Here is a 72089-nt window from a genome sequence, read left to right on the forward strand (position 1 = left end):
TTGTACAAGCTACCATATTGACTCAAGAAGGAAGACAAGATTTGTCTCTGTCTATTGGTGTATATTATGTCCTAGCTAATAACATATTAAGGATATATTATTAGCTTTATGGGAGGGGGGTATGTTAGGATTGTTACATATAAGTATTTACGTAGATTTAGAGTAGCGTCCCTTTTGTTTACATGTTTCCATTAACCTTTAATCTATAGTCTATTTTAGTATATTCAGATCAAAGAATGTAAATAAATAGTACACACACATTTTGTAGCATAGGAACGATTGGGAGGGAAGTGACATAGAGCGCAGAAAACTTAGATGTTAGGCGGGGTATAAAAGGTAGGGTTAGGATTATTAGGGGGTCCATTCTCTTATAGGCATCCTAGGTTGTGTGATATTACAAGCAATAAAAGTAACGAATTGTGAACGGACTTCGTGTTGGTTTCTTGTCGACCCTGTCCTCAACTCACAACACTACTGAAGGAAATAAGGACAAAATATTAAATATCAAAACTTCTAGTACAAAGAAAGAAGTGAAATCATTGTTTGGACTATGCAATTTTTATAATATTTTGTGGATAAATATGCTGAACTTACTACTCCTTTAAGATTTTACTTTCAAGTTTTAAGATGTAACATCAGTTATCATGCATATATAACCTGGTTTAGTGGATGTAACAATATAATTTTCAACCACTTTAGTTGTATCACCAACCTCAACAGTTTAAAAAATTTATTTCATTGATTAGCTCTACACATTCCTTTTTGGCTAACAAAATCTGTTACTTTTTATGTTGTGTGCATTGGTATTTAAGCATCAGTGATATAAAGTATAGCTACCACCACTGAGGACTACTAACATACATTACTTTACATGTTATTGATTTTTTTTTAAAATGTATAAGTTAGAAAACCATTTAAATTAAAGCATGGAGTTTGTTATCATAATTTGTTAACAAATGTTTAGTTTGTTATTGGACCTTGTATTTTGTTAACTGATGTTCATGAACATAACAGTTGTGTATTTTTGTGCACTTTATATGGTAATGCTAATGGATCCTATTGTTGTTTAAAGTTGTATTCAATTAACAGAGCTTAACTATGTGTTTGGAATTTTGACTTGGTAAATATTGCTTTCATAAGGAAAATGGATTTGTCTAAGAACATTATGTCAAAAAAGCTAACTTGTAAAGGGACAGCACAATACACTAGCTGAATTTTTTATCAAGACAGATTGCAGATGAAAAAACAAACATGGAACTGACTAAAGAAAATAATGACCTGAGACATATCAGCCAATTCTTATAAGGAAATTTTGAATAATTTAGTATGTGATGTGTACTTCCAGAGAACATTAACATTTTAAAAATGTGAGCAAGATAGGAATAAGTCATAAAATGACTTGTATAAATATGTTTTACCACTATTTTAATTTAGTAATGAAACTGAACATACATTTTGTTGTATTTTATGATTTGTATGTATACTGTATATCTTGTTAAGTAATGAACATGATTATGGTAGTATGACCTGACAGATGTGGTAATTTACATATGTTATGATGAGGAGTTTACCTCAGCCAGTGAAGTAGGGAAATCAAGGATATGATTTGCCCATGGGAGCTATTACATAGCTATAATTTTGTTCTACTAGGAGAAAGTTTTCCTCAGTTAGATTTATTTTGAGATACACTAAGAGGCAATATTCCTTAGTGAGGTTTAATGATTTCTTTTGTTTTGTTACACTAAGAGGAGATGTTCCTTAGTTAGAGTCATTTGTTCTTACTAAACTAAGAAGGTTTACCTAAGTTACAATTTTTCTTAATGGCGATACTTATAAGATAAGTGACGCTTTACATTTTGCCATGTATTTTATGAATATCATTGTTTTAATTTAAAAAGTGTACATATAAAATAATTTAGGATGTTCATTAGCAAGTTTCTTTTTCAACATGATTTTCATTTCACTGTTACATGTATAATGAAGATTCTATAGTGAATGTCATCTATATAACAAAAAAAATTAATAAATTAATTTTTTTAAAGGGGAGAAAGAGCGTATAACAGTGAAATGTTGGTGGATTGTATCTTGGGAGTGTGTGTTGAAAAAGGAGATTGCATCAGGGAGACAGTGGCTGTGCGCATGGGCGAAAGGAACAGGAGAGAAAGGAGGCAAGAAGATGGCGTAGCTTGACTGAACACGCTGCCGGTGTGAAAACAAAATAAATATGAAAAACTGCAAAAGAAGGCTTGTCTTTTGATTTTGCATGTGTAATATAAAAGGTAGGAGAAAGGCCTGTGACAAATACACATTACAACAACACACATTACAACAACACGCATTACAACAATACACATTGCAACAATACACATTACAACAACACACTTTATATTACAACAACACACATTACAACAACATGCAATAAAGCAACACACATAACAACACACGTTTTGTGGACAAATTATGAAGGTAAAAAAAGAAATCTAATTCTAGTGGTGCTATTTCTGGATGACCTAAATGAAATTTAAATTACTGCCTCATTACATTTAGTGTTTATACATTACCTTTTTAACAATCCTGAATACCATTTAGAAACTGCAGTTTTAAGTTTTGGTCGGCTTTCGTTCCTACCAGTAGGCATGGATGATATATTCTATATAAAGAGAAAACAGAGTTTTTAATGTTGAAAGAGTTTGATCAATTTAAAAAACTGCATTTACTAACATGGCCACATTATGCTTTACGCTACACAAATTCTACAATAATATTAATACTAATAGAATATCTATTAGGCCTAGTAAATTAAGTATAGTAGACTAGACAGACCTTACCTTCTCATGTTTATGCATTTCTTCACTCATTCTGGATTGATCAACCAAGACACCACGGTTCTATAGATCTATCTATTCTTGATCTAAAGTAAGTTGTCAACACTACGTCACAAAGTTTAACAGTTACACTATAGTATAGTGTCAGTACTATTACAGAATGAGTATAGAATAGCCATAGTCATAACTTACTCATCACTGTAGATTAGAATGTAAATCTATAATGTTTAAATTTCATTCAGGCAGAATTTTTATACCAGTGTCCGATAATAGAATCTTCTTTAAAAAAGGGGTGTTAGGTTACTGGTAGTTAACTAAAGACACACATTGACACATTGCTGGCTAATAACCCTGTCCCAGAGACGTAGCAAGGGCGGGGCAGGAGGTGTGGACCGCACCGGGTGACACCATTTAGGGAGTGACACCAAGGCAAAAAATAGCAAAATGTACAGAAGAAGAATGCTTTTTGCCAGTTCCATTAATATTAATTAAAGCTAAATAGTCTTTTAAGTACAAATTGACTATTATTACAAAAGGGTAGTGATGACACATTGAATTGTCATTGACGTAAATTATTAGACGTCTAACAGCTAAGTATTATAAGTAAGTCTAGACTCTAGAGTAGAGTCGAGGACTCTAGAGAGTCGTCTCTAGTCACTCTCTAGATCTAGTCAGAGTCTAGTCTAGAGTTAGATCTAGAGATACTCTGCGTTCTGAGATATACTTAGCCTCACTTACTTAGTCTCCTCTTACTTAATTAAATAATTAATAATTATAATTAATAATGGACACAAGCGAGAAAAGTCTCAAAGGTATTTGAGAGGTGCATAAATTAATTTAAAAATCTTGCACGGCGTAGTTACAATTAATATGGTTATAAAATCCTGTCTGTCTGGTTTCTTTCGGACTTTACTAAAGATTGGACGTATTTGATGTTTTTAATATTTTCGGTAACTAAATAAAAATTAAAAAAAAAGCAAAAACAATTTGGTTTTCACGTGTAATGGCGACATAAACAATGGCATCCTGCTATTGGATAGGCCGACATAAATTTTATTGTACACATTGTAAGCTAAAAATAGAAAACTAGGTCATGGGGTTTTAAATTTGCATTGTTATTTAAAAACTTGATCTGCAAAGTTTTGTAAACAAATAGTAATCGATCACTAAGTTACTGTACAGCCAATCAATATTTGTCTTACGAAAGTGAAACATCCGGTTATAACGTAGGCTTGATGAAAATAAATAGAAATGTAGCCTTAAATTATTAAGCTTAAACTCAACAAATTATTTTCAAGTTCTCTGGATTTGCAACTATTATAGCATTTATTCTAAAAATATAAAATTTCTAAATTAACTCTTTAAGACCGTAACGACGCTCCCAGCGGTCGGTCCGCCGGCCTGCCATACCGTAACGACGCTCCCAGCGTCCGATAAAAATTTCTCTATTTAATTCGTTGTTTTTCAGAATCCAAGTTTTTAATCGTAAATCTAGGTCATGATAACGCTAGAGCGGCCATTTTTCGTTGTATTTACTTCTTGTAGTTTTCTCGTTAGATCGATTTTGTATTTTATAGAATTTTTTTGTAAAACAACTCGAAAAACGGCATTTTTTAACACTGCGGAATGCCGTTCAGCGGTAGCGTCTAAACGTTTACGTCGCCGCATTATAAAATTAACGAAAATTAAAGTATTTATACTAAGACTAATCCGATCCATGATTTTTGTAGATAAATGGACGTACTTTCGTTTTCTATGAATAAGAACTCATGAAAAGTTATTCTTATTATTAATTTTCCCGACAGACGCGTAATTTTTGCACGAAAAAATCAACTCTTTATTTTTTCTTCTTTAAATCTTATTAATTATCTTTCTTCAATAAATAAATAATTCCTTGAAGTTTATATCAGTGTGTAGGGTATTCAATTACGATTAATGTTTATCAATAATGTGTGGGGTTTAAATTAACGGGTAAAAAGATATGGGTCATTTAGCCGCAGGGGTGCTGAAAAAAAATGAGGGAAAAAAAATAATTCCGGTAAAACGTGAAAATAATTACGGGCTTAAAGAGTTAATTTTAGGCTTAAGTTTTTTTTTTTTTTACGGTCTAAATCTAAAAAGCACGTTTTTATTCCATGACAACAACACTATGGAAGGAATCTCGTCAACTCGCTTGTCTCCATTAGCAGTCTTGGTAATCTATCGTTTTGGGTATGTAAAATCGCCCGCGATTTGTAATGTGAAAAACAGGTGACTCCTTAAATTTTAATAATTATTTCACATTTTGAGGAGGATTTATGTTTTAAAAAATTCAAAAATGTTTCCTTGATTCATTTATGTACCTGTTTTTAAACAATTGAATTAAAACTTTTCCGTAATAAATGAAGACTAGCGATGTTTCCAACAGATGCAACCATGCTTATTTACTATAGCAGCCATCTTGTCTAAGTTTTATTTTTATAAGCCTTTAGCGCCAGATTCAGGGGGAAGCCACTCTATTTTACAAATGGCTGCTGTTTATAGATCTATAGCAAATCTTGCTCTCAGACACTGCTGTTTAAAGTTAATTTCTGGCCTATATCGATATATTTAGCCATTGATTTAGGTTTATTATTCATTTATCTATAATATTTGACACAAATATATGACAATATACTTCTATTAAAGCCTTGACAATGAGGTAACGTTTTCGTACATAAATAGCCGCGGGCGATTTTACGTACCCAAAACGATAGATTACCGCAGTCTCCTCCTCACTCTACTCTAGTGACAGACTAGTCTAGAGTCTAGACAGTCTAATAATTATATAGATCTAGATCTATTAGATTTACAATCTAAATATCTAAATCTGGAATCCTTAATATAATAATATACGTTAATTATAAATAGTTGGTGTAATTAATAACATTCAATCAACCCATTTCTAGATTCTAGATCTACTCAACTCTACTGTTTACGTTTTCGCTTAATAAAGTTACACTATCTCAAGAACTTTAACTCTCATAGCTCAGATCGTGACGGTTATTTCCCTTATTAGTTCTTCTACCTACAAGATTGTTAGTAACATTTTACACGTTAACGTAATAATAATAACGAGCCGGCCCGCGGCATAACATACGCCGCTATTTAGTTGTTTCTAATTTTCAATAATTCATAATATGTGAATTCGGCAGTACCAACGCTGACACTGAAAATATTTCTTTAAAACACTATAAGTAGCTCGTTAAGGACCATAACCCCCCCCTTCCTCCCCCCCCTCCCCACCCCCCCTAACTTTAAAATCGTTGGCTCTGCTTGTAAACATTTAGAGTGAATACAGCTCACTAAAACCATGTAGGGGTGGGGAGGTAGGGAGAGCGTTTGCAGCTTGTTTTCTAACGGCTCGAAGAAGAGAATTATATATATAGATAATATTTATAATAATAATAATAATAATAATAATCATAATAATAATAGGCCTAATAATAATAATAATAATAATAATAATTATTATTATTAGGCTATTATTATTATTATTAGGCATATTATTTATAATAATTTATAATTTATAATTATTATTAGGCCTATTATTATTATTATTTATTATTATTATTATTATTATTATTATTACCCTAATATTCGGCTGATATAAATAATAATATTATTAACCTAATGTAGGGCTAATAAACAGGGCCGGCGCTACATCTGGGCGAACTAGACGGTCGCCTAGGGCAGGGGTCGGCAACCTGCGGCTCGCAAGCCGCATGCGGCTCTTTTGATATCAAGATGCGGCTCTCCAGCTCCTTGAACAAATACTAATAATCTTATTTAAAAAATAAAATATTTGATATAAAAAAAAAATGTTTGTGGCTCTTTAAAACCAGGGAAATTTTGAAAATTGTAACTTTTGGCTCTCCCGCTTCAAAAGGTTGCCGACCCCTGGCCTAGGGCACTGTCCGTAGGGGGGCGCCAAAATGGGTTGGAAAAACAAATTGAAAGTTTGAGGGGGGGTGCTAATCGACAGTTTGTCCACGGGCGCCGGGAAGGGTCGCTACGCCTCTGATAATACGGGGGCACGAAAAAAATTGTGGGGGGGGGGGGGGGGCGCTTTTAATAAGTTTTGCCTAGGGTGCCAAATAACCTGGCGCCGGCACTGCTAATAACTAATAATATTAATAAGCCTAATAATGATCCATTTTAAATTTTAAAAAACTTGCTGTTATTATTTTTGCAGATATTATTTTTTTAAAAGAATGACCAATGTGCCGGCCTGATAGTTTAAATTTTGTTGAAACGTGGAGGGGGGGGGGGGGTGGCGGCATAAAAAACGGATCAAATAGCCTATATAGGCCCTATTTTGTGTATAAAGATGGCAGGGGCGGAACTACAGTGCCGCTAGACCCGGCAGTGCGGGGGGGGGGGGGGAGGAGCAGGCCGTTTAGGGGCCCACAGAATATCATAATCAATTTTTTTATAGTTAAAAAAATAATAATTTTCTTGAATTTTTTACCTTAATGGTTGTTTTGTCAAAAGAATACTGGTTGGATTATCTTTACTCTGTAGACACCATCCCGAGTCCTCTTTCTCCTACAATCAAACACATAACATTTGCGTCCTGTTAAGAAAATTAAATTTACTTTTGATCCATATATGAAAAATGTAAAATCTATCAGGAATGTGGCATCAACCCTTCACTTGCCTAGTGTATTAGGAACCAATGCCGGAACAGTCGTCAAATTTGATATCAGATCAGACAGGATAGAACCTCAAATTGATGTAGAGTTCAATGATGGCGAAAAATTGATATTCAAGACAGGCAACCTCTCCCATCTAGAAATATTAGACTATTTTTATGAGTGGATGAAAAAGATCCCAATAAGCATGACGGACCCGAATTAGTTACAACAAGTTCAAAGGTTGCAAGCAAAATGAAAGGAAAGAGAAAATGAAAATATTATAATTTTGTTGTGTACAATTGTAAAAAAATAATAATACAAAACAGACTAATAGCACTCACACAAATGACGTGCTGTTGTAACTTGTTTTAATAATAAATTTAAAAAAAAAACCTAAGAATTTTAAATTTTATTTTCAAAACTCGAACAAGCCCGAAATGAGTATTTTATGTTCGTATTTTCGTTATTTGTATATATATATATATATATATATATATATATATATATATATATATATATATATATATATATATATATATATATATATATAAATATAAATATATATATATATATATATATATATATATATATATATATATATATATATATATATATATATATATATGGGTCCCAAACATTTTTTTTGCGGGGTGGCCCTTTTTTATAGTGCCGCCACTGAAAGTAAGCCTTTTGTATACGAATTGTTTTTTTTTTCAATTTCAATCGTGATGGGAGGGGGTGGGATGGGCTCTCCCCTAATAGATGCCTGAAAGAAACACTGTTTTTATTCAACTAAATTGGTTGATTTTGATTATTATATAGTTCCAATATTCATCCAGTATATTTTGAACGTTCAATCTCTTTACAAAACTCATTATAGATTTGCTAAAAATTACAAAAGACTGTCCATCCTTTTGAGATGTTGAAAAGTCATGTTCCCAAAGTGCAATTAGACCTCATTTATTGTTTATAAACTCGTTACTATATTACAGTCAATATATTACTGACGGTCCATGGGGTAAGTGAAGTAGAGTTCACCTGTTTTAACACGTTTTTAACACGTTTTTCTTAACTCAGCTTCGCGTTTGTTTGTTTGTTTGTTTGGATGTTTGTTGTTAAAATTGACATCGAAAATTAGCCCACTTCTGATTGCTCTAGAGATCTGAAATTTGGCATGTAGGCTACTTTCGCCTAACAATTTCAGATGCAATCATAAAAACTAGCAATTAGAGACCGTAATTAGCTTAATTTAATTACGCCCCAAGGACCATAAAATTGAGGACATGATTTCTAAAGATACCGACAAGACTGGAGGCCTATCGACACAGTTACTTCGGCCCCAATCGATGTGAGCGCGCTGGCCGTAATCGTATAGTGGTTAGTACTTCGCGTTGTGGCCGCGACAACCCAGGTTCGAATCCTGGTCGCTCAAGATTTTTAGTCCGTGTATTTATAAGCACTTAGTCAAGTCATACTTCATTAAGTCATTCGATAAAGTAGAAAATAAACTATATAAAAAACTTTTTTTAAAAACCACGTTTTTCATGTGTAGCAACGGACTAAAAAGGAGAAAACAAAATACTTAAAAAAAACTTTTTAAAAAACCACGTTTTTCTTGTGGACTAAAAAGTAGAAAATAAATTTTCATACATTTGATGACAAAAAACGTGGGTCGGTCAGATGGGTCGGGAAATTTGATGGTGAACGTACCCACGTTTTTTGTCATCAAATGTATGAAAATTTATTTTCTACTTTTTAGTCCACAAGAAAAACGTGGTTTTTTAAAAAGTTTTTTTTAAGTATTTTTTCTTAACTCAGCTTCGCGTTTGTTTGTTTGTTGTTAAAATTGACATCGAAAATTAGCCCTTTTCTGATTGCTCTAGAGATCTGAAATTTGGCATGCAGGCTACTTTCGCCTAACAATTTCAGATGCAATCATAAAAACTAGCAATTAGAGACCGTAATTAGCTTAATTTAATTACGCCCCAAGGACCATAAAATTGAGGACATGATTTCTAAAGATACCGACAAGACTGGAGGCCTATTGACACAGTTACTTCGGCCCCAATCGACGTGAGCGCGCTGGCCGTGATCGTCTAGTGGTAAAACTTCGCGTTGTGGCCGCGACAACCCAGGTTCGAATCCTGGTCGCTCAAGATTTTTAGTCCGTGTATTTATAAACACTTAGTCAAGTCATACTTAATCAAGTCATTAGATAAAGTAGAAAATAAACTATATAAAAAACTTTTTTAAAAACCACGTTTTTCATGTGTAGCAACGGACTAAAAAGGAGAAAATAAAATACTTAAAAAAAACTTTTTAAAAAAACACGTTTTTCTTGTGGACTAAAAAGTAGAAAATAAATTTTTCTTTTGTGCTTCCTCGAGCTGTGCAGATTCTTGTGATGACTGACAAAAAACGTGGGTCGGGCAGATGGGTCGGGAAATTTGATGGTGAACGTACCCACGTTTTTTGTCAGTCATCACAAGAATCTGCACAGCTCGAGGAAGCACAAAAGAAAAATTTATTTTCTACTTTTTAGTCCACAAGAAAAACGTGGTTTTTTAAAAAGTTTTTTTTAAGTATTTTATTATGACCTCGGCTTATGAAGGAATAGGGGTCATCCATAAAAGACGTCACGCTTTTTTGACGATTTTTATTCCCCCCCCCTCCCCACCGTCACACGTCGTCACAAAAAGCCACACCCCACCCCTAAAATGACGTCACACCTCAACCTACAACCTCCCTCAAAATTGCAGAAGAATTTTTTAAAAACATCGATATTTTTCTAAAATCTTGTCTAAACTATTACGATTTATTAAAACAGTTATCTAAAACGCGAAATAACGGCTAAAACTCGTTTTCTGACACTGCTTTTTTGTAATGCAAAAATGTGACGTCGCAACATTTGACCCCCCCCCCCTCCCCCTCATCACACATCGTCACAAAATTACGGACCTCCCTCCCCCCTTCGAGTGTGACGTCATTTATGGATGACACCATAGTGTGGACTAGCCGCGTTTACTTTCCCTAGCGCAAGTTAGTTACCCATCAGAGCTGGGTGGACTCAACTACGTACTTTAATCTCTTAATCTCTTCGGGAGGGGGGGGCTTACCCGAAGAAAGTCCCCCCTCCCCCAGAACGAAATGGAATTTATTTATAAAATATATACTTTGCCATTATCCGACCTCCAGAAAATTAAGTCCCCTCCCGCCGAAAATATCAAGTGCCCCCCCCCCCCCCCCCGGAGAACAAAGTCTGAAAGAAACACTGGTCGAGACGTTTATGTGTTTTGTTTATATTCAAGTGATTATACTGGATGGCCTCTGGAACTTGTCTTCCTCATGATCTAGGTTCCTTAGAGAGTCAGGGGCGGAGACTGATATAAAGCCTAGATCTATAAATATTCGATACTAACTATAGTTTTTTTTTTTTAATTTCGTCCGAGTGTGGGACGGACAGCAGCCTGAAAAAAAAAGCCTGGATTGTTTGTAATCTTATTTTTGTTTTAAGTTTTTTCTTTAGTTATTCTATATCAGATCAATCGATTTTTTTAACTAGAAATCCATCATTCGAATTTTTATAATCCATTATTTATACAACTCGCCTTTCCCGACTACTCAGGGTTATCCAAATTTTATGTCAAAACCTCCAAATGGGAGAGCAGGTAGATCCTTTTTTACTTTCGTTTTAAAACTACACTAGTAGAAAGTAACGCCAGAATAATTATACATCTCTAATTTAATTAGATAATAATTTAATCGTTAATAAAAAGATGACACCTTAAAATAAGGGGAGGTAACATGCTTTAAGAACTGGCATTGTGAAATGTTTTGAGCCACTCACCTCTGAGAATCGACCCCGGATGTTATGGAGTTATGGAGAGATGGAAATGCAAAACAAAAATAAATACAGCACTAGTTGCTTTTAAAATATCGACTTACTATTTTAATTTTAAAAATTCATTATTACAAAAAGTAGAAAATAGAACGAATATTTAATTAAAAAAATGTCATTGACTTCTAACTGCGCGAGTTAATTTTTTAAATAAACCGGGAGTGATCTCCCCTAAACTTTCTCGAATATTCTTATATGAAATAACAGGGGATGGGAACTCGGGCTATAGACTTCTAGACATGATTTTTAATCCATTTTAAATACTTAAATACTGTAACGGTACTCAAGTTATCGTGTTTACACACGGACACACACACACACACACACACACAGACACACAGACATACGGACAAGATTGCAAAATTATGTTTTTCCGTATCAGTGAGATGTAAAACGTCGAGATTTGCAAAAATCTCGATTTTTTTTTTTTTGCACGATTACAAGACTTTCTCTATACTTCGTATATACGAGAAAGTAAAAAAAGTTAATGTTTGGTGAAAGTATTGATCGATCATGAAATCTCCTACTTATTTTAATTTTAGCGATCAATGCTATTGCTAAAATTAAAGAAATCTTTTTTATCTATTTTATTTTCATTGCATTTACAGTTAATTAGTATGAAGCTTTTATATATTTTGTTTATTAAATATAATTTCTATTCACAATATAGATTTATAGATCCACATATTTTCATTTAAAGCTGGAGTTTTTTTTCCCTTTCTTCGAGTTTTCTTCCTCTCCAGGCTGTACCTACAAAGATGTGCTATTGTTGGTATATTTTCCCTCTGTACGTTATAAGGCGAACCACCACACCATGAGATTTACTTTGGTTGCTGTAGCCTGCAGCTTCTAAACCAAGTATGAGTTAATGTGTAAACACACCTGGGTTGTGTCACATTCATCTGGTAATACGTAAATATGTCATGTCGTCCTAGTCTGCCTTTTGTCTTACTGTCGTAGTCTACTTGTTGTCTTATCGTCATTGTATGTCTTTTGTCTTATTATCCTAGTCTGTCTTCTGTCTTACTGTCGTAGTCTGCCTTTTGTTCTACTGTCGTAGTCTGCCTTTTGTCTTATTACCGTAGTCTGTCTTTTGTCTTACTATCGTAGTCTGTCTTTTGTCTGACTGTCGTAGTCTGTCTTTTGTCTTACTGTCGTAGTATGTCTTTTGTCTTACTGTCGTAGTATGTCTTTTGTCTTACTGTCGTAGTATGTCTTTTGTCTTACTGTCGTAGTCTACCTTTTGTCATACTCATCGAACTACATTGACTTCTTTGCATATTTTTCCAAACACGCAGGTTTACCCTATATGTGAACATATTTAAAAAGTGCCCATAGAGGTGGGTGTGTCGCATACGAGTGGATTGGGCAACTTCCTGGTTCGGACAGAGAACGCCGGTAAAACTTCTTGTAAACGCAGGACGGAGCCGGGCGTTAATCAATCGTATAAGACCTTTCAACCGGATCTTGTGTCCTGTCTACTAGAAAGATTATCCCGCCTTAATTGATTCGCTTGTCATCAATGAACCTCAAGACATTAAGTATGATGTATAGGGAGGGGCTGGTTGCTTTGTTGACTCATATTTTCTGATAGTCCACTTTTTTACGGCGATAAATGATTTTAGTTCAGCGAGTGGCCTACAACTGTTCAAATGCATTCTCCGGGTACTCTTCGAACTAAACCTAACAGTTAGTTAGGAGACGTCAATCTACATCACCAACATCACCAACATCACCAACATCACGTCAAAATCACAATAACTCTTATGTCAACATTACATCACAATAACTCTTATGTCAACATTACATCACAATAACTCTTATGTCAACATTACATCACAATAACTCTTATGTCAACATTACATCACAATAACTCTTATGTCAACTTGACATCACAGTAACTACAATGCCAACTTTACATCACAATAACTCTTATGTCAACTTGACATCACAGTAACTACAATGCCAACTTTACATCACAGTAACTACAATGCCAACTTTACATCACAGTAACTACAATGCCAACTTTACATCACAGTAACTACATGTCAACTTGACATTACAATAACTAAAATGTCAACTTGACATCATAATAAATTAAATGTCAACTTGACATCACAGTAACTATCATTTGTCATCTATAATTTACATTGAAGAACCACAATTCAGGCCACTACAATTGTGTTGTGACCCACCACCCCCATATTTCCACTCTTCCTATGGACCCTAACCCGCCTTTGGCTGGCTTAGTATTTAATTCAGTAATCTTGTGCTCTCCCACGTGACAACACCGCCCAATAATGAGTCGACTTAAATTTATTGTTTGAAAATATATATTTTTTAATAGTTATTTAAATTATGGGAGGGCAGAGGCGTAGCGACCAATCCGGCGTCCGGGGAAAACTATTAATTTTGTGCCCCCCTCCCCCATTGTATTATAGTTATTTGTTGGTGACAAAGCACCCCCCTCCCCAAGTTGGAAAGTTTGGTTGCGCTTTATACCAGTCACTATCCGGACGTTTTTCTTTTGGTGCAACCCAATTGATGTGGAAAACATTTAAATCAATGTGTAAAGTCATGTAGCCGTTTACTTTCTTAACTTTTACTTTTCAAATATCTCATCTTAAAACAATCTTTTAATTGTTTTCTACCCCTTTATGGGCCCCATTAGGGTCGGCGCCAGGGGCTGCCACCCCACCCGCCCTCCCCTAGCTATGCCACTGCGAGAGGGGCAGGTCGCGATACTTCTACCTACATCGACAGCTACAGACGTCAAACTTCACTCAGATCGAACTTAACCTGTTACAGTCCCACACACCGCAGACAACACTAAAGCTGGTCTTGTATGTAGATAGCCGTGTACATAATATTAATAACATTTGTTGTTGTTAAAATATGTTGTTAAGCTGTTTTAATTTTCTAACACTACCACCAACAACCAATCTAAATAAATATATAACCACATCTAAATAATCATTGCTTTTCTGATGCGTATTTACATGATCATTGTCCACGGTGAGCAGAAATCTGTGAATTAGTGCTCACCATAACAGCAATATTTCAACTTGTAAGTCTATGGGACCCGGGGGGCGTTCAAATTCCCTCACCTAAAGAAGTGTGTTTCCCCCACTCTATTTCGAGTCGTAGATCATTTATCAAGCTACGGGCATTGTATGAGAAACCATATTCACATTTTTGTTTAGTTTTCAAAATAAAGCGATCCGGCAGATAACGTACCTACGTGTACACGAATAAAAAATTTAACGCTTTGAGTTTGTTCCGTTTATTTTTAAAGATTAAATATAACTTAATATCGTATCAATTCCTTTTAGTACGGAGACATGGTATTTTGTATGTGATGTAAAATATCCTGCTTAAACCTTTGTATTAACTTTTTAGTATGTATGTATATATATATATATATATATATATATATATATATATATATATATATATATATATATATATATATACATATATATATATATATATATATATATATATATATATACACTAGTAGTCTCTGCACCGTTTTGTCTAGAACTGTACAGCGTGTTTTTCGAGTTTGGATGTGTGGTAGCCCTGTCTTTGGATGTGTGGTAGCCCTGTCTTTATATGTGTTGAAGCCCTGTCTTTAGATGTGTGGTAGCCCTGTCTTTGGATGTGTGGTAGCCCTGTCTTTGGATGTGTGGTAGCCCTGTCTTTATATGTGTTGAAGCCCTGTCTTTAGATGTGTGGTAGCCCTGTCTTTGGATGTGTGGTAGCCCTGTCTTTGGATGTGTGGTAGCCCTGTCTTTATATGTGTTGAAGCCCTGTCTTTAGATGTGTGGTAGCCCTGTCTTTGGATGTGTGGTAGCCCTATCTTAGATGTGTGGTAGCCCTATCTTAGATGTGTGGTAGCCCTGTCTTAGGATGTGTAGTAGCCCTGTCTAGATGCGTGGTAGCCCTGTCTTTAGATGTGTGGTAGCCCTGTCTTTAGATGTGTGGTAGCCCTGTCTAGATGTGTGGTAGCCCTGTCTAGATGTGTGGTAGCCCTGTCTAGATGTGTGGTAGCCCTGTCTAGATGTGTGGTAGCCCTGTCTAGATGTGTGGTAGTCCTGTCTAGATGTGTGGTAGCCCTGTCTAGATGTGTGGTAGCCCTATCTTAGATGTGTGGTAGCCCTGTCTAGATGTGTGGTAGCCCTGTCTAGATGTGTGGTAGCCCTATCTTTGGATGTGTGGTAGCCCTGTCTTTGGATGTGTGGCAGCCCTATCTTAGATGTGTGGTAGCCCTATCTTTGGATGTGTGGTAGCCCTGTCTTTAGATGTGTGGTAGCCCTATCTCTGGATGTGTGTTAGCCCTATCTTTGGATGTGTGGTAGCCCTGTCTTTGGATGTGTGGTAGCCCTGTCTTTAGATGTGTGGTAGCCCTGTCTTTAGATGTGTGGTAGCCCTGTCTTTAGATGTGTGGTAGCCCTGTCTTTAGATGTGTGGTAACCCTGTCTTTAGATGTGTGGTAGCCCTGTCTTTGTATGTGTGGTAGCCCTGTCTTTGGATGTGTGGTAGCCCTGTCTTTGGATGTGTGGTAGCCCTGTCTTAGATGTGTAGTAGCCCTGTCTAGATGTGTGGTAGCCCTGTCTTTAGATGTGTGGTAGCCCTATCTTAGATGTGTAGTAGCCCTGTCTAGATGTGTGGTAGCCCTGTCTTTAGATGTGTGGTAGTCCTGTCTTTAGATGTGTGGTAGCCCTATCTTTGGATGTGTGGCAGCCCTATCTTTGGATGTGTGGTAGCCCTGTCTTTAGATGTGTGGTAGCCCTGTCTTTAGATGTGTGGTAGCCCTGTCTTTAGATGTGTGGTAGCCCTGTCTTTAGATGTGTGGTAACCCTGTCTTTAGATGTGTGGTAGCCCTGTCTTTGTATGTGTGGTAGCCCTGTCTTTGGATGTGTGGTAGCCCTGTCTTTGGATGTGTGGTAGCCCTGTCTTAGATGTGTAGTAGCCCTGTCTAGATGTGTGGTAGCCCTGTCTTTAGATGTGTGGTAGCCCTGTCTTTAGATGTGTGGTAACCCTGTCTTTAGATGTGTGGTAGCCCTGTCTTTGTATGTGTGGTAGCCCTGTCTTTGGATGTGTGGTAGCCCTGTCTTTGGATGTGTGGTAGCCCTGTCTTAGATGTGTAGTAGCCCTGTCTAGATGTGTGGTAGCCCTGTCTTTAGATGTGTGGTAGCCCTATCTTAGATGTGTAGTAGCCCTGTCTAGATGTGTGGTAGCCCTGTCTTTAGATGTGTGGTAGTCCTGTCTTTAGATGTGTGGTAGCCCTGTCTTTGGATGTGTGGTAGCCCTTTTCTAGATGTGTGGTAGCCCTGTCTAGATGTGTGGTAGCCCTGTCTTTAGATGTGTGGTAGTCCTGTCTAGATGTGTAGTAGCCCTGTCTAGATTTGTGGTAGCCCTGTCTTTAGATGTGTGGTAGCCCTGTCTTTGGATGTGTGGTAGCCCTATCTTAGATGCGTGGTAGCCCTATCTTAGATGCGTGGTAGCCCTATCTTAGATGTGTGGTAGCCCATTCTAGATGTGTGGTAGTCCTGTCTAGATGTATGGTAGCCCTGTCTTTGGATGTGTGGTAGCCCTGTCTTTGGATGTGTGGTAGCCCTATCTTAGATCTGTGGTAGCCCTATCTTAGATGTGTGGTAGCCCTGTCTTAGGATGTGTGGTAGCCCTGTCTTTGGATGTGTGGTAGCCCTGTCTTTAGATGTGTGGTAGCCCTGTCTTTAGATGTGTGGTAGCCCTGTCTTTGGATGTGTGGTAGCCCTGTCTTTGGATGTGTGGTAGCCCTGTCTTTAGATGTGTGGTAGCCCTGTCTTTAGATGTGTGGTAGCCTTGTCTTTAGATGTGTGGTAGCCCTGTCTTTGGATGTATGGTAGCCCTGTCTAGATGTGTGGTAGCCCTGTCTTTGGATGTGTGGTAGCCCTGTCTTTAGATGTATGGTAGCCCTGTCTTTGGATGTGTGGTAGCCCTGTCTTTGGATGTGTGGTAGCCCTGTCTAGATGTGTGGCAGCTCTGTCTTTAGATGTGTGGCAGCCCTGTCTTTGGATGTATGGTAGCCCTGTCTAGATGTGTGGTAGCCCTGTCTTTGGATGTGTGGTAGCCCTGTCTTTATATGTGTGGTAGCCCTGTCTTTGGATGTGTGGTAGCCCTGTCTTTGGATGTGTGGTAGCCCTGTCTTTAGATGTGTGGTAGCCCTGTCTAGATGTGTGGTAGCCCTGTCTAGATGTGTGGTAGCCCTGTCTAGATGTGTGGTAGCCCTGTCTAGATGTGTGGTAGCCCTGTCTTTGGATGTGTGGTAGCCCTGTCTAGAAGTGTGGTAGCCCTGTCTTGAGATGTGTGGTAGCCCTGTCTAGATGTGTGGTAGCCCTGTCTTTGGATGTGTGGTTGTCCTGTCTTTAGATGTGTGGTAGCCCTGTCTAGATGTGTGGTAGCCCTGTCTTTGGATGTGTGGTAGCCCTGTCTTTGGATGTGTGGTAGCCCTGTCTTTAGATGTGTGGTAGCCCTGTCTTTATATGTGTGGTAGCCCTGTCTTTGGATGTGTGGTAGCCCTGTCTTTGGATGTGTGGTAGCCCTGTCTTTAGATGTGTGGTAGCCCTGTCTAGATGTGTGGTAGCCCTGTCTAGATGTGTGGTAGCCCTGTCTAGATGTGTGGTAGCCCTGTCTTTAGATGTGTGGTAGCCCTGTCTTTAGATGTGTGGTAGCCCTGTCTTTGGATGTGTGGTAGCCCTGTCTTTGGATGTGTGGTAGCCCTGTCTTTGGATGTGTGGTAGCCCTGTCTTTAGATGTGTGGTAGCCCTGTCTTTAGATGTGTGGTAGCCCTGTCTTTGGATGTGTGGTAGCCCTGTCTTAGGATGTGTGGTAGCCCTGTCTTTGGATGTGTGGTAGCTCTGTCTTTGGATGTGTGGTAGCCCTGTCTAGATGTGTGGTAACCTTGTCTTTGGATGTATTTTCAAGCATTGCTATTTATTTTTCCAATTATTACAAATGATCATTTGGCTTACCATACTTTATATTTGTCAAAGAAACCAATGCTATATTTAAAGAGGGCTTTATAAAGATATGTTCTGTTGTGTCTATTGCCTGATTGGGTGTAAAGTTTGTGAGCAGATAAACTTGTTAGAAGGTCCAGTTCAAACTTTGGCACGGACAGCTGGGGTGAGTAGATAACAGCATGCGTGCGTCATAGTTTCGCTCATTTCAATCAACTAACTGTCTTGTCATTTGCGATATAAATTAATTAAAAGCATTTTCAATTTGCTTGTTTTAATTGTAATATTTTACAATGTATGTAGAGAATATCGAGAAATGCTTTATAAAAATTGTCTTTTTTTTCAGAAACAACTGAAAATTAGTTCAATTAAAGAAAAGTTCAATAGAAACATCAGATACATGATCGACTTGAGGACGACAATATTTTATTTAAAAAAAAACTAAAATCAAGCGAGGGGCCCAAGTCAGTCCAGTGATTCACGTCGTCCACGTCACGTTACCTTCTGTCCAGCATGTATTTGACAGCCGTGACTCTGTCCGTCCTTCTGACCTGTTGTTTGATGGCTGCCACGTTACCTCAGGGTGAGTCGAGCTTTACTTGATGGTGGTTTTAGGAATCAGGCAAGGTGGGTTTTAGCAAGGGAACCAGACAAGGCTGGGTTTTAGCAAGGGAACCAGGCAAGGTGGGTTTTAGCAAGGGAACCAGGCAAGGTTGGGTTTTACCAAGGTAGGGTTTTAGCAAGCGAACCAGACAAGGTTGGGTTTTAGCAAGGTTGGGTTTTAGCAAGGGAACCAGGCAAGGTTGGGTTTTAGCAAGGGAACCAGGCAAGGTTGGGTTTTAGCAAGGGAACCAGGCAAGATGGGTTTTAGCAAGGGAACCAGGCAAGGTTGGGTTTTAGCAAGGGAACCAGGCAAGGTTGGGTTTTAGGCAAGATTGGGTTTTAGCATGGGAAAAAGGCAAATTTGGGTGTTACCAAGGAAACTGGGCAAGGTTGAGTTTTAGCAAGAGAACCAGGCAATGTTGGATTTTAGCATGGGAAAAAAGGCAAAGTTTGGTGTTCACCAATAGAAAAAGTTTGGGAACCACTGGACTAGAGGGTAGGCAGTATTCCATCAAACATATTGAATAAACTAGTTCTAAATCTAAAAAAATAAATAAATTCAAAACAGACTAATGCACTCACACACATGACATGTTGTAATTTATTTAAATTGAAAAAAAAAACATTTTTTTTTCCAATGCTTGTACTCTGTGTTTATATATATATATATATATATATATATATATATATATATATATATATATATATATATATATATATATATATATATATATATATATATATATATATATATATATATATATATATATATATATGGTTCCATGACAAATGATCTCAGGACAAATGATCTCAGACAAAATATCTCAGACAAAATATCTCACGGACAAATGATCTCAAGACAAATGATCTCAGGACAAATGATCTCAGGACAAATGATCTCAAGGACAAATGATCTCACGGACAAAAGATACCAGGACAAAATATATCAGGACAAATGATATCATGGACAAATGATCTCAGACAAAATATCTCAGACAAAATATCTCACAGCAAAATTTTTATAGTATGTACGATTTTAGTTGAATTGAAATTTTTTTTATTGACTGTCAATATGGTTTTGTTCGCTTTTCTTTCATAAAACAATAGTTTTTTTATATAACATTAATGTTCAAAACACGCCAAATATTTTTTCAAAAATGTGAATGGGTCTTCATGTTCGTAACGTAAAACTATTATTTCTTGAGTCATCAACACACACATAACGACTACGTTTCTATGCCGGCAGGTACATCGTTATGATCACACCTCTCCAATACTATGTGATCATCTATTGTGTGAACTCTTGCTCGACATGTTTTAACTTCACATTTCCAAATCTCTTTGCCTGCTGCTCTACTTTTAGTTTTTATATACATAAAATCACAAGAAACTAATGTCCTAAAACCTTTCTGCGAGCAGTGTTTCTTCCAGACTTTTTTCTCCGGGGGGGGGGGGGGCACTTGAAATTTTCGGGGGGGGCGGTAAACTTTCTTCGGGGGGGGGGGGCGGACACTGTTAAAAGTATATATTTTCTACATAAATTATATACATTTCATTTCGTTCGGGGGGGGGGGCGGTAAAAATTTGTCGGGGGGGGGGGGGCTAAAGCCCCCCCCCCTCCCCCCGAAGAGATGCCTGGAAGAAACTCTGTCTGCGAGGTAACGAAATCACCACTAACACTGTTTTGTTTGCATGCACACTACGACAAACTTAGCTCCGCGATGACCGCTGTCGTTTAAATAAACATTTGTCACCTGGTCACTAAGGTGTGACCGACGCATACCTATTGACTTTAGACTTTAGATGTTAGTTGTATTGTCCATCGAGGGCGGATGTCTTTCCTTTAAGGCATGTCTCTGCTATCAAAGCGAGCGACCACCTTGATATGAAGGTGTGTCTTTATTGTTATTTCATTCTCTTTGATCTAGTTTTGTCCACCTGACATGGTAGGATTGTCTAAAGTTAGGCAAGCCCACCTATCGAAAAAAAAATCTTTAGTCTTCGCGTACTATATTAGTAATCTTAATAAGTTAAGTGTAATATGACAAATTTATACGGCAAATATTTCTTACACTTAATATATTGGCCTATAAACAATATTAAACATAGTAAACAAAACCACATGACAGTCAATAAAAAAAATGTTCAGATCAACTAAAATCCTCCAATACACTATTAACATTTTGCTGTGAGATATTTTGTCTGAGATATTTTGTCTGAGATCAATTGTCCATGATATCATTTGTCCTGATATATTTTGTCCTGGTATCTTTTGTCCGTGAGATCATTTGTCCTTGAGATCTTTTGTCCTGAGATCATTTGTCCTGAGATCATTTGTCCGTGAGATATTTTGTCTGAGATATTTTGTCTGAGATCATTTGTCCTGAGATCATTTGTCCTGTCACCATATATATATATATATATATATATATATATATATATATATATATATATATATATATATATATATATATAGGGGGCCCAGAATTTTTTTTTGCGGGGTGGCCCTTTTTTCTAGTTCTACCACTGAATGGCTGTTGTAGTATTGACCGTTAAAAACAACTTACCGATTACCCAGTTAAGGGTAGGGTGAGGGAGTGGGGTCTGCTTCATCAACCTTAATAGTTTTTTAATACAGCGATTGATGTTGAGATTTATCATATAAAACTATGTATGGCTACAATTTGTAGAGAAATCATTAAACAGTAATGTGTACTTTTTTCGGTAACATCTTTACGAGGCCTAAATATTAAAAGTAGAGCCTAGAAAGTGTTGAAAAATAAGTATATTTTAAACTACCTACCATAATTTAGGCCCTATATGTTAAACGCTTGTTTATTAAAATGGTTTTTGTTATACCAAACAAAAACTGCAAAGTATTAAACATTTATTTTTGTATTAAATGGGATTTTTAATATGGGATATATATTCTGAACAGTCATGAAATTTGTAGGTAGTAGTCTCCTCGGGTTCACGACTTCAATCTCTGTTTACTTTATTTCTCGTTTTATACCAAAAAAATTACTCATTGCATAAGGCGCGGTCAGCGTTCGTGCGTGCAAAGTGTGGAAAATGTCTAGAACATTTTTCCGGGGGGGGGGGGGGGGGGGGGAGGGGTGTGGGGGCGGACACTAATAAAAGTGCATGTTTACTATATAAAATCCATCTCGTTCGGGGGGCGGTAGACTTTCTTCGGGGGGGGGGGGGGCGGAGAAGAGATACCTGGAAGAAATTCTGTACAAAAACAAATACGAAAACAACAGCATACAAAACAAAACACAAAATAAAACATCAAACTAACCAAAATAAGAAAAACATCATAAAAAGTAACCACACATCCTAAAGATATAACACAACCGATGTTCTAATCCCGGTAAAAAGGTTTATTGATTTGTTTATTAATATAAAAAAAGTTTTAAGGACTGCGAACAACAGTGAAGGTTGTAATGACTCTATTAAAACTATTCAGTAAACTCATTAATTAAATCTTTCAAATTCTGTTAGATAGAAGAATTTACGTTAACAATAAATAAATTTATGAGGGGGTAGTTAACTTGTATCACTGGACTGGGGTTCTGTGGTGGTTGGGGGGGGGGCTGTTAACTTGTATCACTTGACTGGGGTTCTGAGGGGGTAGTTAATTTGTATCACTGGAATGGGGTTCTGAGGGGGTAGTTAACTTGTATCACTGAACTGGGGTTCTGAGGGGGTAGTTAACTTGTATCACTGGACTGGGGTTCTGAGGGGGTAGTTAACTTGTATCACTGGACTGGGGTTCTGAGGGGGTAGTTAACTTGTATCACTGGACTGGGGTTCTGAGGGGGTAGTTAACTTGTATCACTGGACTGGGGTTCTGAGGGGGTAGTTAACTTGTATCACTGGACTGGGGTTCTGAGGGGGTAGTTAACTTGTATCACTGGACTGGGGTTCTGAGGGGGTAGTTAACTTGTATCACTGGACTGGGGTTCTGAGGGGGTAGTTAACTTGTATCACTGGACTGGGGTTCTGAGGGGGTAGTTAACTTGTATCACTGGACTGGGGTTCTGAGGGGGTAGTTAACTTGTATCACTGGACTGGGGTTCTGAGGGGGTAGTTAACTTGTATCACTGGACTGGGGTTCTGAGGGGGTAGTTAACTTGTATCACTGAACTGGGGTTCTGAGGGGGTAGTTAACTTGTATCACTGGACTGGGGTTCTGAGGGTTAGTTAACTTGTATCACTGGACTGGAGTTCTGAGGGGGTAGTTAACTTGTATCACTGGACTGGGGTTCTGAGGGGGTAGTTAACTTGTATCACTGGACTGGGGTTCTGACGGGGTAGTTAACTTGTATCACTGGACTGGGGTTCTGAGGGGGTAGTTAACTTGTATCACTGGACTGGGGTTCTGAGGGGGTAGTTAACTTGTATCACTGGACTGGGGTTCTGAGGGGGTAGTTAACTTGTATCACTGGACTGGGGTTCTGAGGGGGTAGTTAACTTGTATCACTGGACTGGGGTTCTGAGGGGGTAGTTAACTTGTATCACTGGACTGGGGTTCTGAGGGGGTAGTTAACTTGTATCACTGAACTGGGGTTCTGAGGGGGTAGTTAACTTGTATCACTGGACTGGAGTTCTGAGGGGGTAGTTAACTTGTATCACTGGACTGGGGTTCTGAGGGGGTAGTTAACTTGTATCACTGGACTGGGGTTCTGACGGGGTAGTTAACTTGTATCACTGGACTGGGGTTCTGAGGGGGTAGTTAACTTGTATCACTGGACTGGGGTTCTGAGGGGGTAGTTAACTTGTATCACTGGACTGGGGTTCTGAGGGGGTAGTTAACTTGTATCACTGGACTGGGGTTCTGAGGGGGTAGTTAACTTGTATCACTGGACTGGGGTTCTGAGGGGGTAATTAACTTGTATCACTGAACTGGGGTTCTGAGGGGGTAGTTAACTTGTATCACTGGACTGGAGTTCTGAGGGGGTAGTTAACTTGTATCACTGGACTGGGGTTCTGAGGGGGTAGTTAACTTGTATCACTGGACTGGGGTTCTGACGGGGTAGTTAACTTGTATCACTGGACTGGGGTTCTGACGGGGTAGTTAACTTGTATCACTGGACTGGGGTTCTGAGGGGGTAGTTAACTTGTATCACTGGACTGGGGTTCTGAGGGGGTAGTTAACTTGTATCACTGGACTGGGGTTCTGAGGGGGTAGTTAACTTGTATCACTGGACTAGGGTTCTGTGGGGGGGGGCAGTTAAAGTAGGCATCGAATAGAAAAGACGAAACGTTAAAGTGAGACTGACACCTTAACCAAAAGCTGTATTAGTGAAGGTATGTGATGACGTAAACAGCAGATGTACACAGAGGCGTAGCGACGGCGGCGGGTGCGGGCCGCACCGGGTGACACCATTTATAGAGGGTGACACCAAGACAAAAAATTGCAAAATTTACAGAAGAAAAATGCTTGTTTGCCAGTTCAATTTATAATTAATTAAAGTTAAATAGTCTTTAAGTACAAATCAACAATTATAACAACTATAATAAACATCGTTTCTATTATGTCTGAAGTGATTAAAGCTTATAAAGATACATGTACGCTTATATGGCTTATATCTAAATTATAGGTCCAGGTAGGCCGATACACACATACATACACACACACACATATATTTATATATATATATATATATATATATATATATATATATATATATATATATATATATATATATATATATATATACTCCGTTTCTTGGGGGCGGGGGGTGACAACACAAAGTGCCGCACCGGGTGACACCCGACCTAGCGACGCCACTGGATGTATAGATGCTAAAGTGGGTTGGCATTGGGGCCAAAAGGCGTCTGAGATCAATTGTCCATGGTATCATTTGTCCTAATATATTTTGTCCTGGTATCATTTGTCCTAATATATTTTGTCCTGGTATCATTTGTCCTAATATATTTTGTCCTGGTATCATTTGTCCTAATATATTTTGTCCTGGTATCATTTGTCCTAATATATTTTGTCCTGGTATCATTTGTCCTAATATATTTTGTCCTGGTATCTTTTGTCCTTAAGATCATTTGTCCTTGAGATCATTTGTCCTGAGATCATTTGTCCTGAGATCAGTTGTCCGTGAGATATTTTGTCTGAGATATTTTGTCTGAGATCATTTGTCCTTAAGATCATTTGTCCTTGAGATCATTTGTCCTGAGATCATTTGTCCTGAGATCAGTTGTCCGTGAGATATTTTGTCTGAGATATTTTGTCTCCGATCATTTGTCCTGAGATCATTTGTCATTGTCACCATAATTATATATATATATATATATATATATATATATATATATATATATATATATATATATATATATATATATATATAACAAGGGCACGCAAATGTAGTCAAGAAACAGGGGCAATCACCTAAAAATGAGACAAATTAAAAAATGCTTTTGTTATAGGCTCTCGGCGTCGTAAACCAATAGTCGAGCTCTTTCAAAAATTTTATCACAGAATACAACCAGTGTTTATTTTAGACTTTATTTTCGGGGGGGGGGGGGGCGGCTTAGCCCCTCAAATGATGTCTGGAAGAAACTCCGAATACAACAACCTGTTGCATAAAACAACCTGGTATATTTAGAGAATATTTCTCCAAGCTTTAAAGGCTTAAGGTAGGCCAACTGTGGACGTTTGTCTTATACAACGTCAAAGACATTTGCATTTCTTATTTCTTCACGATCATCTAATTATTTTGACATCTGAAGTATTTTAATTTGTTAAAGATTCCTTGATAATAGATTACAACCACGCCGAGATGGCTAAACACGGGAGGCCCTATATTTAAATTTATTAAGACAATTAAGCTTTAGCAATTATTTTATTTTGGACAAGCGGCCCTACCAGATCACTAACGATTGGAATTTTTATCAGTTAATCAAATGTCAGGCTGATAGCATCTCTTTCATTCAAGCTAATTATCGGTTGTGTTGTCTTATTAGCAGATTCACTCGTCTTTCTCCAGTCTAATTGATTTTCTTTTATCCTTGCGCAAACCGGTTAGGTTAGCGGAGGAGTTAGATCTCCTTTAGCAGGGGAAGATGAAGAGAGTATCCTCTCTTAACCTGCGGTAGATCTGTCTCTGTGGATTCATGGAACTACCGCAGTAGAGAATCCAGACAGTTAAGAAGATAACAGACAAGTGTGTGTGTGTGGGGGGGGGGGGGTAAGGGGAGGCAGTGGAGCTGGTTACAGACCACCATAGGCTGTAGAGCCACATGACTGGCGGGGGGGGGGGGGGTTAGAAAAATAGAAAAATATTGTAAATATTTACTTTAGCTAGTGTTCGTCCTTTCAACATCCACCCCCCCCCCCCCCCCCCCCCCCCCCATCCGGAAATGTATGCCCCCCCCCCCCGGACCCCCTGAAAAAATTTCTGAAAGAAACACAGGAAGAACAGATGGACGTACGGATGGAGAGACGGACAGGTGGATTGGATCTAGAGCAGTCAGGCTAGAGTTGATTCAGACAGCAGCCACCAAAGATGTGTGACTGGATCCAGTGTAAGGAATCCACTATGTTGATGTATCCAAACCATATCACAGTTTGACGGCCATAATGGCAAAAAATATTTGATTCGTAGGAGAGAGAGAGGACGGTTTTCATTTGGGCTGAAATCAATTGAGCAGTCTGGAAAAAATGATTTGAAGACACGTTTGAATAGGTCAAGTTTAGTTAGATCAGCTTTAGAAAGTAGTGGCGCTACAAGGTACTTAACCAGTCAAAATTCACGTATTTCTTGTAGAACATTTCAAATACAAACGTTAAAGTCATGCATGCGTGAATGTTAAAGTCATTCACGCATGTGACTTATCAAACTGTTGGGCACGGTTTTCTAAACCCTGATCTGTGTGCTCTAATAAACAATGCCAGAAAAGTGCCGAGGTCACGTGACTGAGTGACAAGAGAGTAAGACCGATGAGGCAGGACATGTAGACAATGCCAGCCATGGTCTGGCCCGGCTAATCAATGCCAGAGCCTGACAATCACGCCATTCCTGAATCAACTTGCCGCACGGAGCACCCGCATGCTGCCAGCGGTGCCACCCTGGCTCTGATTGAAACATGCGATCTGGGTGGGGTGGCCGTCCACCGCTCCATTGATGGGTGGGGTGGCCGTCCACCGCTCCATTGATGGGTGGGGTGGCCGTCCACCGCTCCATTGATGGGTGGGATGGCCGTCCACTAGCTCCATTGATGGGTGGGGTGGCCGTCCACTCGCTCCATTGATGGATGGGGTGGCCGTCCACTCGCTCCATTGATGGGTGGGATGGCCGTCCACCGCTCCATTGACTGGTGGAGTGGCCGTCCACCGCTCCATTGATGGGTGGGGTGGCCGTCCATCCACTCCATTGATGGGTGGGGTGGCCGTCCACCGCTCCATTGATGGGTGGGGTGGCCGTCCACCGCTCATTGATGGGTGGGATGGCCGTCCACTCGCTCCATTGATGGGTGGGGTGGCCGTCCACCGCTCCATTGACTGGTGGAGTGGCCGTCCACCGCTCCATTGATGGGTGGGGTGGCCGTCCATCCACTCCATTGATGGGTGGGGTGGCCGTCCACCGCTCCATTGATGGGTGGGGTGGCCGTCCACCGCTCATTGATGGGTGGGATGGCCGTCCACTCGCTCCATTGATGGGTGGGATGGCCGTCCACCCGCTCCATTGATGGGTGGGGTGGCCGTCCACCGCTCATTGATGGGTGGGTGGCCGTCCACCGCTCATCGATGGGTGGGATGGCCGTCCACCCGCTCCATTGATGGGTGGGGTGGCCGTCCACCGCTCCTTTGATGGGTGGGTGGCTGTCCACCCGCTCCATTGATGGGTGGGTGGCTGTCCACCCGCTCCTTTGATGGGTGGGTGGCTGTCCACCCGCTCCTTTGATGGGTGGGTGGCTGTCCACCCGCTCCTTTGATGGGTGGGTGGCTGTCCACCCGCTCCTTTGATGGGTGGGGTGGCCGTCCACCGCTCCATTGATGGGTGGGGTGGCCGTCCACCGCTCATCGATGGGTGGGATGGCCGTCCACCCGCTCCATTGATGGGTGGGATGGCCGTCCACCCGCTCCATTGATCGCCACCCTCTAGACCTACACCAGCTAATTACACGAACTATAGTTTGTACTAAGCGACTCTGCTTAAGCAGTTATGCCACACCTTTATTTAGAATCGACTTGAAAAGAGTCATTCTATTTATAGATGATTCTAGAAGACGAATATTTTAAAGCCGGTCTCTGCTTTCAGAGAACATCAAACTGCAAATTGGCAAGGCTGTCTCATTAGGCAGGTCAAATGTCGTCGGTGAAAACATAAGTCGTGAGGAGAAATCCTAATGAACAAATACAAAGGTCTATAAATAGTAACCTCGAAATGATTTGTTCAAATTTAAAACTGTTATAGTAGTGGAGTTTCAAATGTCTTCGTGAGAGTCGATTTGCGGAAAACAAATCGCAGGTTACGTTTGTCATATTTTAGCAAGCTTAAATGTTTATTTCGATACCCGTGTCCGCCCACTGGATGTAAATGTCTACAACTGTTTTACCTGCGTTTAATAAAGCTGTACGTGAGTCAGACAGGTGACTTGTCATACTCGGGCTCGTCTGAGAGCTTTGCCGTCAGACATGGTTCAGATTGACAGGTCAGGACAGGCGCGGTACGCCAGGCCCTTTGTTGTTATAGACATTCATCTCTGGCGCTTGCCGCGGTTTGATTTCTGCTGTCATATCTTCTTAGCGGCAATAAAGTTTGATTTCAATTGTCATGTCTTCTTAGCGGCAATAAAGTTTGATTTCAATTGTCATGTCTTCTTAGCGGCAATAATGTTTGATTTCAATTGTCATGTCTTCGTAGCGGCAATAAAGTTTGATTTCAATTGTCATATCTTCTTAGCGGCAATAATGTTTGATATCAATTGTCACATCTTCTTAGCGGCAATAAAGTTTGGTTTCAATTGTCATATCTTCTTAGCGACAATAAAGTTTGGTTTCAATTGTCTTATCTTCTTAGCGGCAATAAAGTTTGGTTTCAATTGTCATATCTTCTTAGCGGCAATAAAGTTTGATTTCAATTGTCATATCTTCTTAGCGGCAATAAAGTTTGATTTCAATTGTCATATCTTCTTAGCGGCAATAAAGTTTGGTTTCAATTGTCATATCTTCTTAGCGGCAATAAAGTTTGATTTCAATTGTCATATCTTCTTAGCGGCAATAAAGTTTGATTTCAATTGTCATATCTTCTTAGCGGCAATAAAGTTTGATTTCAATTGTCATATCTTCTTAGCGGCAATAAAGTTTGATTTCAATTGTCATATCTTCTTAGCGGCAATAATGTTGTTTCAATCGTCATATCTTCTTAGCGACAATAAAATTTGGTTTTAATTGTCTTAGCTTCTAGTGGCTATGATTCTTGTTTTGTAAGATATTTATAGCACTTATATATATATATATATATATATATATATATATATATATATATATATATATATATATATATATATATATATATATATATATATATATATATATATATATATATATATATGTAACTAGTGTAGGCCTAGTTACTAGTCACTATTGTTAAGAACGCAATAGTGCAGGTGTTGGACTGATAAGCCAACTGATAACGATCATAAAGCCACGGCGTATTTTGGAAGGATACGACAAGCGCTGTCAACTTTGACACGACTTGGCTGATGAAACAGTGCAGGTGTTTTATTAATCGGACTGTACGACAGAAGCGGCGTAATTAACATTCTGATGCAACGATTAGAATCGATTACGATTACGATTACGATTACGAATCCGATTACGAATACGAAGGGATATATAGGACTGGTAGAAAGCGCAGAAAGGAGTTGGAGACAGAACTGAGATAGGAGATCAGTCAGTCAGAAGTGTGGCAGTATCAAGTTGGTTATTGAACGGGTTAGCCGTATTGTGTTAATAAGGACGATAGACATGTGCATTCAGTTATGTGAAGACTAGTGAGGACTGTTGGGGGTCAGTTGATTCAGACTATTATTGTGAAACATCTCTTTTGATTCATTATATTATTATGAAGCATTTCCTTGATTCATGTAATAAAAGGATCAATAGTGAACCTGCATCTTCGAGTATCTATACTGTGGTCGATGTTGTGTAGAATGAGTGGTTAGACTCGTTACATTTGGCGTTGTCGGCAGGATAGACTCGGGAAGGTTACATTTGGCGTTGCGAGCAGAAGATGCAACTAGCCTCGGTCACATTTGGCGCTGCGAGCAGGGTGATTCAGCTAGACTTGCCGCTTTAGGCACCCATAGTCAACCTAGTTCATAACTGTGTTTCGTGTGTGTGTGAATTCGAACATTCAGGAACAGTGAAAAGTGAGGAACGAGGAAAATTTTTCATACACACACGGTAAGAAAGGTCTTTTCTTTTTTTGACTCAAGGAATAAAAATTATAATGTCTACTCTGGACGAGAAGCAGACCCATATTGTGGTCCTGCCCAGAGAGTCCCACATTAACAAATTTTACGGGGACGGTGATCCAACTTTAACCAACAGGTTCAGTGAAGAGGTCAAAGCGGCCTGGGCCTCGAGATACATGTCACCAGAGGAAAGATTAAGACTGCTGATGGGCAGTATAGGAGAGATGGTTAGGGCAGAGGTCAAATGCCACGATAAAACCATCCAATCAGATCCAGATAAGGTGCTGGATCTAATTATGGAGACCTTTGGGGAGAGACGGTCGGGATCGCAACTGCTATCGGGGTTCGTAGGCTTAAAGCAGAGAATGGCGGAGAGTGTGATGGAGTATTCACACCGAATGAACAGGGCCTTTGATTCGGTAAAGGGCAAAACACCTGACATTGATGTGCGCCTACTGAGGGACCATTTCATCGAGGGGCTAGCAACCCCGATCTTAAGGAGAGAGTTGAAAGAAGAGGTCTACAAAGACCCACAGTTGACCTTCCTTCAGGTCAGGAACTCAGCGATCCGCAGGTCCGAGGATGAGGACCAATCGAACTGTTCGGTAGACAAAGTCTCTGTGCCGGAACAGAAACAATCCCCACCCGCAGGGACCGGCACGATGGAAACCATGATGGCTCAACTGTTGGCCCACCTGGATAAGGTTGACCAACGATTGGAGAGGTTAGAAAGCAGGTCAACAGCTGAGAATCAGGGCAAAAACGGGACAAAACAGGGACGGGTTGGACAGCCGCGACCTGCCGGTCCATCGCTCCGGTGGACGGCTGACGGTCGACCAATTTGCTTGTCCTGCTCACAACCCGGACATATGGCACGGTACTGTCAGGGAAACGGTCGTCCTCTGTAAGGCAGGGCCAGGCTACAGAGGGGCGAGGTTATGGCCCAAGAAACAAAATGATGGGAGTCTGTCCCGAAATGATGATTACGATCGGGGACATCGCGGTGAAGGCAATTGTGGATACAGGCTCCCAGGTGACGACAATTACGGAAAATTTTTACACCAAATGGATGAAAGGAAAAGACCATAGGTTGAGGTCTGACACATGCATGCGCCTGACGGCAGCTAATGGATTAACCATTCCATACTGTGGTTATTTTCTAGCGGATGTCGTGGTGGCGGGACATAGGTTGAAGCAGGTTGGGGTGTTCGTTACGAAACACAACCTAGAGACAAATGTGTCAAATATACCTTGCCTGTTGGGCATGAATATTCTTGGCCAGTTGCCAGAATTTCTTACAAATATTGTCGGATCGACCACACCAGGTCGGGGATCCAAGTTGGCCAGGTTTGCCAAGACCAGAGGAAGGATATCAGTCCCGGCAAACACGGTCAAGGCAATCACATTACAAATTGGTGATAGAAGCGTGAATGGTGATGTGATGATAGAACCATGTGGCGCCGCACTGAGGGCAGGCGTCGTGTTACTGCGGACATACACATCAGCGGAAAATGGACTAGTTCAAGGATTAGTGGCAAATGTTTTGGATGAGGAAATTTTTATACCGCCTAACACTCTGGTAGGAGTACCACAGAACGTCGAGGTACAAAGGTCGGCACAGTGCATCGAACTGAGCAATACCAGCAGTAATGAAGTAACAATTAGGTCGGTCAATGTGACGGCCGAGGTGAAGAAAGAGGATGGCCGATCATATACATTCCCGGAAACTGAGGACCCAAAACTAAATGAATTGCTGAATAAGTACAGGGATATATTTGCCTCGTACGAGGGTGATTTGGGTTACACGGAAGTAATAAAACACCAGATACCCTTACTACAAGACAAGCCGGTGGCGCAACCTTATCGAAGATTACCACCAAGTCACTACTCTGCGGTGAAAGCACACCTGAACGATCTACTAAAAAAGGGAATTATTACAACCAGCACGAGCCCGTATGCGGCACCGATAGTAGTGGTAAAAAAGAAGTCAGGGGAGATAAGACTGTGTTGTGATTACCGGAAATTGAACAATATCACAAGAAGGGATGCATTCCCCTTGCCTCGTATTGATGAATGTCTTGATGCGTTGGGGGGAGCAAGATTTTTTTCTACCTTGGATTTGGCTAGTGGCTACCACCAAGTGGCCATGCACCCCAACGATCAACATAAGACTGCATTTATTTCTCCACTGGGACTGTACGAGTGGACCCGTATGCCGTTTGGTCTAACTAATGCGCCTGCTACATTCCAACGAGTAATGCAGAGTGCTATGAGTGACTTTCTATTTCAAATAATGTTGGTGTACTTGGATGATATACTGGTTTACTCAAAAACTTGGGAGGACCATCTAGAAAGATTAGAACAAGTGTTTCTCCGTCTTAGGGAGATAGGAGTAAAGCTGAACCCAGACAAATGCTGCTTCGGTCTGAAATCGGTACATTTTTTGGGTTATGTGATTTCGTCGGATGGCATCGCCACTGACCCCGATAAAATTGCAGCTGTTAAAGAATGGAAACAGCCAACAACTACGGTAGAGGTCAGATCATTCTTGGGCTTTGCTTCCTATTATAGAAAATTTGTGCCTGGTTTTGCAAAAATTGCCGCACCATTGCATGACTTGGTAAACAAAATGACAAAGAAACACAGTAAGGAGAAAAAGAAAGGTAAAACACAACTGATAGGTGAATTATGGACTGAGGAATGCCTGAACTCGTTTAAGCTATTGAAAAAGGCTTTGACAGAGGCGCCGATATTGGGATACGCGGACTTTGACAAACCATTTCGGCTAGAAATTGACGCCAGCTCTAAAGGTCTGGGAGCTGTGCTATCACAACAACAAAAGCAAGGTTTCAGGGTTATTGCGTATGCCAGTCGAGCTCTGAAGGAATCAGAGAAGAACATGACAAATTACAGCGCCATGAAACTAGAACTTTTGACATTAAAATGGGCTGTGACTGAAAAATTCAGGGACTATCTATTGGGTGCTAAATGTGTGGTATACACTGACAATAACCCCTTGAGTCACCTAAAGACAGCAAAGTTGGGATCCATCGAACAGCGATGGGCAGCAGAATTGGCACTCTTTGACCTAGAGATAAAATATCGCCCGGGGCGGTCCAATGGCAATGCGGACGCCTTATCAAGGAATCCTTACGAGAGACCGGGCGGTGAGGAAGAAACGCTGACAGGAATATGTGAGGTCAGAGCGTCAACAGATATCCCTCACGGGGTGCAAGTGAGGCAGAACGGACAGACCGGGGTGGAGCACATTTCCACAGAGCCCGGACATATGGACATTAGTGATTTTAATTGCCTTAATAATAAAGAGATACGAGATGCCCAGAGAACGGATAGCGGGTTACAGCCGCTATTGAAATACGTCCAGGAACAAAAATTCCCAGGAAAGAGGGAAAGAGAACAATTTGGTCGGGAAACAAAGAAACTACTGAGTCAGTGGGACCGTCTCAGTATAAAGGATGGTGTTCTCATGCGGAGAATTCATGACCAAATAGACGGGACAATACACCAGGTGGTGGTGCCTGGACAGTTACGAGAAGAAGTGCTAAGGTTGGCACATGACAGGGCAGGACACCAGGGTCAGGACAGGACGCACAAAATATTACGACGGAGGTGTTACTGGCCCAATATGGAGATGGAGGTCAAACGCCATTGTGAGGCTTGTGTGAGGTGTCAGCATGCGAAAATGCCAGTTGTCAAAATGAGACAGCCATCAGGACACTTACTGGCGACAAAACCACTAGAGATTGTGGCTATGGACTTTACGTCGTTGGAGCAATCATCGGATTGGACGGAACATGTGTTGGTAATGACTGATGTATTCACCAAATGGACTGTTGCGGTGCCCACACGAGATCAGACGGCCAAAACAGTGGCAAAGGTCTTAATAGAACATTGGTTCATCAAATATGGCATACCAAGACAATTACACCCTGACCAAGGAAGGGCCTTCGAGTCAGAAGTAATTAACCAACTGTGCAGCCACTACGGGATCAACAAATCTAGAACAACCACATTTAATCCGAAAGGAAACGGACAGTGCGAGCGGTTCAACCGCAGCATGCATGATTTGCTGCGTACTCTAGAACCTGAACAAAAAAAACGTTGGCCTGATTTTCTCCCAGAGTTGGTATATCTATACAACTGCACCCCCCATGCCACAACCGGCTTTTCGCCACACATGTTGCTGTTCGGACGGGAGGCTCGACTCCCCCTTGACTTGTTCCTAGGGAAAAAGGAAAGTATGACTGGCTCATACACCGCACTAGAATATGTGAATGAACATATGAGACGAATTAGAGAAATGTACAGGGTAGTACAGGAAAGACTAGAACATGAAGCACGGCGAAGGGAACCGCCGGTACAGACAAAGGACCCGCCACTCAAACTGAACGACAGGGTATTACTGCGTAGCCACCCGTTAGGCAGAAACAAAATCCACGACCTCTGGGGACAGGAGATATGGCAAGTCGTGGAGATGCCTAAAGTAGCTGGTGGCCCCTTTAAGATAAGACCCATCAATCACACCAAACCGGATCGGTGGGCGAATATTGCTCAATTAAAGAAATATTGTCATAGTCAAGAAGAGCAGTTACACACAAGGAAACCTAAGACAATTAGGGAACCGGAAACTATAACGGAAATTCACATACCCATCCCGGAACCATGTCACCATCAACAGCGCAACAGCGATACACAAGGGGAGGATAACGGCAACAAGGAGGATCCCGGTCCTCCCAGAAGCAGAGACACAGTAGAACAGCAGATAAGTGGTCCGCGGAGAAGTTTGAGAAACAGAAAGAATACGAAATTTTTCGTCAGCAACCATCAATTCTTTCATGGTCGCGCTGGTATGAGAACAGACTGTTCAAAAAAAGTTATAAAAGTGAACTGGTGAAGGCACCAAACGAAAAAGGTGGATGTGAATTCTAGAACTGCCTTGTGTCTGAGGAATATGATGTAGACACATTTGATATGTGAAATAGGGATAACTGTCAATCTTTTACGAATGGGACGACATTGACAGTGAATGGAACAATAAATTTTTTTACGATGGTGAGATTGACATTTAAGAAGTGCACCTACCAAGCGTTGTTTGTGGTTGAAAACACACAAAAAAAAGGCGGCGGTGGATGTAACTAGTGTAGGCCTAGTTACTAGTCACTATTGTTAAGAACGCAATAGTGCAGGTGTTGGACTGATAAGCCAACTGATAACGATCATAAAGCCACGGCGTATTTTGGAAGGATACGACAAGCGCTGTCAACTTTGACACGACTTGGCTGATGAAACAGTGCAGGTGTTTTATTAATCGGACTGTACGACAGAAGCGGCGTAATTAACATTCTGATGCAACGATTAGAATCGATTACGATTACGATTACGAATCCGATTACGAATACGAAGGGATATATAGGACTGGTAGAAAGCGCAGAAAGGAGTTGGAGACAGAACTGAGATAGGAGATCAGTCAGTCAGAAGTGTGGCAGTATCAAGTTGGTTATTGAACGGGTTAGCCGTATTGTGTTAATAAGGACGATAGACATGTGCATTCAGTTATGTGAAGACTAGTGAGGACTGTTGGGGGTCAGTTGATTCAGACTATTATTGTGAAACATCTCTTTTGATTCATTATATTATTATGAAGCATTTCCTTGATTCATGTAATAAAAGGATCAATAGTGAACCTGCATCTTCGAGTATCTATACTGTGGTCGATGTTGTGTAGAATGAGTGGTTAGACTCGTTACATTTGGCGTTGTCGGCAGGATAGACTCGGGAAGGTTACATTTGGCGTTGCGAGCAGAAGATGCAACTAGCCTCGGTCACATATATATATATATATTTGTAAGCCCTGCTAGGGGGGATACCTTAAAATCTATCTTACCCTTCCCTAGGCTTATCTAACTAACTACTGTCCGGTCAGTGCAAGCCCGGCTAAACCCAGGCTGGTTAATAACCTAACCTTAGTCTAAATTAAAAACAAAAAACTTTAACAATAATATAAAATTTATTTCACAAAATAATAAATATGGAACCAAAAGTTATTATAAAAAAACCAGAATCTAGTCTAGATCTAAACAAAATAAAACACTCAAGACATACAAAACAAATAGAACTCAACGAAACAAAACATTACGTTCGACTATTTGATGGTGCTGCGCCGACTTATGATGTCTAGGATGGTCCAGGCCCTGACACACAGAAACCTCCCTTCATCCATTCTTGACATCCAAAAGTCCGCACCAAACAAAACACTACGTAAAACCACTACGTACAATACGTTACGTACAATACATTACGTAGAAAACGGTACGTACACAACAAACTTTTTACGCCAAACAATTCATATATAACAAAACAATCTTTTTACACCACACAAAACAATTCATATATAACAAAACAATTCATATATAACAAAACACCCAGCCAAGTTGCCCAAGCAACTTCACTCCACGCGTGCGGTGCGCCACGCAGAAACCTGACCCGACCTACATCTCGCCGCGGGTCAAAAAAAAAAGAAGATCGTCCGACCGGTCAATTTATACTGACCGCTTCGGACGGAAGGGGACCCCGTGACCGATCCTCATTGGACCACCATGCACTCCCAGATTCGCAACAAATAAAATAATACAAAATAATCCATTCACCCGCTCACATATATATATATATATATATATATATATATATATATATATATATATATATATATATAGGTGCATACAAGGGCTATATATGTGTTTGTAGTTTGAATCTGGGTTCAAGTCAGTAGAACGTCCCTGAGCCCACTCAGCTCTGATGGGTACCTTCCTTACGTAAGGGTAAAAAGCGGCCAGGCAAAGTGTTGACCACACTATCATTTCAAATGCTGAGGTTACAGAAACAGGTGAAATCTACTTCACTTACCCCATTGACCATAAAAAGGAACTTTACTTTTTTACATTATATGTGTCTGTATGCCTACATTTTTGTTTGTGTTTGAAAGTGTGTATATAGTTTTTGCGTGTGTGTTTGTGTCTGCATACTGCTTGTGTGTGTGAGTGTGAGTGTGTGTTAAACGTACGAAGGTTGTGAGTAAGATTTCCCTATGTTCCACCAGCCTCAGTCAGCCAACCGTTGAACCAGCTGGAGGCCCAACAGACCGTGACGAGTCCACGGGCCAGTGAGATGCTGCTGATAGCGCTCTGCTGGGACGGTCAGGGCTTTACTGACGAGTGCCAGAAACGTGAGCATTTCACACACGTCATTTCACACAGAATTTCACACATAGCATTTCACTTCACACACGTCATTTCACACATGCGATTTCACACACTTTGTTTTATAAACAGCATTTCACACAGTTGATTCTACACAGCATTTCGCAAATAGCATTTCACAAACTTGATTTATGTATTTCACACACTTTGTTTTATACTAAATTATACACAGCATTTCACGCACACTTTGTTTAACACACAGCATTTCACACAGCATTTCACACACAGCATTTCACACAGCATTTCACACACTTTGTTTTACACACAGCATTTCACACACTTTGTTTTATACACAGCATTTCACACACTTTTTTTACACACAGCATTTCACACACTTTGTTTTACACACAGCATTTCACAAATTTGATGTATGTATTTCACACACTTTGTTTTATATTAAATTATACACAGCATTTCACACACACACTTTGTTTAGCACACATCATTTCACACACTTTGCTTACACACAGCATTTCACACACTTGATTTACACACAGCATTTCACACACTTGAGTTACACACAGCATTTCACACAATTTGTTTTTACACAGTGTATCTCACACAACACTTTTTATACACGTTTTCACATTTTTCTCCTTATATGAAATTTTGCACACATTTCGTCGGCACGTTTTTCGCGAATATTTCTTTCAATTGTAAATAAAAGTTCTCTAACATTTTCTTTTGTTTATGCATGTTTCAGACAAAGTATTGATTCGACAACTACTTTATAAACTTTTGTACAGCCTCAAGAAGGAGACACGGGTCAGGTAACTCTTGCTTTACATCGTCGTGACTTGGCCTGCCTGCATCTCTTGTGTGATCGCTTCGTCTTGTTTGACAATGGTCTACAGATGGTCCGTGAATGCAGCTAGCTATAATCTATATATATAAAGCAAAGTGGTCAGGTGCCCAATAGGGCACTTCCCGGCGCCGCAGGCGCGTCAAATTTGGAACGATGGTGCCTTGGGGCGATAGAACACGAGGGCCGGTGACGGTTGGCCAAAAAGTCTACGGAGAGGGGGTCAAAATTGACCTCGACTGACCGGCGCCTTATATGGGCTATATTACGAAAAAAAATTTCCTCCGACGACCCCCCTTGAAATTTTGTGAGGTGGTAGGAGAACGCCTTGGGGTGTCACAAAAAACTCGCCATGTCCGGGAAAATTCGTTAAATGGGTCAAAACTGACCAGTCGTATTTCCCTATATAATCTTTGTATTTTATGGGAAAAACAGAGGGTCATTTCAAAACGGATTTGAGGGCACTTACAGTCTTTGGCTAATTTTTTGCATGCTCTTAGGTAAATGGCTTGACCTTTAGGGAAAACTGTCGGTTTCACTCAAAGCCCTCGACGAGGGCTAAAAAGTGACTGCGAGTGAAATTCTCTTTATATGAGCTCTATTACGAAAAAAAATTTCCTCCGACGACCCCCCTTGAAATTTTGTGAGGTGGTAGGAGAACGCCTTGGGGTGTCACAAAAAACTCGCCGTGTCCGGGAAAATTCGTTAAATGGGTCAAAACTGACCAGTCGTATTTCCCTATATAATCTTTGTATTTTATGGGAAAAACAGAGGGTGATTTCAAAACGGATTTGAGGGCACTTACAGTCTTTGGCTAATTTTTTGCATGCTCTTAGGTAAATGGCTTGACCTTTAGGGAAAACTGTCGGTTTCACTCAAAGCCCTCGACGAGTGCTAAAAAGTGACCGCGAGTGAAATTCTCATTATACGAGATTTGGTCATTTGGTCTATGAACAGGGGAAGTAACTTTTTAATGTAATAATTTTTAAATATTTTGTATTCTCTTTTCAAGAAAAAAACAAAAATCATAGAGTATAGCATTGTTTTTAATAAATATTTTGTTATAAATTAAGTTTTGCATTGTACTGATATTGTAAAAATTAATTGTAAAAGTAATTTATTATAATATTTGATTGATACTATTCAGAAACCCCTTGCAGTTCTAATAACCGTACGAGTAATAAGTTTGCGAATATTCCATCAATATTTTTTCAACATTTAATTACTCCACTGTATAAATTTAGGCCCTATGCATTTAAGATAGCAGCCAATCACCTATTAATTAATTATTCAATTCCTCAATTTTTTTGAAAACCTAAGCGAAGCTAGGCAGTATGCCTAGTGTATCCATAAAGTGTATTTTATCTAATATTTATATTTTCATGCACGCACCAGAGCGGGAAATCGCTGATTTATGTGTGTGTAGGTGGGGGGGGGGGATGGTAGGACTTTTACTTTATTTTCTCAAGATGGTTTGGCATGTTTTACTAGGCTGTCTGTAAAACATCCCCACAACATCCCCACAACAAGACAGCAATCAGAACACTTTACTAGGCTGTCTGTAACCTTTATATGGACATACGATTACACAGTGTTCTTAAGCGGCACGCACGTACAAGCTAATTAGGCTGGCATCTTAATGACTCAATGATTGGATGTTAACAATCTCATAATTTCATACCACGGGTCTCAGCAGGGTTGTTGCAGCAATAGGCAATGGGAGGTGGGGGGGGGGGGGGCTGATGATTCGAGAGGGCGGATTATCTTCGCGACGCTAATAAAGTCAAACATTAATTATGCATAATTCATCTCTGTTTTATAACAGGCACATAAATGACGTGAATTACCTAGAGAGAAAAAAGGGAGTGGGGTGGGTAGTTTTTGTGATGGTTGGTCAAAAACTGTGACAAACATTTTGCTTTAAAGTACATTATGACATTATGCTGAATACATTCTAACGTGCGTATTATCATGGTTAATAAAAGGTTGAGGCTTGGAAGTTTTTTTTTTTTAAAAGGCTTTTTGTAGTACCGTAAGGCGATAGGGGGCGTGGAGGTCAACACGGCTATAATTGTTAAATAATTTTTTTGAAATGTGTCTTAGGTGTACAATAGGTTTTTTTCCCTCTCTGTTTTAAATGGCCCACATTGGAATTTTTGGGGGATCATTCACATTGACCCTCCTTGACAAAATTACTAAGTCCCAGCTTTTGTAAAATGTTAAATGTGTGCGAGTGGGTGAAAGGGAAGATAACACACTAACTGCTGGTCAAGTAGTATCTACCCTTTTTGACAACCTACCAATCTATTTCAGTGAATCACATACTTTTGTTGACAACCTACCAATCTATTTCAGTGAATCAGATACTTTTGTTGATGAAGAGGATGGCAGAATTCCAATGAAGAGGCGGCGTGAAGATAACTCTGGTTTCTATAGCAACTGGTGATCTATTCCTGCTCTATCTACCCTTCTAATGTACCTAAAAACTAGAGGAATTCAACTTATGAGGAAAATTACAGATACAGAATAGTGTTTAACACGTCAAACAAGTTTGAAAAAAAAAGGTTTATTTAATATTTTATAAGAAAATTTATAATTTTATCAATTGTTCCCAATAAAACAACTGAAACTTATGATCGCAATGATGGCACAAATAAAACTTCATTTGAAATCTTATTGGCATTTGTTGTTTTACTTGAAATGTTGTCAAAAAGCTAACCATTCCAGTGAAATAGCTCGTGTTTTTAAAAAAATGTATTATTAATATTAAAAACAAAATATAGGTACTATAAAACTACATTTAAACAAATCAGACATTTTTAATCTAGAATATTTGATAAACATTTTCTGGTGCATTTTTTTAAATTGAGGTATTGCATCATTCTTTTTATCATTACATCATCAATTTCCTTAAGCCTGACACCCAGTTCCCATGATCAAACTACCCAGTCGTCACTTGTTACTTATACCTACACAGGAAGAACATAAAGATCATAAAACATCACACAGAAAGGAAAGAAAACTTCCTTACATACATTTATACAAATAATAATTTGATAACAAGGCTTGTTCAATTATTTTTTTATAACAAATTTTCATTTACATTCTCCATTATAAGTTGTTAACAAAATCAATGAGATATTTTATCATTAACACATACATCATATATTTTAAGTTTTTACAGATAGACATGACGAAATACTTTTACATATAAGTTTTAACAGACAAGAACTGATAAGACAAGAACTGATGCATCTCTGCACAACAATAAAAGAAACTCGTCTTCATGTACAATTCAAATATATCACAGACTTTTGATTTTACAAATTATTTTAAACTGTTAATTGATAACTTTCAAAAATTTTTTAGAGCAAAGTTTTTAAAATAGTGAGCCAAATATTACTTAAAATACATTTAAAAAAAATACTAACTGAAATCCATGCATGAATATTACTTATAAAACAAACTGAATGTTTAAAAATGTCTTTTATATGTATGAGTTACTGCGAGTTAATGTTTTAATAAATACTTTACCATATTATATTACAGAAGATGATTCACTAAAAAAGTTTATGCTTCAATACCTGAGTCAATATTTGATGCCAGTATACAGAGAATTACATAAAATGACATTAAACATAATAACAATTTGCTTTACGGTGCATGTTTACAGAGAATAAAATCAATCAATAAATATGACCTAGTTTAGAGAAAATCAGGCTTAACCTGATTTCAATAGAGATCATGTCATTGACTTACCTGTGGTTAAAGATTTTAAGTTTTATTTACCTCAAAAATGACTACAAACATTGCATACCTTATTCAGTGATTTTTTTTAGATGACTTAGTTTCGAAACGTCCATCATATGATACAATTTAAAAAAATATTCAGTACAAATTGTGAAAAAAAAAAATCAACATTTTTAAAAATCCTGGCTATATGGGAAAGAGTTATCCTTTTTTAATCAATTAGCAGATTAAACAGGGGAAACAGTAGTAAAGCTGATTAACATAAGTACTTCTACAACAAGACCAGCTCTACTTCACAATACAGATTTCTGCAGAAAGAGCTTCTGTTGAGCACAAACCAGAGTGGCTGGCACTAAATGACATCAAGTAAATACTTTTAATATCAAGACTTTATGCTTCATCAAAAAATGCTCATTTCAAGGCTAAGTTTTCAAGTTAGCAGATCTAAGTTTCATGATGTAAAGAAATGGGACAATACTCACTGCTACCATGTACAAAAATATCACCTTTAAAGTGATTTCATTTCAGATGAACATCTTTAAACTAGGTAAATAAAGTGCTATAAACCAAAATCAGGAAGACATCAAGTATTAAATAAACTCTGCTGTGGTGATCCAAATGAAAATAACTGATACGTTTCACTCAGATCAGTTTGACAATGTCTAGTATAGGTTGGTAGTTAAAAGCTTGTTATTGTGGCTGGTTGCCTCGGTATAAAAGCTGCAGTTTATTTACAACTTTGGAATTTTTAAAAAAATCCTGTCTTTCCATAAAATTTCTGAAGATTAAAAAGTGGGCTAAAACTATTTACAGCCTAAGTCTGCTACCATCGCACTTTATCTTTATACTCATCTAGAATGCTCCATCTTTTAATGGTTTCATATCCTAAAATGATAAAAAAAGAGAAAGTGACAGACTGAACTAGACGTGCTGACAGGCCTTTAGTGATGATCCATATTCCTTCTTCCTTCCACAACAATTTGACAGTCTCCCCCAGCTTGGTGCCTTCAACCTGTTCAATACAATCAATGGACTTCATCAATATGGTTTCAATGGCTTAATCACAATACAATTAATGGACTTCATCAATATGGCTTCAATGGCTTAATCACAATACGTAAATAATGCCCATTGAGTAAAGACTGAAAGTACCTGAATCCTAGCACGAATCACATCTAGGGGATTAGTTAAGAGAGCTGAGCTAATGCCACTGAGTGGAGCTGCCACAACTTGGATTGCCAACCGTGGAATGAAGACAGGAGTAACACTGGCAAACAGAACTGGGGATCAAAGTTCAATCAAAGATTCTTGCACATTTTTTTTACATATTTTTTATTAGTTTTATAATGTAGAAACATACTTTTAAAGTTTTTATTGCAAGTATAAAAATAAACTTACCTGAATAAGAATCATAAAAGAACCACCACAATGCGCTGTTAGGGGCAAAGCATGCTAATGAGATGAAGTAACCTTTGTAAAAACCTAGCAGACCATCTTGCTTATAGATGACTCTAACAATCGCTCGTACAGCACCAAAGCGAGATCGAGCATCAGATTCAGATAAATGAAAATGTTGTAGCGATGAGACTTTTTGCTGGGCTCTCTTGTCAGTGCCTGGGAATGTTGATTGACCCGACGCTAACAGAAATAAAATGGGAAGTCAGAGATTTTTGTTTGCTCTATGCTGTGGTTTCAACATTTGCAGCTACAGATATTTTAGAAACAACACTACCTTTGGCAGGATTCCTTCTCCCCATTAACATCAGGTGTTGTGTAACGATATCAATTGGAACTGCTAATGTTTGTCCTGTTATTGATGCTAATCCACCACCTTGAAAGACAATGTTTATTGTTTAATCTATGATACGAGCCGACCCGCTGCGTATCATATGCAGCTATTTAGTTGTTTTTTTTTCTACTTTTCAGTAATTTATAATGCTGCCATTGAAAATATTTGCTTAAAAACACTACCCCCCCCCCCCCCCCACGTGAAAGCAGCCTCCTCTTAGTTACCTCCTCTAAGTTTAAAATCGTTTCAAACTAAATTATCTGCCCCTAATAGCCGTCACCAAACCCGTCTCTATGATTGTAAAATGTAAACAGAGTGAACACCGCTCACCAGATCTTGTGGGGGTGGGGTGGGGGTGGTAGTGATAGAGAGGAAGAGAGGGGATTGCAAAGGCGCGCTTGCAGCTTGTTCCCACGTTTTCTTTAACTTGCTTTCGCGTCTGTTTGGTTCTCTAATCAAATCTTGCGATCGAAATTTCGGGCACTTCCCGGTTAGCTAGCGCGCTGAAAATTTTCAGGGAAGCTTTGTTTCCGATGACCATAGAATATTCAATTGTTATTATTACTAAATTGATCCATGGAAACATTTTATTGATCATTTTAGGCCGCTATATAATTGTACAAAAACGTGGGGGAAAAGGGACATAACCCAGTAACTGTAATTTGATGAAAACAAGGTTCGGGACTCTCCCTCTTTTTGCTTACTGACTAGTGTTCACGCAGTGTTTGTGTACAAACAACCAGAACGTAACAACTGGTGGCCAGTATGGGGGAGACGATATGGTCGAGTGGTTGGGCACACGATTGCTATCCCACTCGGCGCGGGTTCAAATCTATGTGTTCTAGTCAGTAACGTATTCACACAACGTGTTTTTTACGAGTTGTCTTTTTACGAGACTTTAATGCTATACAACTTTTACGAGATTTTAATGCAAACAAACAGACAAAGACTACAAGCTCCCTAATAAAAGTCAATAGTATTAGAAACTGTAAGAAAATCACGGCGCCCCACGTTTTTGATCGCTTATAGTAGAGTGATCGCTTGCATTATTGTGATGTATAACATTTATTTTCTACTTTTTAGTTCAATCAGAAAACGTGGGTTTTTTAAAACTTTTTAAATGATTATTATTTTTTTCTAACTGATCCCAGAAGAGAATTATATATATAGATGAGTGGTGAAGGGAAACTGATGATGCATTATTTAGTTGTTAGTATTCAAAGTAAATACAACTACAGATAAAACACTTTTTTTTGGCTCAACATACTACATTAACAACAACTTTGGTCTATTTGCATGATTGCAACTAAAGTACATAAAAAGACCCTTAGAACACATCACCTTTAAATTAGAAATAAAGCTCAAGTAAGGATTTAACCTTTCCCTGACTTTGTGTAGTTAATTATAGTCAACAGATATAATATATAAAACATATATATATGCAGGTTTTCTCATTGTCAGAGTATGAATAGGTCTAGTCTAGATGGCAGTTTTAATTACATTTCAATTTTAGATATTTAATAAGTTGAACTTAACCATGTGATTCCGATTTCAAATCTACAATTTTTTGTAAAAAAGTTTGCAATTATCACCATGAAATGCTGAGATTAATGTAAAAATCTTACCAACAAATGAACGTATCCTGTTATCTGTAACCCCATGAGTTTCAAGCAGATAGTGTCTAGTACCCTCATAAGTGGATATATAGGCCATAGATGGGAACAGCTGAAGGCATGACAGCTATTTGGAAAAAAGTATTTTCATCACCTAAAGTATTATAACACTTGTCTGCACTTGTCAGCTAAACTTGATATCAGCCAATTAATGTCAGTGTGATATTTTAATAGATATATTTCTGAAGTCAGATATAAAAATATGGAACTTACCCAGAATCCACGGTAAAGACCAGATGCACCTTCCATGCGGGATATCTGTATAAAAGCATCAAAAGTTCCTCTATAAACTGTGCGTCCTTTCTGAATCTGCAGCCTAGTTTTGATGAGCATGAATGGATACAATATACTCCGAATGGTCAGTCCACTTGCCAGTGTAAGAGGAAAGTATTTCCTCTTGTCCATCATGTTCAGTTCAATTATTGGGATTTCTTCAACTTCAAACCCCATTTTAATTTATAGTTTTAGTTGCAACTAAAATATTAGTTTGATCTATGTCATCATAAAGTGATATAGTTCTAGATAGTCGAATCCAGTTTTTGATCTCTGTGAAAAAAATACAAAATGTGTGTAAATCTACAAATTAAGGGCTTTGTTTCAGTGGTAGATAATGTCTGATAATAAATATAATGCCCAAATAATATATAATGGAATCTTTCTTTAAAAAAGTGGATGTTACCAAGTAAACTAAGGATAGGTTACAGATAGTTAAATGGCCTTAAGAATTTTAATAGGGGATATGGATTTATATTAACTTACTTATACAAGTGTCCAATAATGCCACAATAATAGAATCTATAGAAAGGAGTATTAGGTTACTAAATTGTTACAGAACAGTAGACTGAGTATATAGTGTAGACTGAGTGAGTAGATTGGAAATAGTTAATTATTGAAACAAAGTATAGGGCCTAGTATTACACTAATACTATTTGTAATTTATTCACCACTTCAAGTTCACCTACAGTTGAGAGTATTTAATTAAAACAACCAAAAGACATAAACAAATATTAGGAAAAAACCTTTATGTACTTCTTGTCTTCTTTGTTTTTATGAATTTGTGTTTTAATTAGTTTAGAACTGAGTACAGTACAATGAATAGAAACAACAGATAAATGATATGTTTTGTAGGTAAAAAAAAAAGCAGAACTTCAAAATTGTAAATAAGTATTAAAAAGTTTCAATGAAATAACGAGACAAAAATTGCAAGACATGTTTCAGTTACATGGTTGTTTACACTTGTGTGATTACCGGCTCTTGTAAGTTGTTATGTTACAGGGAGAAAACTCCCTACATGGCTTAGATATCAGCATATGTCATAGCTTGGGCAATTGCTATTTGAAATTGTGGTGATGACACTTTTTTACTTTTGGGGTCACTTTGAGTTCACAAAAATTATTATAACCAGGCATGAAAGATATTTGAAATAATACATGGCGTTCATATTTTACCAATACCTAATAAAATCTTAACACAAATACAATTTTCAAGTAAAGCAAACAGTTAAATTAGACACATTTATTAATACTATAGATTCAAATCTAGCTACTTGCTAGGCATATCAAATTGGGATTTTTCTCAAGTTTTGATAAAATTCCCAAAATAAAAACAAATATTGGTAAAATCATTATATAGTGTCGGATATTATTCTGGAACTGTACAGCAGTAAAAAACAGTAAAACCATGGTGAATTCTGTCGAGCCGTTCCGGAAACCACCGGAAATACTGTAAACCATCATTTATTTGCCGCCATATTATTTTTAATACATAGGGTAAAGGAGGGCGTTAAGAGCCGTGTGGTATTAAGCCCCAATCAACACCCCACCCCCACAAAACCCCCAATAACACTACTAATCTACTTCTGAGGTAACAACCACTGTTGTTCTTTGATAACAGAGAAGCAGAGGATTCATTTTATGTAATTTATGACCCACTTAGTCCAATAGGGAGAGGATGAGACAGGATTTAATCCCACTGCTCTTTCCCTAAAATTTCTCATCTCCATAAAACCATTTTGTGAACTTTTTTTCCAAATAGACATAACTTGGGAAACTTCACTTTGTAATAAACCAAATGAGTTTTTCAAGCCCATTCTTTGTTCCTGTATTAGAGCATTGGTTGTTGTACATTTTAACACTATTTTTATAGCTATGGCTAGAATAGTTTTATTTTGGTGAATTTTTTTTTGCACAGTGATTATTGGTGCCAAAACAAAATGGCCGACATTTGTCCCATTTTACCATGCTATAAAGTTTTTATCATTATCAGAGTAAAACTGGACTGATCATTACCATAATGGTTTTATTTGTTAGATAATAACTAAATCTTCATGAATACATTAATTTTGTTCACTAGCTTGCCTGTTTAGAAAAGTTATAACAGATACTGTTATGTGGCTCTTGAAACCCTATGTGCGAGTTTCTCATTTATTAGACCACTGAATATGACACGGGTATAGGAATAGTTAACACAAAATGTATTAATTGTTAAACAGACTTGTGTCTAAATGATAGAAATACAATTCTAACCTGCTAAAAAGTAAAAATTCAGCCATCTGATGTTAGCCAGGTAATTTTTAAAACGGTACACATACTTATTACCCCTAAGGGGCAATACAGCCGACTCAGCCCCCACCTGTTTCTAACCAACCATAAAACTTCAAATCTCTTTGTAGGTAACAGGAATAAATGTTCTTAGGTCTCAGCCAATCTGGGGTGGTATGTTATGTAATTTATGACCCTCATAGTCCAGCAGGGAAGTAAACAGACACATTAATACCACTGCTCCCCCCTTACAATTTCTTACCTCCATGATACCCAGCCCCCACCAGTTTCTGGCCCACCATAAAACTTCATCTCTTTGTAGGTAACATGGATTACAGTTACAGATCTCAGACAGTCTGGGGTGGCACGTTATGTAATATATGACCTTCATGGTCTAGCAGGGTGGAGACCAAAGAGAAATCAATACCACTGCTCTCCCCTCACAATTTCTCACCTCCATGATAGCCAGACCCCACCTGTATCTAACCCACCATAAAACTTCATCTCTTTGTAGGTAACATGGACTAAGTTCTTAGATCTCAGCCAACCAGAGATAGCATCTCCTTATGTAATTTATGGCCCTCAGGGTCCAGCAAGGAGAACAAAGGGGAAACCAGTACCACTGCTCTCCCCTCAACATTTCTCACCTCCATGTCATGTTATGTAATGTATAGCACACATGGCTTATCAGGGGAAAGCATTAAGGCAGATTAGTTAGTACCACCCCTTTTTACATACAAGAATGTTAACTCTGGACAGCTACACACTAGCATACTAGCTACACACTAGGCATACTAATGTGCCTACTGTAAACTACTAGACTTTAGGCCCTATGTACACCAGCAATTGTATCAATTGTAGACTGGGCCCATTGGGGCCTAGTGATAGCTAGTATCAGTTAAAGTGTGTGTACACAGCATTAACTATTTTGGGGTTAGAAATTAATTATTTTTATTGCGGAGTTAGTCTAAACTAGGAGATAATACTTATTACCCCACTGCCCGGCTCCTTTCACCCCAAATGCTGATTTTGGGGGTATGACAATAAATGTTCAATTAAACCCATTTAAAGTATACTTAATAGACTTTGTTATTATTTTTATATTGTGTAAGATATGTTAGAATAATTTTGCCATATTTTCAATACTAAAAAATTCTTAGATTAGTAGAAATCTTTAAAAATGTACAGGTGCTAAAAAGTGTGGCTCTTAACGCCCTCCTTTACCCTAATGTTTAAAAATGTGCAAGGATTGATTTCAGTTTCAGTTGCATTTTAAATACTCACCCAATTACTATTAATAATATTTAGATTTAGTAATTGTTGCTAATTTTCTGTCAATTAAACATTAAATTAAGTTAAAACATTAATTTAATGCACTTCGCTATTTTTATTTCAACAGTCAAATAAACTATGGTTTACAGTAACGAATGTTACCAAAACTCAACAAACATTATCATATAATTTCCGACGCTATATCATGATTTTACCCAAATATTGCCTAGGCAGCCTAGGTTCCAAAAAATTGAGTTTTCCTTAGTAACATTTTTGTAGTATTTTGTAAGCTTTGGTTATGTTTTAATAAGTACTAAGTACACTCAGCTTAAAGTGTACGCAAAGCAAAGCGTTGAATAAATTACTGTTACTGAGTCAGTATTCAGAGTGGGTAGGGTAGCCCTCAAGTTGCCCTCTCACTCAACTCAACAACAATGATCATGAGTCGATGTTGTGTGCTGAAAGTTGAATTATTAATTTAATGGTGAAGTCAAGTGAAGTGAATCAGACCAGTGATAAATTTCAATTGGATAGTTACAATTAGTTATAGTTAAAACGTGTAGGTCTAGCACCAACAGTTGATCTTGAACTTACTAATATATCTATAGATTATAGATTTAGAGAATCGGAGGCCTCGTCTCAATTTTCTTTTTTTTTCAGATTTCCAAAATATAAATAATAAGGCTAAGTAAAAGTCTAAAAGGTCAATCACCATTATTTAACCCGGAAACAGTTATATTTGTTGATGTACTTATTTTACATAAAAAAATTAAATCGCATTTTAAATGTTCATTTATTTTATATAGTTACTAAACTGCGGTCGAAATCTTTATAAAATGCATTACTTTGTTAAAATAAACTTTGTAATGATATAAAAATCTATTTAGCGATAGATCTACTTGACCGCAAAATCGACTAAATCATGGGCGTGTACATCAAAATCCTTCCACAATACAAACTTCGTTAAACAGTTTTTAAAAAAGGGCATTTTGGTGGTCGTCCCACGCGCAGCCGTGCTCACTCATGGGAGTGGAAGCCGGTGGCAGAGTTTCTTCCAGGCATCTCTTCGGGGGGGGGGGGGAGGAAGCCCCCCCGAAAATTTTCTACCGCAGTAGTTTTCCATTCAGATCACTGAACAGTTAATGCGTAGTGAGCTGGGTATCTTTCGGTTCACAACAGGTTTTAAACATGTATTTTTATTGTCACCTCTTTATTTCCTGGTGGCTCTCTATTTGGTTATCAGATTTTCTTCCAGGCATCTCTGGGGGGGGGGGGGGGGGGAGTCTACCACCCCCGAAGGAAATGGGATTTATATAGAACAGTCTTTCTTCCGTGCATCTCTTCGGGGGGGGGGGGGGGGGGGGCGGGGGGCGGAGACCCCCGAAGAATGTGTACCCCCCCACGAACTAGAAATTTATATAGAAAATATATACTTTTACCAGTGTGTCCGCCCCCCCCCCCCTCTGGAGAAAAAAGTCTGGAAGAAACACTGATTTAGAAAATATATACTTTTACCAGTGTCGGCTAGAATTACTTGATGTAAGCTATTGATAGGTATCTTCAAACGTATTGTCTCCCTTGGGGTGTCGTCAACGGTGTAGTTATGGATCCTGTTTACTACTTTTTAAATATTAAAAAAAAGTGTCCGCACCCCTAGCGACGCCTTTATGTCATACAGTGCAATAGTATCCAAAATACGCGATAGCACTATTTAAAGTAATTTATCGTTGTATCACAAACACAATACTCGATCATACTTGTTTTTCTCAGCAAAGCTAAGGAAGAACTGTTTTTATGGGAAAATGTAAATGTTATTTTATTTATGGAAAAAAGAATTATATTAGGCAAAGACTGAATTCTAAAAAAAGACCACTTGGCAAGTAGATCTAAATAGTTTGTATGTAAACAACAAGGGGATAACTCCCTTGGCATACAATGGTATTTTTTTTTCAACAAGTGAACTGTTGTTCACGTCATTTCTATCTCGGACTGTGAGACGACATCGACCTGCTTATATTTTACACCACCAAGTTTACATGTAAAAACCAATGCACATCAAGCTAAGTATAGTCTTTTAATAATAGTTGTGACATTTATATGACTAATATTTTTAATATAAAAAGAATAAATAAAATTCGATTAGAATTTTCATGGGAAATTTTCTTTGATCGGATTGAATTTTAACAAGGGAGAGAACCCGTAGTTCGTATGTTACAACAAAAAATATTGGTAATGTCTAGATTCTACGTAGGCTACTGTGCAAAAGTGCACATAAATCATCTCCTGTAGATATGGGTCGTACAAAAGTTTGAGTACAGTAGACTACAAAGGTAAAACTCAGGGCAGTTCCATTGCGGAGAGAGAGGGGGGCATGCCGACAATAATCAATTTTTTTATAGTTAAAAAAATAATTTTCTTGTAACAAAACAAACAGATCTACTACAATAGTGATGTTCTACAGTAGCTAAAACACGCTTTTTCGTAAAGGAAAAAAATATATAGACTACATGAGTTGAAGTGTGAAAGATAGGCAACAGTTCAAACAGCTTCCATGACTTACTTCCCTTTTTTTAAAAAGTCAAATATGTGTGCTCTTAAGAAACTTTTAATTGATTTGCTCTAAGCAAATTAAAAAGCAATTACTTCTCTTAATTATTATTTTAAAAAATGGCGAGAAACCATTACAGATACAAAGCTTTCATGCTTCATATTCTTTTGACTGACTTGTTAAGTAGGAAGGACTATATTAAACATATATATATATATATATATATATATATATATATATATATATATATATATATATATATAAATAAGACCGAAAATCTTTTTTGTCGGGGTAGTTTCTGAAACATTGAAACAAACTTTAAATATCAAGTGTCCATATTTAGAATCTCTTTATCACTGTTTGTAGGCTATTTGTATGTATGACCACGGTCATGTCTAGCCCACTATACTTCTTTGCCACCAGTGTTTCTTCCAGACTTTTTTCTCCGGGGGGGGGGCACTTGAAATTTTTGAGGGGGCGGTAAACTTTCTTCGGGGGGGGGGGGGGGGGGGGTGGACACTGTTAAAAGTATATATTTTCTATATAAATTATATAAATTTCATTTCGTTGGGGGGGGGGGGGCAGTAAAATTTTTGGGGGGGGGGGGTCTTAGTCCCGTCCCCCCGTCCCCCCCCGAAGAGATGCCTCGAAGAAACTCTGTTTGCCACAGAGGCCTAGCATCCTATTTTATCACTCGAAAGAACTGTATTATATAATTATTCACCTTGACAAAAATCTTCACACACACTCCCTTGACAGTTTTTATTTTTGTGTCAGACCAGTGATGTAGAAAACAAATCAGTCAGTTATGCTAATTAGCAGTCTATTTTCTAAAGGTGTATTTGCAGGGGCGTAGCGAGGGGGAGGCGGGGGGTGCGGACCGCACCGGGTGACACCATTTAGGGGGGTGACACCAAGGCAAAAAATAGCAAAATATATAGAGAAAAACTCGAGGGGGGGGGGGGGGTGCAAATCGAAAGTTTGAGGGGGGGGGTGTGCAAATCGAAAACTCGACGGGGGGGGGGGGTGCAAATCGAAAACTTGAGGGGGGGGGGGTGCAAATCGAAAGTTTGAGGGGGGGGGGGTGCAAATCGAAAATTTGAAAGTTTGTCCCTGGGAAGGTGACACCCGACCTCGCTACGCCACACTGTGTATTTGTTATTCAATAATGCAGCTAAAATGAGCTTTTCTTTTTTATTATCCAGTTAGGAGTACCCAAGCCCCTGTCCTACCCCTCCCCATAGCTATGACTCTGCCTTAGGAATGAAACAGTTTCGTTTTTAAGGTTAGTATATGTTTTAATAGAGTAAACAAATTAGCTAGAATGAGGCCAGCCATCTATCATGTAATGTCGGTGGTCAACAAATGAGGCCACCCATCTATCATGTGATGTGTTAGTGGTCAACAAATGAGGCCACCCATCTTTCATGTCAGTGGTCAAATAATGAGGCCACCCATCTATCATGTCAGTGGTCAACGATTGAGGCCACCCATCTGTCATGTGATGTCAGTGGTCAAATAATGAGGCCACCCATCTATCATATGATGTCAGTGGTCAACAAATGAGGCCACCCATTTATCATGTCAGTGGTCAACAAATGAGGCCACCCATCTATCATGTCAGTGGTCAACAAATGAGGCCACCCATCTATCATATGATGTCAGTGGTCAACAAATGAGGCCACCCATCTATCATGTCAGTGGTCAACAAATGAGGCCTTCCATCTATCATTTCAGTGATCAACAAATGAGGCCACCCATCTATTATGTCAGTGGTCAACAAATGGGGCCACCCATCTATCATGTCAGTGGTCAACAAATGAGGCCAGCCATCTATCATGTGATGTCAGTGGTCAACAAATGAGGCCACCCATCTATCATGTCAGTGGTAAACAAATGAGGCCACCCATCTATCATGTCAGTGGTCAAATAATGAGGCCACCCATCTATCATGTCAGTGGTCAACAAATGAGGCCACCAATCTATCATGTGATGTCAGTGGTCAACAAATGAGGCCACCCATCTATTATGTCAGTGGTCAACAAATGAGGCCACCCATCTATCATGTGATGTCAGTGGTCAACAAATGAGGCCACCCATCAATCATGTCAGTGGTCAACAAATGAGGCCACCCATCTATCATGTCAGTGGTCAACAAATGAGGCCACCCATCTATCATGTGATGTCAGTGGTCAACAAATGAGGCCACCCATCTATCATGTCAGTGGTCAACAAATGAGGCCACCCATCTATCATGTCAGTGGTCAACAATTGAGGCCACCCATTTATCATGTCAGTGGTCAACAAATGAGGTCACCCATCTATCATGTCAGTGGTCAACAAATGAGGCCACCCATCAATCATGTCAGTGGTCAACAAATGAGGCCACCCATCTATTATTTCAGTGGTCAACAAATGGGGCCACCCATCTATCATGTGATGTCAGTGGTCAACAAATGAGGCCACCCATCTATCATGTGATGTCAGTGGTCAACAAATGAGACCACCCATCTATCATGTGATGTCAGTGGTCAACAAATGAGGCCACCAATCTATTATGTCAGTGGTCAACAAATGAGGCCACCCATCTATCATGTGATGTCAGTGGTCAACAAATGAGGCCACCCATCTATCATGTGATGTCAGTGGTCAACAAATGAGGCCACCCATCTATCATGTCAGTGGTCAACAATTGAGGCCACCCATCTATCATGTCAGTGGTCAACAAATGAGGCCACCCATCTTTCATGTGATGTCAGTGGTCAACAAATGAGGTCACCCATCTATCATGTCAGTGGTCAACAAATGAGGCCACCCATCTATCATGTCAGTGGTCAACAAATGAGGCCACCCATCTATTATGTCAGTGGTCAACAAATGAGGCCACCCATCTATCATGTCAGTGGTCAACAATTGAGGCCACCCATTTATCATGTGATGTCAGTGGTCAAATAATGAGGCCACCCATCTATCATATGATGTCAGTGGTCAACAAATGAGGCCACCCATTTATCATGTCAGTGGTCAACAAATGAGGCCACCCATCTATCATGTCAGTGGTCAACAAATGAGGCCACCCATCTATCATATGATGTCAGTGGTCAACAAATGAGGCCACCCATCTATCATGTCAGTGGTCAACAAATGAGGCCTTCCATCTATCATTTCAGTGATCAACAAATGAGGCCACCCATCTATTATGTCAGTGGTCAACAAATGGGGCCACCCATCTATCATGTCAGTGGTCAACAAATGAGGCCAGTCATCTATCATGTGATGTCAGTGGTCAACAAATGAGGCCACCCATCTATCATGTCAGTGGTAAACAAATGAGGCCACCCATCTATCATGTCAGTGGTCAAATAATGAGGCCACCCATCTATCATGTGATGTCAGTGGTCAACAAATGAGGCCACCAATCTATCATGTGATGTCAGTGGTCAACAAATGAGGCCACCAATCTATTATGTCAGTGGTCAACAAATGAGGCCACCCATCTATCATGTGATGTCAGTGGTCAACAAATGAGGCCACCCATCTATCATGTCAGTGGTCAACAAATGAGGTCACCCATCTATCATGCCAGTGGTCAACAAATGAGGCCACCCATCTATCATGTGATGTCAATGGTCAACAAATGAGGCCACCCATCTATCATGTCAGTGGTCAACAATTGAGGCCACCCATCTATCATGTGATGTCAGTGGTCAACAAATGAGGCCACCAATCTATCATGTGATGTCAGTGGTCAACAAATGAGGCCACCCATCTATTATGTCAGTGGTCAACAAATGAGGCCACCCATCTATCATGTCAGTGGTCAACAAATGAGGCCACCCATCTATCATGTCAGTGGTCAACAATTGAGGCCACCCATTTATCATGTCAGTGGTCAACAAATGAGGTCACCCATCTATCATGTCAGTGGTCAACAAATGAGGCCACCCATCAATCATGTCAGTGGTCAACAAATGAGGCCACCCATCTATTATTTCAGTGGTCAACAAATGGGGCCACCCATCTATCATGTGATGTCAGTGGTCAACAAATGAGGCCACCCATCTATCATGTGATGTCAGTGGTCAACAAATGAGACCACCCATCTATCATGTGATGTCAGTGGTCAACAAATGAGGCCACCAATCTATTATGTCAGTGGTCAACAAATGAGGCCACCCATCTATCATGTGATGTCAGTGGTCAACAAATGAGGCCACCCATCTATCATGTGATGTCAGTGGTCAACAAATGAGGCCACCCATCTATCATGTCAGTGGTCAACAATTGAGGCCACCCATCTATCATGTCAGTGGTCAACAAATGAGGCCACCCATCTTTCATGTGATGTCAGTGGTCAACAAATGAGGTCACCCATCTATCATGTCAGTGGTCAACAAATGAGGCCAGCCATCTATCATGTCAGTGGTCAACAAATGAGGCCACCCATCTATCATGTCAGTGGTCAACAAATGAGGCCACCCATCTATCCTGTGATGTCAGTGGTCAACAAATGAGGCCACCCATCTATCATGTCAGTGGTCAACAAATGAGGCCACCCATCTATCATGTCAGTGGTCAACAATTGAGGCCACCCATTTATCATGTCAGTGGTCAACAAATGAGGTCACCCATCTATCATGTCAGTGGTCAACAAATGAGGCCACCCATCAATCATGTCAGTGGTCAACAAATGAGGCCACCCATCTATTATGTCAGTGGTCAACAAATGGGGCCACCCATCTATCATGTGATGTCAGTGGTCAACAAATGAGGCCACCCATCTATCATGTGATGTCAGTGGTCAACAAATGAGGCCACCCATCTATCATGTGATGTCAGTGGTCAACAAATGAGGCCACCCATTTATCATGTCAGTGGTCAACAAATGAGGCCACCCATCTATCATGTGATGTCAGTGGTCAACAAATGAGGCCACCCATCTATCATGTGATGTCAGTGGTCAACAAATGAGGCCACCAATCTATTATGTCAGTGGTCAACAAATGAGGCCACCCATCTATCATGTGATGTCAGTGGTCAACAAATGAGGCCACCCATCTATCATGTCAGTGGTCAACAAATGAGGTCACCCATCTATCATGCCAGTGGTCAACAAATGAGGCCACCCATCTATCATGTGATGTCAATGGTCAACAAATGAGGCCACCCATCTATCATGTCAGTGGTCAACAATTGAGGCCACCCATCTATCATGTCAGTGGTCAACAAATGAGGCCAGCCATCTATCATGTGGTGTCTGTGGTCAGATATGATATTAAATGTGGAACCGTCCTCTATTTAAAGGTTTTTTTTTTTTGCTTTTAATATCTTTGTTTTGCTGGTTAATGATTGTTTAAATTCTTACAATGTATTATTAAAATGTAATAATTATTTCTATTAACTAACTTAAGCTGAACAATCTTAGCATGAAATAATTATAAATGAGGCTGTAAAAGTAAAGTTTCCCTTTCAAGCCTGACACGGCAAGTGAAGTAGTGTTCACTTGTTTCTGTGACCTCGGCATATGAAGATATAGTGTGGTCAGCACTATGCCCAGCTGCCTTTACTTTCCCTAACATGAGTTAGGTACCCATCTGAGTTGGGTGGACTCAGGGACGGTCTACTGACTTGAACCCTGTTTTGAACTCAAGACAAATGGGTTAGCAGTCCAGCTCTCTACCGCTAGACCACTAAATGATGCTGTAACTATTCTATTATCTTTTTAAACCTTGTTTCCCAGATGCTTGAGACCGTATCTCCATTAATGTTTGGCCAGGTCAATGTGTACACAAGATCTCAAATTCTGACATGCCAAATTGGGACCAGGAGTCACTGACTAGTGTGTTCATCTCTCATGGTGAAAGTAACTGGTTTCTAATTTGTAGTTATCAGAAGTTTTTCAACAATAAAAAATTACACACTGTATTTTTGTTAGAAAAAGATGTTTAATTGAAAAGCTATTTTGAATAATTTAACATAATTTAACAGCAGTTATATTGTAGGACACAGAACAAAACAGCCCTATTTTACAACATAGAAGTATATGTTCCTGGATCTACACAATATGTGAGGATTTTTTAAGGACATGATCATCCAACTATGCGAGGATATGACAACAGGACTTTACCAGCTCACCAGATATAACAACAGGCCCTTCATGTGAGGATATGACAACAGGACCTTCACATGAGGATATGACAACAGGACCTTCACATGAGGATATGACAACAGGACCTTCACATGAGGATATGACAACAGGACCTTCACATGAGGATATGACAACAGGACTTTACCAGCTCACCAGATATAACAACAGGCCCTTCATGTGAGGATATGACAACAGGACCTTCACATGAGGATATGACAACAGGACCTTCACATGAGGATATGACAACAGGACCTTCACATGAGGATATGACAACAGGACCTTCACATGAGGATATGACAACAGGACCTTCGCGTGAGGATAAAAAGGACCTTCACATGAGGATATGACAACAGGACCTTCACATGAGGATATGACAACAGGACCTTCACATGAGGATATGACAACAGGACCTTCACATGAGGATATGACAACAGGACCTTCACATGAGGATATGACAACAGGACCTTCGCATGAGGATATGACAACAGGACTTTCGCTTGAGGATATGACAACAGGACCTTCACATGAGGATATGACAACAGGACCTTCGCATGAGGATATGACAACAGGACCTTCACATGAGGATATGACAACAGGACCTTCGCGTGAGGATAAAAAGGACCTTCACATGAGGATATGACAACAGGACCTTCACATGAGGATATGACAACAGGACCTTCACATGAGGATATGACAACAGGACCTTCACATGAGGATATGACAACAGGACCTTCGCATGAGGATATGACAACAGGACTTTCGCTTGAGGATATGACAACAGGACCTTCACATGAGGATATGACAACAGGACCTTCACATGAGGATATGACAACAGGACCTTCACATGAGGATATGACAACAGGACTTTTGCTTGAGGATATGACAACAGGACCTTTACATGAGGATATGACAACAGGACCTTTACATGAGGATATGACAACAGGACCTTCACATGAGGATATGACAACAGGACCTTCACATGAGGATATGACAACAGGACCTTCACATGAGGATATGACAACAGGACCTTCACATGAGGATATGACAACAGGACCATGAGGATATGACAACAGGACCATGAGGATATGACAACAGGACCATGAGGATATGACAACAGGACCATGAGGATATGACAACAGGACCATGAGGATATGACAACAGGACCTTCACATGAGGATATGACAACAGGACCTTCACATGAGGATATGACAACAGGACCTTCACATGAGGATATGACAACAGGACTTTCGCTTGAGGATATGACAACAGGACCTTTACATGAGGATATGACAACAGGACCTTTACATGAGGATATGACAACAGGACCTTCACATGAGGATATGACAACAGGACCTTCACATGAGGATATGACAACAGGACCTTCACATGAGGATATGACAACAGGACCTTCACATGAGGATATGACAACAGGACCTTCACATGAGGATATGACAACAGGACCTTCACATGAGGATATGACAACAGGACCTTCACATGAGGATATGACAACAGGACCATGAGGATATGACAACAGGACCATGAGGATATGACAACAGGACCATGAGGATATGACAACAGGACCATGAGGATATGACAACAGGACCATGAGGATATGACAACAGGACCATGAGGATATGACAACAGGACCATGAGGATATGACAACAGGACCATGAGGATATGACAACAGGACCATGAGGATATGACAACAGGACCATGAGGATATGACAACAGGACCATGAGGATATGACAACAGGACCATGAGGATATGACAACAGGACCATGAGGATATGACAACAGGACCATGAGGATATGACAACAGGACCATGAGGATATGACAACAGGACCATGAGGATATGACAACAGGACCATGAGGATATGACAACAGGACCATGAGGATATGACAACAGGACCACCAAATAAAACAATTGTCACATAATTAGATGTGACCCCATTATAAATGCCAGCTAAATTTTCAGCTGACAGTTTTTTTTTTGTTTTAGTCCAGACCAATAAAGTTTACACTAAGACTAGTTTTATAACTTAAATATAATTTTAAAAAGCCAATAAAAGCTGTTTTTACATTTTTTAGAGCAAACTATTTAAAATTGCTCTCATTGCTTGTGTTTTTTTGTGTTTTTCTTGGGACGAGGGGGGAGAAAGGGGGGAGAGGGGTGCCCCCGGGTGGGACGAGGGGGGAGAAAGGGGGGAGAGGGGTGCCCCCGGGAGAGACGATGGGGAGAAAGTGGGGAGAGGGGTGCCCCCCGGGTGGGACGAGGGGGAGAAAGTGGGGAGAAGGGGGGGAGAGGGGTGCCCCCGGGAGGGGGAGAGGGGTGCCCCCGGGAGGGGGAAGGGGTGAGAGGGGTGCCCCCGGGAGGGAAGAGGGGGGAGGGGAGAAAGGGGGGAGAGGGGTGCCCCCGAGAGGGGGGAGGGGAGAAAGGGGGGAGAGGGGTGCCCCCGAGAGGGGGGAGGGGAGAAAGGGGGGAGAGGGGTGCCCCCGGGAGGGAAGAGGGGGGAGGGGAGAAAGGGGGGAGAGGGGTGCCCCCGGGAGGGAAGAGGGGGAGGGGAGAAAGGGGGAGAGGGGTGACCCCGGGAGGGAAGAGGGGAGAAAGGGGGGAGAGGGGTGCCCCCGGGAGGGAAGAGGGGGGGGAAGGGGGGAGAGGGGTGCCCCTGGGAGGGAAGAGGGGGAGAAAGGGGTGCCCCCGGGAGGGAAGAGGGGAGAAAGGGGGGAGGGAAGAGGGGGGGAGAGGTGCCTCCGGAGGGACGAGGGGGGAGGGGTGCCCCCGGGAGGGAAGAGGGGGGAGGGAAGAGGGGGAGAATGTGGTGAGGGGTGCCGCCGGGAGGGATGAGGGGGAGAAAGGGGGGAGGGATGCCCCCAGGAGGGAAAATGGGGGAGGGGTGCCCCCGGGAGGGAAGAGGGGGGAAAGAGGGAGGGGTGCCCCCAGGAGGGAAGAGGGGGGAAAAAGGGGGAGGGGTGCCCCCGGGAGGGAAGAGGGGGGAAAAAGGGGGAGGGGTGCCCCCGGGAGGGAAGAGGGGGGAAAAAGGGGGAGGGGTGCCCCCGGGAGGGAAGAGGGGGGAAAAAGGGGGAGGGGTGCCCCCGGGAGGGAAGAGGTGCCTGGGGGGGGGGGTGGGAAAGGTTGGCCCCTAGGGGAGTGCAGCCCAGTAGAGAGGTGGGAAAAGGCTACTGTACCCCATTACAGCAGGGCTAGTGTTACTTTTTCCCAATTTATATAGGGCCTAGATAGTACAGGAGTTAAACTGATAACACCAGATTATTTAATGTCATGACATCACATTTCATAACAACTACACACAAGTTGAAGTATATGGGACTCCAAAGTCTCATGTTCCAATCTGGGTTGGAGTCAGTAGAACGTCCCTCAGTCCACCCAATCAAGTGTACCTCACTCAGGTTAGGAAAGTAAAGTCGCTAGGCACAGTGCTGACCAAGAACATGACCAACATATGAACTACTTCATCTGCCCATTGGATTGCTATATCCAAAGAGGAATCTTTATGCTGAAGTATATTTTGAACACAGTTTTTCCCCCTTCCCCATTTATTTAAATCCGCAACATAAAAGAGAAGAACATAAAATGTTCTATTGAATCTCATAATCAATAACAATAGCCAAAGTATGCTAATTTAAAATTTAATATTCATTAAATTTTTGTTAACAGTGTTGTAAATAAAGAAAGACAGATTAGAAAAATGGCAAGAAGGTGAATAATTTTGCTTAGCTTGAAACATTCCATGAGGCAGTTTATTAACTAAGAAATGTCAAAATACTATTTAAATTTTTTAATTTTTGACTACTTGAATTAAAAAATATTTACCTTACTTTTAAAAAAACTTGATTTATCATATGTTCAAATATGGAATTCAACAAGATTGAAAAAAATCAATTTAAAAATTGTGCTAATTATGCATTAAATAAAATCAAACAAGTGATTTAACATGTAATTGAAAAAAATGATTCTTAAAACAAAAACATTAAATTGACATATCACACAATGATGTAGCAATATTAAAGGCTCTTTATTAAAAAAAAAGGTCAAGTTCAAACATGGCTTAAAACTAACAAGAAAGAAATTGAATATTTTCAAGTTTGACTAAAATAAAAAGTGCATTTCATTTAGATAAAACAATGGAATGTTTGTTTTTTAGGTGGTTAGACAATAAGACATGAATTAAATCATTGATTAAAATAGTTATTTATGCTTTAATTCAGAATCTGAAATTTATTTTCATCATTAAATACACATGCAACAAGTCAATGTTAGAAACACAAAATAGACATAGAATAATATTAATACATTAAACATACAAAAGATAATTTATTTATAGTTTATAGTCAAAAATCTTAATAAAAATTAAGAAAATGGGATATATCACATTACTAATACAAGATTAGAGACATGTATGCAATCTAGTACAGAGAGATAGGCAAATGACACTTGGATGGAATGAAACAAGGCAGTTTCTATAATTCACAAGTTTTATCAACAATTTTAAGGACTGAAGGATCATGATTTAAGAAAAAATTGATACTTATTTTAGACCCATTTGCTAATGCTACAGTTTTATTAGAAAAATATACAATTTCAAAGAACAAAGAAATAGTAAAAGCAGATTAACAATGAGACGGGCCAACAGCTTATAGCAATACATTTTGTGTCATTTTTTTAAAGCTACTGGATGGTTAAGTAGTTTAACCTTGATTACAGAACAAGAAACAGAGACTTAACTAGACAAAATAATCCTGAAGAGATTATTATAGTCCAGCTCTTCAAATACTCATTGTAAGATAAAGTTATAAATAAATTAACCACACCCTTTTTCAAATGGCTTGTAAATATTTACATAGACATGCATACTAATGCATTAAAAAATAAATGTTTAAATAAATTATTTTTTTCTGCCATTCTTTTTCGCACATTTCTAAAATAATTGTATGTTAAGAGCTTTCACACTAGATCAGCAAGAATACTCAGCTCTGTAAATAGAATATCCAACAGTTTCAAATATGAGCAAACTGTACAGCAACACTGCAAATTATACCAAATACTGAATCAACATACTTCCTCAATTTTACTAAGGTATAAATATTACACCCAACATTTGATAAAAAAACAATTATTGTTTCATAATGTTGACAGTTAAAAATGTTATATAAAAAAAAACCCTACCCATGATTGAGCATTATACGAGAGTTTCTAATCATTGCATTATTTGACTGAAAAACTGATGTTTTTTTCACAACACTAGGAAGGTGCCATGAATAGAATCCACAGTTAAACTAATAAAGCCAGCACATTTTAAAGTCATTAAGTCAACCCAATTATAATTCACTGTATGCTAATTACTGTTACTTACAGGTCCTGGAATAATGGTGCATTTTAAAAACTGTAGGCTAGTAAGTAATTCATAGTTACTTTAAAATGATTAAATTCTATATTTAGAGTTGAGCTAGTAGACAAATGTAAGGGTGGAGTATCACTAGGACATGTCAACTTGTAGGGCTCTGATTTCCATCTGAGGCACAGTTAGTAAAGAACTGGGTTCCAGGACTTCAAGCTGATGATTTGCTGTAAGGCTGGTCAAAACACTTTTCTTGATCTGCACATCAGCAAATATCTTACTGGGAGAAATCTAGGGAGGAATAATTATTCACACGTTTTAAAGTCAATTGGTACTAAAAAACGTATATTGAGTAATGTGGGTATATTTTATGGTCATGGCTGACATGAAGATAGTGAGGCCAGCACAGATCTCACTTTCTACTCAGTGCTGATATATATTTGATTGACACTTTCTACTCAGTGCTGATATATATTTTAATTGACACTTTCTACTCAGTGCTGATATATATTTGATTGACACTTTCTACTCAGTGCTGATATATATTTGATTGGCACTTTCTACTCAGTGCTGATATATATTTGATTGACACTTTCTACTCAGTGCTGATATATATTTGATTGGCACTTTCTACTCAGTGCTGATATATATTTGATTGACACTTTCTACTCAGTGCTGATATATATTTGATTGACACTTTCTACTCAGTGCTGATATATATTTGATTGACACTTTCTACTCAGTGCTGATATATATTTGATTGACACTTTCTACTCAGTGCTGATATATATTTGATTGACACTTTCTACTCAGTGCTGATATATATTTGATTGACACTTTCTACTCAGTGCTGATATATATTTGATTGACACTTTCTACTCAGTGCTGATATATATTTGATTGACACTTTCTACTCAGTGCTGATATATATTTGATTGACACTTTCTACTCAGTGCTGATATATATTTGATTGACACTTTCTACTCAGTGCTGATATATATTTGATTGACACTTTCTACTCAGTGCTGATATATATTTGATTGACACTTTCTACTCAGTGCTGATATATATTTGATTGACACTTTCTACTCAGTGCTGATATATATTTGATTGACACTTTCTACTCAGTGCTGATATATATTTGATTGACACTTTCTACTCAGTGCTGATATATATTTGATTGACACTTTCTACTCAGTGCTGATATATATTTGATTGACACTTTCTACTCAGTGCTGATATATATTTGATTGACACTTTCTACTCAGTGCTGATATATATTTGATTGACACTTTCTACTCAGTGCTGATATATATTTGATTGACACTTTCTACTCAGTGCTGATATATATTTGATTGACACTTTCTACTCAGTGCTGATATATATTTGATTGACACTTTCTACTCAGTGCTGATATATATTTGATTGACACTTTCTACTCAGTGCTGATATATATTTGATTGACACTTTCTACTCAGTGCTGATATATATTTGATTGACACTTTCTACTCAGTGCTGATATATATTTGATTGACACTTTCTACTCAGTGCTGATATATATTTGATTGACACTTTCTACTCAGTGCTGATATATATTTGATTGACACTTTCTACTCAGTGCTTATATATATTTGATTGACACTTTCTACTCAGTGCTGATATATATTTGATTGACACTTTCTACTCAGTGCTGATATATATTTGATTGACACTTTCTACTCAGTGCTGATATATATTTGATTGACACTTTCTACTCAGTGCTGATATATATTTGATTGACACTTTCTACTCAGTGCTGATATATATTTGATTGACACTTTCTACTCAGTGCTTATATATATTTGATTGACACTTTCTACTCAGTGCTGATATATATTTGATTGACACTTTCTACTCAGTGCTGATATATATTTGATTGACACTTTCTACTCAGTGCTGATATATATTTGATTGACACTTTCTACTCAGTGCTGATATATATTTGATTGACACTTTCTACTCAGTGCTTATATATATTTGATTGACACTTTCTACTCAGTGCTGATATATATTTTAATTGACACTTTCTACTCAGTGCTGATATATATTTGATTGACACTTTCTACTCAGTGCTGATATATATTTGATTGACACAAACCTTTCCATCTCCGGGTTTACAAGAAATTCCTAGGTTGGGGAAACTACAGTCACTAGGCAGATGGCGAAGTAACAGCATACTTGTTTCTCTAGGAACAAACTGGAGCTAAAAAGTAATAAAAAAAACAACAGTTTTTTAAAACTTTCAGCACAAGACAAAGCCATCTTTACATTTAAAATCAACATTTTAAAATAACCTTTTGAATGATTACCTCTTTGATATCATCACTGTTTTGAAATATCCTAAGATTTAACATATGAAGTTCACAGGATAAGGATTCTTGTAGAAGTAAAACTTCACTGTTCATGTTTGGCTCTTTCCCATGAAAACTTCTAGGCATGACAAACACAGGGTGGATCAGTGACAGTGATGACAGCTGACCCAACAGGGAGGGGAATGAGGATTCTCTAACAACTGACTAGAGAAAGAAAAAATGTGTCAAAAATTAAAGTTAAAACATAAAAAAAAAAACTTTTAACATGAAAACTAACTTTGACCAAGGACCTACTTCAAGTTTGGATGTCCTTGTTTCAAATAAAATTCTAAACTGGTTTAAAGTTGGTTTGTTGTCCAGCACTCCCTGGCCCAATCCCCTGTTGTCATCTTGGTTCAGCCTCCTGTCAAACATTACATCCAGTGCACCTGATGGGCAGATAGAAGAATGAGATTAGTCACAGAATGTACAACTCATCAAGTCAAGACAAGGAAGTCTCATACATAATCATGTACTGCTAGATGAAATGATTGCAGCCTGATGGCACTAGTTGAGTGTAAGATTAGCTTGTATCAAGACCAAGTTGACTGGCATATATCAAGACCAAAGTTGACTAGCATAGCTTGTATCAAGATCAAAGTTGACTAGCATAGCTTGTAACAAGACCAAAGTTGACCAGCATAAGACCAAAGTTGACTAGCATAGTTTGTAACAAGACCAAAGTTGACTAGCATAGTTTGTAACAAGACCAAAGTTGACCAGCATAAGACCAAAGTTGACTGGCTTAGCTTGTATCAAGACCAAAGTTGACTCAGTCTACTCACCAGGCAATAAGTTGGCAACACCAGAAGACTGAGCTGACAGAATGCTAACTCTTTTCCTGCTGTCTTGTAAATAAGCCATTGTTGGCATAGGGTACACATTACCTTGGAGGGTTAACTTCTGGTAATATTTACGTTTCTGCATCTGTTAGAATAAAAAAAACCACTGAAAATAATGAATCTTTACTTTCAGTAAGCAATAAAGCACATAAAACATAAAGGAATGTTTTAGATTATTTAAAAATGATTTCCACATTAGAAAATGTTCTAATAACTACTTTCAAGACGATTACAAGACATTTGGTTACTTTTGACTTGGGCCATGTCTGTTTATCTTACCAGCACTATTGGGAGCTAGAATATGAAATCTGAGAAACAAAAACCATTGTGAAAAACATTGACAAACTCACCTGAAAGCCATTGAGGTCTGAATAAAAGGTTTGCTCTTGATTCTCCACATCTGTATGTATTCTGACCCCCACCTCTTTATTGTGTGAGTTTCTGATATCAACGATGTTGTACATGTTTACTGCCATGCCATCAGTACCTGGTCAAGAGTTTTAATTCAGGCACAAATCTCATACAATAAGATGGTGACAGAATACATTTTCACTTGGTTTTTTTAAACAAAATGTATAGACAACAAAGATTAAGTAAGAATGAAAACAAAATGTAGATAGAGTCAACAGTATTATCACATCAGTAAGAGCAAAAAAAAAAAAGTTTAAACATTAAAAACTGATAGACAATATTTTTCTAGATAAAAAAAATGGAAACAAATTAAGAGCTTGTGTCTACGTAATCTCATTATTTATGAGGCAGTTATTACCTGGGGAATTATGCAACTTAATCACATGCTGAATATATTGTGTGATTACATGAACTTCAGATATAAGAGTTCCTCTAATCACCCGAATCAGAACTGGTCCAGATGTAAGCAGAGGCTGGAAATAGTATTTACAAGAACATAGTTAAAAAAATAATTCTAATTACTCCACACTTGGAACTGTTCTTATTTTTTATAAAATGTAGGATCCCCCCCCAAATATCCTACCTTGGCATCTCCATCAGGTAAAAAGAGGTAAGCCCCAGACTTGTCATTAGCAAGCCTAGTGCCATACTGTATAAACTCTAGTTCTGACTTGTAAGCATTTCCTGTCATAACATCTTTACAAGTCTGTTAAATAGTTATTAGAATTTTAAAATTGAGCCTTTTTAAATTGGAAAATAGGTTAGAACACAAAAAAAACCATGGATATTTTCATACTTAATATTGATGTATAAAAACACTAGTTATGAATATATCATAATTTCCATATTAAGGATATATAAATAGGGAGTTGGTTTTACCTTTAAAAGTCCTGTAGCGCCAGTGAAAACACAGGATAAAAATTTGGTCTCCAGAGTGAAATCTTTTTGATCTTTCACAGTTTCAACTGTAAATGGTCCCCTGGTTATTCAAATATTTGGACCAAATTATAAATTTTTATGTAACACCCAAGCAAATATAACTATAATTAATATAATTTTCTAAAACTTCTCGACACAAAGAGATTAAATGGGTGCACTAACCGTTTGACATCAAATGCTCTCTCTGGATTTAGAATTGTCACTGATGAAATATGGTTTTTTGTATCCATCCCATTTTCAACCTTTTTAATAACAAACTTTTGGACACTCAGTCCCTTCATATCAGCAAGGAATGATACCTAATTAGAAAACAACAAAATTTTTAATTGTCTTAAAAATAATGGCAAAATAACCATTGTTAATTTAAAATGTAATTAAATTAAGTAAAAAATAAAACTTAGCAATAAATGTTAGCCATCATATGACTGAGGGCGAGTGCAAGAGTTAATTCATCTAAACCTTTCCCAGTTTCCACAACCTTGAACAGAAATAATAGAATAATTATTGACTTATAAAGTATGTTTCTATGTGAATTACTTTAAGAAATCAATTATAACTTTATAATAAAGACTTAAGTTATCTTTCCTGTGAAGTGTGGAAACTGCCTAAAATACTAATTAGACAATTGCATGAGCACAATTTTTAATGCCATTGTAATGGATTGACAAGATTCAGGCACCTAATTCTTGATAAAACCAAACATCCAGTAAGTAAATTAACTTTTTCCATTTGTGCCGAAGACACATGGAGCAGACGGGGTAGAGTTCATCTGTTTCAATGACCTCAGCGTGTGAAGGAATGGTGTGGTCCACATTGTGCCCAGCCACCTAATGTGAATCAGACATGGGTGGACTCATTCGTGCAGTCACAGGTCCCAAGTGAGATCAGAACTTGAGACCTTCTGGCTAGCAGTCACAGGCCCCAAGTGAGATCAGAACTTGATACCTAAAGGCCAGCACAAAGGTCCCAACTGAGATCAGAACTTGAGACCAGCCATCAAACCCTTCTACCACACCATCTCCAGTCAGTAAATGACTAACCTTAAACAACTTTGTAGATATGACTCCAATGTCTGACCAGTGAGGCTGGACTTGAGAATGAATAGCTTGTCCAGCTGAGTTAGTGATCTCTACATAGGGCCATGATGTCCAGAGCTCAACCAGCTCCACTCTAGACTGTGCTAGAGAATTGTACAGCAGAAAAGATCTGAAACAAAACAAGAGAATTGTATAGAAACACATCCAATGTAACATAACATGTTGAATGCTGGAGAGTTAAGGTGGCAGCTGAACATCATTAGTATGGAACTAGGAGATACCCATGCTAGTTAATGTGTTGATTATATAAATATATTGTTCTCTCTCTATTTTGATTTCAAGGTGAATGTAATTTTTTTAATACTGACATGTAAGTCATATTGTCAGGTATAGTGGTGGTAGTAACACACTGTTTAGGTTAAATACAGAGAACTGGTGTGGTTGAATTGAAAAAATGAACTATAGAGTTGATTTACTTGGGTTGGTCAGACAGCTCCAAAGTTGGTTTAGTGGCTAGACTGTCATGGCTTATTCTCAGTTCATCCTGTGACACAAGAGAAATACTCAAGCTGATTATCACACAAGTGACAGAAATAAATATAAATTTATAAATATCTACATCAACAAACAAATGGTTTATAATTTATGTAGAGTTATATACTTAGATATGTTCCCACAATTACCATATTAAATAAAGGTTTTCCTTCAGTCCAAGAGTAATCTGTTTTTGTTTGCATTGAGAGAAATGTGCTACACTCTGTGATGATTATTTTTGTGTTTTCTAAAGCTTTAAGTAATCTGCAGAAGATTTTAAATTATTTGTATTAATATATAAACCACCAATTACCTTCAAAATTAATTTAAAGACTAAAATGGACACAGTTTGTTCAGAATTGCAACGTAAGTCATTTATTTCTGCATACAATTTTATTACAATCCTTTTAAATTTATTAACAGCTATTAATGAGTTATAAATGAAGAAGCTATTGACTAGACCAATATAATTTGACTGTACCAACCTTTCACCATAGTCAACAACAACATTATCTTTAGCCGTCCCTGTGATGGCATCATGATGCTGGAACAGAGCCAGAGCTCGTCTTGCTTCTACCAGCTTCTGCATGAACTGTGTACTTGGAAAGTTGGCAGCCGAATTTCTTTTAGCTTTGACTTGGGTCAAACTAAAGATAATTTCAGCTGACCTACAATACAAATATTTACTCATGTTCAAGCCCAACATGTTGCACTGCTATATGACTAGAGCAAGTAATGAATTAAAAAAAAAAAATTAATCACAAACAGCTAACTAAGCATTCATATATTTCATGTCAACATTTTTAAAGTCAAATATGAAACGTGTAACTTTAAACAAATTTACCTAAGGTTATGTTCTAACACCCTATCCAGATTTTTCTGAAGAGGGCGAGAGGTGTAATAACCTGTCCAATAATGATCATCTCTGTCAGCATAAGAGAAAAAGTCCCCACTTAAGCTCTGAATATCTGGTGGAGCATTGCCAGGAACAGTGTTTGTAGAGCTATACAGGGCATTAAAATAGTCACTTAAAGTACCAAACTGGCCCTGTAAAACAGAAAATCCCACATTCAATTGTAGACAGATCTCAAGCAGCATTACAGTGCAACCAGCAATGTGTAATTCATCAAGATTTTATTATCAGTGACATTAAAAAAAGAAGAATTCTCACTTAACCTGTGCTCCTAACTCAGGATGTGTTGATAGATAATTAAATATTTTTTCATAGTTTCCAAACTGATGATCAAACTCATCAGGCTGAAGATAGCGAAAATCATCACCCAGTGGAACCAACAAGACATTCGTCTTGTATAAAGTAGCTTTCTTTTTCCATTGATCTAATATTAGATTTGTCCTACAATAAAAAAAAAGAAATTATGAATATGTATTTTTTGTTTTTTTAGATGTTTAACTCTTGAAACTTAAAATATGCTCCAGTAGAAATGTGATTACAAACAAACCTTTCAGCAACATTGACATCAGAGATGGGGACGGGATCTATTTTCCAAGGGCATCTAAAGGCATTGCCAGGTAAACGTCTGAAGTCAAACTGACAACAGATAGCAGGATCAGGGCCGCAGGTGTGAGGTATATCATAGGAGTAGAAAGGCATCAGGTGTGTGAAGATATCAGTATTGGCTGCAGAATCTGGAAAGTAAATAAAACATTCAGGTGTGTGAAGATATCATTACTGGCAGCAAAATCTGGGAAGTAAATAAAACATTCAAGTGTGTGAAGATATCAGTATTGGCTGCAGAATCTGGGAAGTAAATAAAACATTCAGGTGTGTGAAGATATCAGTACTGGCTGCAGAATCTGGGAAGTAAATAAAACATTCAAGTGTGTGAAGATATCAGTACTGGCTGCAGAATCTGGGAAGTAAATAAAACATTCAGGTGTGTGAAGATATCATTACTGGCAGCAAAATCTGGGAAGTAAATAAAACATTCAAGTGTGTGAAGATATCAGTATTGGCTGCAGAATCTGGGAAGTAAATAAAACATTCAGGTGTGTGAAGATATCAGTACTGGCTGCAGAATCTGGGAAGTAAATAAAACATTCAAGTGTGTGAAGATATCAGTACTGGCTGCAGAATCTGGGAAGTAAATAAAACATTCAGGTGTGTGAAGATATCAGTACTGGCTGCAGAATCTGGGAAGTAAATAAAACATTCAGGTGTGTGAAGATATCAGTATTGGCTGCAGAATCTGGGAAGTAAATAAAACATTACACTATTTTTATTATCATGGCAGTAATGTAATTAAGCCATAGCCATTGCTAACATCACCAATTAAATTCATCATGTATTATATATTAATTAGCAATATTCTCTTGTAGATAACTTACCC

The 72089-nt window shown here is 38.7% G+C and overlaps 4 protein-coding genes across 12 annotated transcripts in view; 1 reads left to right on the top strand and 3 right to left on the bottom strand.

Annotated features, from left to right (window-relative positions):
- LOC131928438 (rap guanine nucleotide exchange factor 4) overlaps nucleotides 1-5800 on the bottom strand; it is a 24193-nt gene extending 18393 nt beyond the window's left edge. Inside the window, exons 1-3 of one of the 6 annotated variants that reach the window (XM_059284470.1) lie at nucleotides 5771-5800; nucleotides 2829-3023; nucleotides 2562-2650 (exon numbers count right to left, since the gene is read on the bottom strand). In XM_059284470.1, the coding sequence (XP_059140453.1) occupies nucleotides 2562-2650; nucleotides 2829-2858 (119 nt within the window). In that variant the 5' untranslated portion in view covers nucleotides 2859-3023; nucleotides 5771-5800. The remainder of the gene's footprint in view (nucleotides 1-2561; nucleotides 2651-2828; nucleotides 3024-5770) is intronic. The other 5 variants (XM_059284471.1, XM_059284473.1, XM_059284475.1 and 2 more) reach the window with 5 other exon arrangements.
- Nucleotides 5801-18438: 12638 nt separating this feature from the next.
- On the top strand, nucleotides 18439-41185 carry LOC131928445 (uncharacterized). Its single transcript, XM_059284500.1, has 5 exons — nucleotides 18439-18551; nucleotides 18732-18968; nucleotides 37548-37673; nucleotides 38411-38477; nucleotides 40865-41185. Exons 2-5 carry the CDS (start codon nucleotides 18899-18901, stop codon nucleotides 40953-40955), a joined length of 354 nt encoding a protein of 117 aa, XP_059140483.1. The 5' UTR covers nucleotides 18439-18551; nucleotides 18732-18898; the 3' UTR covers nucleotides 40956-41185.
- Nucleotides 41186-41459: 274 nt separating this feature from the next.
- LOC131928443 (solute carrier family 25 member 44) lies at nucleotides 41460-50240 on the bottom strand. 3 transcript variants are annotated; one of them, XM_059284483.1, is made up of 7 exons: nucleotides 50128-50240; nucleotides 45935-46267; nucleotides 45674-45788; nucleotides 43992-44090; nucleotides 43658-43897; nucleotides 43412-43539; nucleotides 41460-43271 (listed from the first exon to the last, which is right to left on the bottom strand). In XM_059284483.1, exons 2-7 carry the CDS (start codon nucleotides 46169-46171, stop codon nucleotides 43083-43085), a joined length of 1008 nt encoding a protein of 335 aa, XP_059140466.1. In that variant the 5' UTR covers nucleotides 46172-46267; nucleotides 50128-50240; the 3' UTR covers nucleotides 41460-43082. The 3 variants fall into 3 exon arrangements, with proteins under 3 accessions (XP_059140466.1, XP_059140467.1, XP_059140468.1); XM_059284484.1 differs by lacking the exon at nucleotides 50128-50240 and adding an exon at nucleotides 49905-49987; XM_059284485.1 differs by lacking the exon at nucleotides 50128-50240 and adding an exon at nucleotides 46970-47316.
- An 11632-nt stretch (nucleotides 50241-61872) lies between these two features.
- LOC131928442 (alpha-mannosidase 2x) overlaps nucleotides 61873-72089 on the bottom strand; it is a gene marked incomplete at its 5' end in the record, with an annotated part of 13732 nt that continues 3515 nt past the window's right edge. For both annotated transcript variants that reach the window (XM_059284481.1, XM_059284480.1), the window contains 18 exon segments: nucleotides 61873-63879; nucleotides 65726-65830; nucleotides 65937-66143; nucleotides 66234-66367; nucleotides 66764-66905; nucleotides 67171-67307; nucleotides 67590-67704; nucleotides 67815-67937; nucleotides 68111-68210; nucleotides 68333-68469; nucleotides 69211-69376; nucleotides 69684-69751; nucleotides 69891-70005; nucleotides 70227-70409; nucleotides 70586-70788; nucleotides 70918-71095; nucleotides 71202-71388; nucleotides 72088-72089. The exon segment at nucleotides 72088-72089 is cut by the window's right edge and continues 172 nt beyond it. In XM_059284481.1, the coding sequence (XP_059140464.1) occupies nucleotides 63727-63879; nucleotides 65726-65830; nucleotides 65937-66143; nucleotides 66234-66367; nucleotides 66764-66905; nucleotides 67171-67307; nucleotides 67590-67704; nucleotides 67815-67937; nucleotides 68111-68210; nucleotides 68333-68469; nucleotides 69211-69376; nucleotides 69684-69751; nucleotides 69891-70005; nucleotides 70227-70409; nucleotides 70586-70788; nucleotides 70918-71095; nucleotides 71202-71388; nucleotides 72088-72089 (2455 nt within the window). In that variant the 3' untranslated portion in view covers nucleotides 61873-63726.

Source organism: Physella acuta, unplaced genomic scaffold (assembly GCF_028476545.2).
Source record: "Physella acuta isolate Inbredline_101_S28 unplaced genomic scaffold, ASM2847654v3 ptg001503l, whole genome shotgun sequence".
Lineage (NCBI taxonomy): Eukaryota > Metazoa > Mollusca > Gastropoda > Physidae > Physella > Physella acuta.

Coding starts and splice junctions, on each gene's coding strand:
- LOC131928445 (XM_059284500.1), top strand. CDS start 18,899: ATGTATTTGACAGCCGTGACTCTGTCCGTCCTTCTGACCTGTTGTTTG. Junction 18,969..37,547: donor GGCTGCCACGTTACCTCAGG/GTGAGTCGAGCT, acceptor ATGTTCCACCAG/CCTCAGTCAGCCAACCGTTG. Junction 37,674..38,410: donor TACTGACGAGTGCCAGAAAC/GTGAGCATTTCA, acceptor TGCATGTTTCAG/ACAAAGTATTGATTCGACAA.
- LOC131928443 (XM_059284483.1), bottom strand. CDS start 46,171: ATGGGGTTTGAAGTTGAAGAAATCCCAATAATTGAACTGAACATGATG. Junction 45,789..45,934: donor GTCTTTACCGTGGATTCTGG/GTAAGTTCCATA, acceptor TTTTCCAAATAG/CTGTCATGCCTTCAGCTGTT. Junction 44,091..45,673: donor CAGGATACGTTCATTTGTTG/GTAAGATTTTTA, acceptor TTGTCTTTCAAG/GTGGTGGATTAGCATCAATA.